At 34.9% G+C, this 72089-nt stretch overlaps 1 protein-coding gene and 1 pseudogene across 1 annotated transcript; both read right to left on the minus strand.

The window, feature by feature from the left end:
- Nucleotides 1-10805: 10805 nt before the first annotated feature.
- Nucleotides 10806-14888, minus strand: LOC123686647. Its single transcript, XM_045626862.1, has one exon. The coding sequence runs from the start codon at nucleotides 14886-14888 to the stop codon at nucleotides 10806-10808; it is 4083 nt and encodes a 1360-aa protein (XP_045482818.1).
- Nucleotides 14889-17197: 2309 nt separating this feature from the next.
- On the minus strand, nucleotides 17198-22782 carry LOC123686648 (annotated as a pseudogene).
- Between the last annotated feature and the right edge of the window lie 49307 nt (nucleotides 22783-72089).

Below are 72089 nucleotides of genomic sequence, written 5' to 3' on the forward strand. Positions count from 1 at the left end.
TTCTTGGACTCGGATGTCACGCAGGTAGCTATAATATCCCACGTGGTAAGGTCAATTGCTGCTGTAACCACAAATGCACGACTGACTTCATTTGTTGATTTCATTTGTTTGTTATTTCATTCTATGATTCTCATTCTAACACTTTTCATCGTATTGCACAGGGACGAAAGCTTGACACACGTGCCTAAGGAAACCACTTTGGTATAAGGGAATGTTCTTATTTCCTTTCTTTTTGTTTAATGAACAATTATCCAAGTAAGCCATTCCACATTGTTGATTTTCTTGGACTCGGATGACACGCGGGTAGCTATAATCTCCCACGTGGTAAGGTCAATTGCTGCTGTAACCACAATTGGACGGCTGACTTCTGTTGTTGATTTCATTTGTTTGTTATTTCCTTCAATGTTCCTCATTCTAACACTTCTCATCGTATTGCACAGGGACGAAAGCTTGACACACGTGTCTAAGGAAACCACTTTGGTATAAGGGACTGTTCTTACTTCATTCTTTCTGTATAATGATCAATTATCCAAGTAAGTCATTCCACATTGTTGATTTTCTTGGACTCGGATGTCATGCAGGTATCTATAATCTCCCACGTGGTAAGGTCAATTGCTGCTGTAATCACAAATGCACGACTGACTTATGTTGTTGATTTGATTTGTTTGTTTTTTCCTTCAATGTTTCTCATTCTAACACTTCTCATCGTATTGCACAGGGACGAAAGCTTGACACACGTGTCTAAGGAAACCACATTGGTATAAGGGACTGTTCTTATTCCCTTCTTTCTGTATGATGATCAATTATCCAAGTAAGCCATTCCACATTATTGATTTTCTTGGACTCGGATGACACGCAGGTAGCTATAATCTTTAACGTGGTAAGGTCAATTGCTGCTGTAACCACAAATGCACGACTGACTTCTGTTGTTGATTTCATTTGTTTGTTATTTCCTTCAATGTTTCTCATTCTAACACTTTTCATCGTATTGCACAGGGACGAAAGCTTGACACACGTGTCTAAGGAAATCACTTTGGTATAAGGGACTGTTCTTATTCCCTTCTTTTTGTTTAATGAACAATTATCCAAGTAAGCCGTTCCACATTGTTGATTTTCTTGGACTCGGATGACACGCAGGTAGCAATAATCTTTTACGTGGTAAGGTCAATTGCTGCTGTAACCACAAATGCACGACTGACTTCTGTTGTTGATTTCATTCGTTTGTTATTTTCTTCAATGTTTCTCATTCTAACAATTTCCATCGTATTGCACAGGGACGAAAGCTTGACACGCGTGTCTAAGGAAACCACTTTGGTATAAGGGACTGTTCTTATTCCCTTCTTTTTGTTTAATGAACAATTATCCAAGCCATTTCACATTGTTGATTTTCTTGGACTCGGATGTCACGCAGGTAGCTATAATCTTCCACGTGGTGAGGTCAATTGCTGCTGTAACCACAAATGCACGACTGACTTCTGTTGTTGATATCATTCGTTTGTTATTTTCTTCAATGTTTCTCATTCTAACACTTTTCATCGTATTGCACAGGGACGAAAGCTTGACACACGTGTCTAAGGAAACCACTTTGGTATAAGGGACTGTTCTTATTCCCTTCTTTTTGTTCAATCAACAATTATCCAAGTAAGCCATTCCACATTGTTGATTTTCTTGGACTCGGATGTCACGCCGGTAGCTATAATCTCCCACGTGGTAAGGTCAATTGCTGCTGTAACCACAAATGCACGACTGACTTCTGTTGTTGATTTAATTCGTTTGTTATTTTCTTCAATGTTTCTCATTCTAACACTTTTCATCGTATTGCACAGTGACGAAAGCTTGACACACGTGTCTAAGGAAACCACTTTGGTATGAGAAACTGCTCTTCTTCCCTTTTTTTCTTTTTGATGAACAATTATCCAAGTAAGCCATTCCACATTGTTGATTTTCTTGGACTAGGATGTCACGCAGGTAGCTATAATCTCCCACGTGGTAAGATCAATTGCTGCTTTAACAATAAATGGACGGCTGACTTCTTTTGTTGATTTCATTTGTTTGAAATTTCCTTCAATGTTTCTCATTCTAACACTTTTCATCGTATTGCACACGGACGAAAGCTTGACACACGTGTCTAAGGAATCCACACTGGTATGAGGGACTGTTCTTATTCCCTTTTTTCTGTTAGATGAACAATTATCCAGATAAGCCTTTTCACATTGTTGATTTTCTTGGACTCGGATGTCACGCAGGTAGCTATAATCTCCCACGTGGTAAGATCAATTGCTGCTTTAACAATGAATGGACGGCTGACTTCTTTTGTTGATTTCATTTGTTTGTTATTAAATTCAATGTTTCTCATTCTAACACTTTTCATCGTATTGCACAGGGACGAAAGCTTGACACACGTGTCTAAGGAAACCACATTGATATAATGGACTGTACTTATTCTCTTCTTTTTGTTTGATGAACAATTATCCAAGTAAGCCATTTCACATTGTTGTTTTTCTTGGTCTCGGATGTCACGTAGGTAGCTGTAATCTCTCATTTGGTGAGGTCAATTGCTGCTGTAACCACAAATGCACGACTGACCTCTGTTGTTGATTTCATTCGTTTGTTATTTCCTTCAATCTTCCTCATTCTAACACTTTTCATCTTATTGCACAGAGACGAAAGCTTGGCACACGTGTCTAAGGAAACCACATTAATATAAGGGACTGTTCTTATTCTCTTCTTTTTGTTTAATGAACAATTATCCAAGTAAGCCATTTCACATTGTTGTTTTTCTTGGTCTCGGATGTCACGCAGGTAGCTATAATCTCTCAATTGGTAAGGTCAATTGCTGCTGTAACCACAAATGCACGACTGACTTCTATTGTTGATTTCATTTGTTTGTTATTTCCTTCAATCTTCCTCATTCTAACACTTTTTATCGTATTGCACAGAGACGAAAGCTTGACACACGTGTCTAAGGAAACCACATTGATATAAGGGACTGTTCTTATTCTCTTCTTTTCGTTTAATGAACAATTATCCAAGTAAGCCATTTCACATTGTTGTTTTTCTTGGTCTCGGATGTCACGCATGTAGCTACAATCTCTGAATTGTTAAGTTCAATTGCTGCTGTAACCAAAACTGGACGGCTGACTTCTGTTGTTGATTTCATTTGTTTGTTATTTCCTCCAATGTTTCTTATTAAGCCATTCCACATTTTTGATTTCCTCCCACGTGTTAAGGTCAATTGCTGCTGTATCCAAAACTGGACGGTTGACTTCTGTTGTTGATTTCATTCGTTTGTTATTTCCTTCAATGTTTCTTACTCTAACACTTTTTGTCGTATTGCTGAGGGATGAAAGCTTGACACACGTGTCTAAGGAAACCACTTTGGTATAAAGGACTGTTCTTATTTCCTTTTTTTTGTTTAATCAACAATTATCCAAGTAGGCCATTCCACATTGTCGATTTTCTTGGACTCGGATGTCTCGCAGGTAGCTATAATCTCCCACGTGGTAAGGTCAATTGCTGCTGTAACCACAAATGCACGACTGACTTCTGTTGTTGATTTCATTTGTTTACCTAATGCACTCGAATCATGTAATTTTTTTTTGTTTCACAAAAATCACAAATATACCAGTCATGAACTCTGAATTAACCTATATTTATAATGACCCAAAACAAAACACTCATTAATTTCCGTTTTATAACCTATTATTCTTTTTCCTGGGTCAGAACAATTTTTTTGGAGAATTCTCGTCTCTGATTACTATAAAATTTCTTTCTTCTATTGGTCCTCTAATTCACTCGAAAATCAAAACTTAGTTGAATAATTACTCAAAAAAAAGTTCTGTCCAAGGTCAAATTGGATTTCTCTGAATTTTATCATCCTGGATATTAGACATGAGAACTCAGAATATATTGAATTTCTCTCTTACTACAGTTAAAGGTCTGTGTTTATAATTTACATCTGGTGTACGCTAGTAATTTCGATTGTCTGGGATACCAACTATTCAATGGCATAGGCCTCGATTTGGTAACATTTTGGATGTTCCACCATTTAGGAGGTGAGTTCAAAACCATATCTTTTTTTATATATCTATCTTACTTTCAACTAACAATTTGCTTACATCTACAGTAGATAATTATTTTACTTAGTTGAATCCATTTTACTCGATGAAAAGTGGAATGCTTTGGTTTTCACCTACAGATATCAGTGAAAATTCAAGTTTCTATCATGGTTAGTAATATTTTTAAATTTTCAGAATTTCTCAAGAACTATTGAATTGCTGGAACGCAAACCAGTTTTAAACCCAGGTGTTTACGAAACAAAAGTAATTTTTGTTATATAAACTCAATATTACAAGCCTTACTTGCTTGCCCACCACTTTGTAATCTCCTCAAACGGCTATCAGAGAACTTCACTCACAATAATGCACTGAAATCAATAACAATGAGTGAAAATATGTAAGTATAAATTAATATAATTTGCAACTTTGATTGGATAACAATTTTATATATGTATTTTCATTATTCAACTAATCCAGGTGTAAATTTATGAATAACTTCGATAATCTGCCCAATGTAAGACGCAAGTCACGTTCAAAAAAGAAGAACAAGAAGCAAACTTTCGTCAATATAGACAATGACAATTCGTTTGAGGCCTCATCGTTTTATACGATGCTAAACGGAACACGTAGCGATTCTTTCCTTGTTGAAGGCCGACAAGAAGACGCCGAAGAAATCTTGGGCCTTCTGTTGAATGGACTCAATGATGAAATGATGGGAATAATGAAATTGATTAGCCATGACGAAAATATTCAAGCAGCTAAAAAAGAAGTGAAAATAGATGTGGATGATTGGAAAGTTATTGGTCCTAGGAACGAAGGGAATGTAACAAGAGAAATACAAATGGACAAGACACCGATTAGTGATATATTCGAAGGACTTCTCTGTTCAAGAATCCATAAAACCGGAGACGAAACTTCAGAAAATATTGAACCATTCCTAACATTGCCATTAAATATTAAGAAAGCAAATAACATAGCTGAAGCATTAGAAGGCCTTACAACCAAGAACAAACTAGAGGGTCTGACATCATCGAAAACGAAAGAAACGGTTGAAGCATGGCAGCAAGTGATGATAGAGAAGTTGCCTGTAGTTTTAGTATTACATTTGAAATGCTTCGAATACAGAATGAATGGCTGCACTAAAATAATGAAGACTATAGAATTTCCCATCAATCTGCAGATTGATTCTAAAATATTATCTGGAAGGACGAATACTTCAGCGGAGAGACAATATAAATTAATATCTGTAGTATACCATGTAGGAAAGGAGGCCAGCTATGGGCATTAACTCAGTCATGAACTCTGAATTAACCTATATCTATAATGACCCAAAACAAAACACTCATTAATTTCCGTTTTATAACCTATTATTCCTTTTCCTGGGTCAGAACAATTTTTTTGGAGAATTCTCGTCTCTGATTATTATGAAATTTTTTTTTTCTATTGGTCCTCTAATTCACTTGAAAATCAAAACTCAGTTGAATAATTACTCAAAAAAAAGTTCTGTCCAAGGTCAGATTGGATTTCTTTAAATTTTATTATCCTGGATATTAGACATGAGAACTCAGAATATATTGAATTTCTCTCTTACTACAGTTGAAGGTATGTGCTTATAATTTACATCTGGTGTACGCTAGTAATTTCGATTGTCTGGGATACCAACTATTCAATGGCATAGGCCTCGATTTGGTAACATTTTGGATGTTCCACCATTTACTAATGTACATGCCTAAAACCTCTAGAATTTGCTTCTGAATAAGGATTGGTTAAGTCCATTCAATTCTTTTACATTTTTAGACCTCAGATTTAAAAGAATAGAAAAATTCGTCGTTTCGCAATTCAGAATCAAACAATAATTGACCAATGAAATAGAGTAATGTCTAGAAATGACAATGCATATGAAATATGAAAGCAAGGTTTCAAATGAATAAACTCTGCAATCGATTAAAAAGACGGCATTAAATTTCGAATGTAGAATCTTATATTGTTATTATTAGAACTCTTTATTGCTAAATTCATATGTTAGAATCTTATATTCAATTTTTATATTTTTTTATTTATAAAATCCCAATTCTATTCATGTTTCTTTGGACGAATACCAGTTTCTACTATGAAATGAATAATTACAATTCAATTGTATCTATCAATTTCAACATATGTGATCTCCAATTTCAATATCTTTTTTCAATTATTCCTGAAAAGTGATCATTCAAACTTTCATTCTTAACTTCACAAATAATTAATTACTCAACTATCTAATCATCATCAGTGAATAGTAACGAATATTCATAAATATCAACTACTCACTGAATAGAAAACTATTCACTGAATAGCTAGAAGGCTAATTTCTTAGAGTATATTCTATGTTCTAAGGTAAATTTCATAGAAAACTTCAAAAAGGATGAAAGTGTGGCGGTTTCTCATAAAGCTCCACATAGCAACAATAAACAAAGCATTCGGTAGCCTAGACGTTAAGAGGTAGACTCACTCACCGAGATGCGACAAGGTGCCGGGTTCGAGTCCCGGCGGCTCCCGATAATAATAAATTCCCCAAGCGTCTGTGACACGGCACACACAATTATACCAAAGTCACACTGATGAGTCCGGTGTGTGTGCCAGGGACGAAACGCATGAGTAGGCATATGTGCTATCCAACAAAAGTATGTTCGCTTTCTTGGGTTGGCAGATCGAATGTCCCTATTATCGGGAACAAAAAATAATTTCGGAAATTTGTACTTTGGTCGGGAGACACAAAAATAATATTAAAGTAAATATAATAATTTAACATAATTGTTATATTCCACTAAAGATCGAAATGTCGAAATATCAACAGACAATGGTTTTCTCATTACCTATGTTATAATTATCAACAGAATTTAATATTTATTTTTCAGCTTGCCACATCTATCAGAATCAATTATAACCATATATAAGGGGTACATTTGTATTTATCTATGAATATAACCACGCTTAAAATGAAACCACGGAATGCAGATTACAGAAACCACAAAATACAAATATACCCCTAGCTACACTAGCGCCATCTATTTATCCTGTCCGCTGGACACTTTTTCAATGCGAACTGTGGACCATAGATTACAATAAAATTAAGCTGGAAATGAAGAAACGAAATACAGATAATTTTGTGGGATTGGAATTTTTTATTTCGAGCACAGTTTAGAAACTATCTGTTTGAAAATTATTATTATTATCATATATATTATTATTGAAATTTAATATGAGGCGCACGCGCACTTCTATATTCTACCTTATAGACTAAGGGCCAGTTGCACCATTTGCCTAAACATTAATTAAAAATTTAAACGTTGATTACTCTATGATTTCTCAAGAGAAATCAGAAATTAATCAATGTTTGAATTTTAATCAATGTTTAGGCAAATGGTGCAACTGGCCCCTAATATTAGGTATATGGCTCGACCTGTACATAGTTAAGAAGAAGAAAAATATTCTATGTTCGTCAACCATGCCGGGTTGACAAATTGTAAGTAACCTCAGTTTAGCGAACATTCTTTCAAGAGTTACTTTATAAACAGTTGTTGAAGTGATATTTCTAGTGGAAAGTTTCATGTTTGAATATAAAATTGTTTGAATATGGAGGTAATTTTTTTAATACTAGCTTAGGGTTGTTTTAATTTATTCGAATATTTTCAAATATCAGTTATATTTCATGTAGTTAGTTTTTTTTTATTGGTTTATGGGTAATGAAACGTTATTCGTTTTTAAATATATCTAGTTTTTTAAGAAAAGAATTTAATTCATTATAAAAATTATAAAAATTTAATTTTTAATTTTTTGAATTTTTATTTTAATAGTTTTAGGGATAAGCTTAAAATTAAATTATTATAATTAAATATTATAAATTAATAATTTATAGAATTAGAAATTTTTACTATTTGAAGTTTGTTAAAATTTGTTATTTAATTAAAAATATTTATATATTAATTTAATTTTTTTATTAAAGTAAATTTAATAATAAAAATTATATTGCAATAATGATAAAATTAGTATTAATTATTTTGTAAAAATATAAGTAATTACGAAAGGTATAATTAAGTAATTAGGCAAAAATATCTTTCACCTGTTTAATAAAAACATCTCTTTTTGATTATAATTTTAAGTAGGACCTGCCCACTGAATAAAATTTGAAGGGCCGCAGTATTTTGACTGTGCAAAGGTAGCATAATCATTAGTTTTTTAATTGAAAGCTTGTATGAATGGTTTGATGAGAAGATAACTTTCTAAATTTTATTATTTAAAAATTTTATTTTTAAGTTAAAAAGCTTAAATTTTTTTAAAAGACGAGAAGACCCTATAGAGTTTAATTCATAAAAGATTTTTAATTTAAAGAATTATAAAATTTAAAATTTTTATTAAATTTGATTGGGGTGATAAAAAAATTAGATTAACTTTTTTAACTTTAACCATTAATTTATGAAAAATTGATCCATTTTTATGATTAAAAGAATAAATTACCTTAGGGATAACAGCGTTATTTTTTTTTAGAGTTCAAATCGAAAGAAAAGATTGCGACCTCGATGTTGGATTAAAGTTAAATTTAGGTGTAGAAGCTTAAATATTTGGTCTGTTCGACCATTAAAACTTTACATGATCTGAGTTTAAACCGGTGTAAGCCAGGTTGGTTTCTATCTTTAATAATTTAATAAATTTTAGTACGAAAGGACCAAGTTTATGATTTAAAATTTTATAAATGAATAAAATTATTATTTTGGCAGATTAGTGCGTTAGATTTAGAATCTTTATAAGTATTTTATACAAATAATAATTGATATAATTTTAATTTTGATAATTTTTATTTTAATAATTATTTGTATTTTAGTCAGAGTAGCTTTTTTAACTTTATTAGAACGGAAGTTATTAGGGTATATTCAAATTCGAAAAGGCCCTAATAAAGTAGGTTATTTAGGAATTTTACAGCCTTTTAGTGATGCAATTAAATTATTTAGGAAAGAAATAATTTTTCCTTATATGGCGAATATTTTAATTTATATTATATCACCAGTTTTTAATTTAATTTTAGCATTAATATTATGAATTAGAATACCTTTTTATTGTTATTTATTCAAGTTTAATTTTTCTGTATTGTTTTTTTTTGTAATTTCTAGTTTTAGTGTGTATACAATTATATTATCGGGTTGATCTTCAAATTCGATTTATTCTTTATTAGGAAGGCTTCGTTCAGTTGCTCAAGTAATTTCTTATGAAGTAAGAATATTTTTAATTTTATTATCAATTTTAGTGTTAATTATATCTTTAAATTAAATAGATTTTATTTTTTATCAAAAATATGTTTGATTTGTTATATTTAATTTTCCTCTAAGAATAATATGATTTATTTCAAGATTAGCTGAAACTAATCGAACTCCTTTTGATTTTTCTGAGGGTGAATCAGAGTTAGTTTCAGGATTTAACGTTGAATATAGAAGTTTTGGATTTGCTTTTATTTTTATGGCTGAATATTCTAATATTATTTTTATAAGAATAATAAGAAGGTTGATTTTTATAGGAGGAGATTTTTATTCTATTATATTTTTTTTTAAATTATTATTTTTTTCTTTTATATGAATTTGGGTCCGAGGGACTTTACCTCGTTATCGATATGATAAATTAATATATTTATCTTGAAAGGTTTTTTTGCCTGTTTCTTTGAATATACTTATATTAAATTTTAGATTAAGATTATTATTTATGGTATTAATTATATAGTTAATTAAATTTTGTATAAATCAATAGAAATTTAAATTTTTTCTTATATTTTCAAAATATATGCTTTTCAAGCTCATTGATTAATTAAATATTCATCAGTCTCAAATTTTATAAATAATTGAGTTTAATATAAAGTATATGAAATAGATTAAGGTAAAAATTTGTCCTATGAAAATAAAAGGATCTTCAACTGGTTTAGCTCCGATTCATGTTAAAATTATAACTGTAACGATAAAATTTCAAAATATAATTTTATTAATATAATAAAAGCTGTTTCTTTTCATTATTTTGAAATTAATGAAAGGTATAAAATAAAGAATAGCAATTGATATTACTAAAGCAATTACACCTCCAAGTTTATTGGGAATAGAGCGAAGAATTGCATAAGCAAATAAAAAATATCATTCTGGTTGAATATGAGGAGGGGTGGAAAGAGGATAATTGTCCGCAAAAGGGGTTTGCGGTCAATTTCAGATGAATTTTGCTACTAATATTGAACAACCAGAAAATTGTGAAATGTAACTTACCCCAACGGGCTGCAGAAGAAACCTAGGCGAATCACCGCTAATCTGGTTCCAAAAAGGAGGTTTCAAGGAAGGGAATTCAGGGGAATTTACCTCCCTTAAGTACCTATGGCTTCACCCGGTTGATGATAAATTCAGGGCACTTCACGAATAGTTGTCCAATATTATTTTGTTCACTAACACTAGTAGATGACGAAGCAGAAGATAGATGAAAATAAATCAAACTTAATTATGATTATTTATCAGAAGATTAATTGATTTGTCTCTTTTGAAACTTTTCTATTTAGCACGTACGATCGATATTAAAAATCTGTTCTGTTTCTCCGCTGACAGCCGATACGAAATCAGATTCTACCGGGGTCGTTCGAGAAGTAATACGACCGTAGTTCACGACTGAACATGCCGCCCGCCCTGAAGTGTCCCTTCAGTAAGATAACTGAACTGAAGAAGTGAACAGACGAAATAATTCAGGAGCAATCTACTGAGTTGGAAGAGGACACAATTTAACGACTGGTCGCCGAATTGTCCCAGACGCAGTGGCAACATCAGCAACGCGGGTTGTGGAATCAGTTCCCGGAAAAACAGATGATATACGACCGATAGTCCACTTTAGAGGAGGAAGATTGTCATCTCGAATGACGACAACGGTACCTGGAAGGATAGAAGTAGATGGGTGCAACCATTTGTGACGTTGCTGCAAGGTGTGCAGGTACTCCGTACGCCAACGCTTCCAGAAGTCCTGCTGAAATCGTTGGACTAGTTGCCAGCGAGACAGACGGTTTACTGATACGGAACTCACATCGTTATCAGGAGGAGCGGTGAGGGAGCGAAAAACCAAAAAATGCCCTGGTGTGAGAGCTTCAAAATCAGAAGGATCAGACGAAGGGAGATACAGAGGACGAGAGTTGAGAATTGCCTCCACCTGAGTACAGACGGTGAGAAACTCCTCGTACGTGAGTTTTTGCTCGCCGATAACGCGAGTGAGATGATGCTTAGCAGATTTGACAGCAGCCTCCCAAAGGCCGCCAAAGTGAGGGCTGGAAGGAGGTATGAATCGCCAGTCAGTGCCAGAGGAAGAGGCGGCATCACACAGACTTTGTTGATGTTGTGGAGCAGCCAATAAGCGGCCAAGGTCACGAAGGTAATTATGCGCACCCACGAAGTTGGTCCCGTTATCCGAAAAGATAACAGAAGGATGACCTCGGCGTGCAACAAAGCGACGATAAGCAGCAATGAAAGCTGAAGTGGATAGCTCAGACGCTAACTCTAGGTGAACCGCTTTAGTAGTGAAACAGATGAAGACGACTAGATATGCTTTGGTGCTGACGGCTCCGCGCAATCGCGCACTCGTCACGTAAAATGGACCGGCGTAGTCAACGCCAGTGGTAAGAAAAGCCATAGCAGAAGATAACCGCTCAGGCGGAAGATTGCCCATTGGCTGAATGAGAGGACGAGGTTTGCAGGAGAAGCATCGGTTACATTTTCGTAGACGGTTACGAACTACGTTGCGGCCATCCAAGATCCAGAACTGTCGACGAATGAACGAATGCGTAGCTAAAGCACCGGCGTGAAGTAGACGATAATGGGCATCATCAATGATCAGATGCGTGAGATGATGATTTTTGGGTAGGAGAACAGGATGTTTGTGTTTATAAGGTAGTAAGGAGGCTGAAAGGCGACCACCGACACGTATAAGTTCATGATTGTCGAGAAAGAGATGGAGTTTCATGACAAGCCGATGACGAGAAGAAGGTTTTTTAAGTTCAGCTAGCTCCTCAGCGAAATGCAGAGACTGAACTAGACGTATCAAACAAATTTCAGCTTCTTGAAGCTCAATAGAGGAGAGGAAACCTGAGCGAGGGAAAGATGGACGACGAGCATTTACCATGAAACGTCGACAAAAGGCAGTTACGCGCTTGAGACGAAGATACGAAGAGAAACGTTCTATGAAGGTGGGTTCATTGGAGATGGCCGCTAACATTAAGGAGGAGATCGGCTTTGCTTCGTCGTCCACCTGTTCAGTTTGAGATGAATCGACAGAGGAAAGAGGCCACGAGGAAGGGTCGAGAGACAACCAAGGAGGACCGCGCCACCACAATGGGTGGTGATGAATATCTGAGGGCATCAATCCTCGAGAGGCGCAATCAGCTGGATTGTCTTCAGATATCACATGCCTCCAGCAATTAGAAGGAATCAAATCCTGTATCTCAGCGACTCGATTGCCAACAAATGTCTTCCACCTGTGACTCTCACCACGGATCCACGACAAGGCAACAGAAGAATCGCAAAAGGCAATATAGTCAGCACTGAGATTCTGTAAAACGCGGGTAGACAAATGATGCATGAGTTTTGCGAGAAGGTGGGCACCGCAGAGTTCTAGACGAGGCAGGGACATTGCCTTACAAGGAGAAATTTTGGATTTGGCCGCTAGAAGAGACACGTGGAATCGACCGGACGATGTAGGAGTGCTTAGATAAACAACTGCAGCATAGCCGGATTCAGAGGCATCACAGAAGCCGATGAAGCGATGAACAGAAGAAGAAACGGCAGGGATGAATCGTGGTATGTGAAGCTCTGTCAACGTGGGAAGCTGGGATTGAAACTGCAACCACCGGTTTTGAATCTCATTCGAGAGAGGTTGATCCCATTCTAGATGAAGTAGACAGAGCTGACGAAAGAAGATTTTGGCATAGAAAGTGACTGGAGTTAGCCATCCCAAAGGATCGAAGATTCTAGCCATCTGACTCAGCACATTCCGTTTGGTGACTGTCGTTGAGTTTAAACGGACGGAATAAAAGAAGTGATCAGATGCAGGATTCCATCCAAGTCCCAGAATTTTGAGACTTGGTTCACGGTCAAGAAGAAGGGGGTCAATAGAGGAGGATTCCCTACGATGATCAGATGGGATACCGTCTAGCAGGGAAAGATGATTAGTAGCCCATTTACGCAGCTCAAAACCACCCGCCATGAGCAGGTCTTGAACCTGCTTTCGCAATTCAAGAGCTTCAGATTCGGATGAACAGCCGGTCAAGATGTCATCGACATAAATCTCATTCAGCAAGACTTGCCTTGCCGTAGGAAATCTGAGTCCGTCGTCCGAAGCTAGCTGATGAAGGGTTCTAAGTGCTAGGTAAGGAGCCGAGGAAACTCCATAGGTGACTGTGTTCAGACGGTAATATTGGAGGGGTTCCCGTTTGGAGAAACGCCAGACGATGCGTTGATAATCCCTTTGCTCAGGGCGTATCAGGATCTGTCGATACATCTGTCTGATATCGGCAGTAAAAACAAATTGATGTAGACGAAAACGAAGCAGAAGAGTGGAAATGTCCGCTTGCAGCTTCGGGCCGGTAAGCAGGAGATCGTTGAGGGATTTGCCATTAGCAGATGCGCAAGAGGCGTTGAAGACAACTCGAATTTTAGTAGCAGGATCATCTGGACGGTGTACAGGATGATGAGGAATATAATAAGGTTCATATCGAGGATGGTCAAATGATTCAGGAACCAATTCCATGTGACCACTCGAGAGATAATCTCGCATAAACTCATGATAGGCGACACGAAGATCAGGGTTATTTTCTAGACGATTTTCTAATCGAAGAAACTGCCTAGTCGCCACATTGACAGAGGTACCCAGACGATAAGATGAGAAGGGCAAACCAACAGTGTATCTGCCAGTGGAGTCACGAGTGACTTCAGCGCGATACAGAACTTCACACTCCTTCTCGGCAGGGGTCAAAGGAAGCACGTCAGGTACTTTATCGAGTTCCCAAAAACGCCGAACGATGTTGACAAGTTCCTGATCTGAATGACGCGGGGAGCTCAGAGGGTCCGTGATGACAGGAGAACTTATCACATCAGATGATGAGATACGGGCAGAAGCATCAGAAGAATCAGTATTGTCCGAAGGAACATGGCAGGCGGCCTCTGATAGAAGGACTTTGGGCTGAGAAGGGGATGGAGAAGACACAGCAGATGATGACCCTGCTGAAAATGACGGAAAAGTGTTTTGTCTAGAAGGTCGAATGCGACTATGAACAGTGGCTGGTGAGAAAGACACGTGTTTTGTCTTCCTCCGATGGAGAGCATACGGCCCATAAAGTACCCAACCTAAGGTGGTAGATAATGCACCTGGAAGCTCAGACGATGGGCACAAGGTGCCAGGAAGAACTAGATGAGGAAGCACATCCGAGCCGATCAACATTCCAATGGCACGAGGAATAAAAAAGAGTGGATCAGCCAGGCTGAGTTTCTGAAACTCAGGCCACCGGCCGTTGAATGCTTTGACAGGAAGAGGATCTATTTGGCTGTCAATAACGTAAGCTTTGATGATAAGATTGGGAGGATCCCCTTGGTGATAGAGAGTGACGTATGCGTACCCCTGAATGCGAAACTGATCCGCGTTACTCAAGGTGCGAAGTTGAATGGTTTCAGGGTGGATGAATAGACGAAGCTTGGAGGCCCACTCACGGGTGATGAGGGTGTGCTGGCAGCCGGAATCCAGGAGAGCACGGCCGAACACGACATTCCGCCGGTTATCAAGACGTATCCAAGCGGTAGGCATGAGATAGTCAGGATTATTGGTCTGACGCAAAGAAGACCGCGGAGATGAAGACAGACGATAAGAAGAGAACAGACGGAAAGACGAAGACAGATGTTTGTTTGACGGAGTAAGACAACCGCGAGATGACCAGTGCAGTCATTCGGAACCACTTCCAGAGGAGTGGGAAGAATGAAAGGGTGGTGAAGCTGGCGAGGCTCGAGACGACACTGATCCTCCCGCCTCAGGGCTCCGGCGTGACATCATCGAGATCCCCGCTGATCGAGCCCTTATTGAGGTGCCCAGAGAGGTGACAGCACGGGTTGGCTCCTCTGATGAAACAGAGGGCGAAGAAGGACGTTCTGCCGTTGAAAGGGATTTCCTTCTAGCATAGGAAACGGAAGGGGATGCAGTGGCAGCAGATGCCAGATGGAGAATTGTATGGTGTCGTCCCCCGCATGTGTGACAGCTCTGACTCGAACTGCACTTAGCGGTGGCATGGAAAGACGACATGCAATTTCTACATAGCCGCCTTTCAGTCACGAAAGCTCGTCGCTGATTAACGTTCATGGCCTTGAACTCACGACACTGGCGAACAGAATGATTCGCCGAGCAAAACACACACGCGGAAGACGACGAAGGGCGCGCACCAGCGTAAGCAGGGCGGCGAGGATGCACACCAGAGGATGAAGGCACAGACGATGGGGAAACAGACGCTGAGCCTGCTGGAGATTGAGGTCTTAATGATCCCTTCGGCGCAATGAATGAGGTGACGGAAGTGCTTTCCAACACTCGCAACTGTCGATTGGTGAATTCGAGCAACTGAGCGAGAGTGGGAAAGTCATCAGAGGATAACTGTCCCTCAAACAAGTGGCGAGATGGTATATCGAGGTTGCGCAAAGCTAGTGAAAACAAGAGGAAGTCAGCCAGATCTGAAATGGGTAATGCCTTGATGGCATGAATGGCATTCTGATGCGTCGTGACGAATTTCTTCAATTGTGGTAAGGAAGACACAGATGCGGGCCGTGAATCCAAGATCTGATTCACATAAAGATTCGCCAACCGACGAGGGTTTTGATACCGGGAGTAAAGAGCTTGATAGGCCAGAGGGTAATTCACCGAATTTAATTGAAATCCAGAGATGACAGATGCTGCTTCACCAGAGATGGCAGATGCCAAGAGGTGAAACTTCTGAACGGGCGCCAGGGAATTGTTCTGATGTACTAAGGCATCGAATAGAGCGATAAATCCGGGCCATTCCTCAACCTTGCCCTGAAAGCAAGGCAGGTCAACCCGCGGAATAGGTAGCTCAGCCGATGACAATGATGGCGCCTTAACAGACGTAGATACGGTTAGACGACTATGGGCGGCACGTACATGTAGGCAAATTTCAAAAAATGCCTCGAATTTTGATGGTGATCCGATCTGACCAGGCTCCTCTACCTGAGAATTGAGTTGGACAACTAACTCATCAGCCTCTCTGAAGGCCTTTTCCACTTTGACCAACTCAGTCAGACACATGTTGGCCACATCGACTTCTGTGGTCAAATCCTTTATTAATTTAAGAAGAGTAGATGCCGCAGAAAATGCATTCTCGCGCTTGATGATAGATGTTGCCAAAGAGGCCTTCAATTTATCCATTGACGGCATTTTAAATTGTCGAATGACCCCGGTATGTATATCGGTATAAATTAATTCCGAAAAATCTAAGAAGAACAGACGATGTATTTATCGTTGAAGATAATGAACAGATGACGCGCGATAAGATAACCGTGTTATGAATTTTCAATAACTACCCAATTAATGAATGAAAATCAAATCACGAATTCAATCAGATGAACGGAAATGACAATTAGACTGAATTTAGGGGGTTTTAAGATATTTTCCCGGGTTTCGGCACCAATAATTGTCCGCAAAAGGGGTTTGCGGTCAATTTCAGATGAATTTTGCTACTAATATTGAACAACCAGAAAATTGTGAAATGTAACTTACCCCAACGGGCTGCAGAAGAAACCTAGGCGAATCACCGCTAATCTGGTTCCAAAAAGGAGGTTTCAAGGAAGGGAATTCAGGGGAATTTACCTCCCTTAAGTACCTATGGCTTCACCCGGTTGATGATAAATTCAGGGCACTTCACGAATAGTTGTCCAATATTATTTTGTTCACTAACACTAGTAGATGACGAAGCAGAAGATAGATGAAAATAAATCAAACTTAATTATGATTATTTATCAGAAGATTAATTGATTTGTCTCTTTTGAAACTTTTCTATTTAGCACGTACGATCGATATTAAAAATCTGTTCTGTTTCTCCGCTGACAGCCGATACGAAATCAGATTCTACCGGGGTCGTTCGAGAAGAAATACGACCGTAGTTCACGACTGAACAGAGGATTAGCTGGGATAAAATTATCAGGATCTCTTAATATATAAGGATATAGAATAATAATATTTAAAATAAAAAATATTATAATGAGAAAACCTAAAATATCTTTAAAGGAGAAATATGGATGAAAACTAATTTTATCTAAATTAGAATTAGATCCTAAAGGATTACTAGAGCCAGAGTTATGTAAAAATAGTAAATGAATTATAATTAAAGCTGAAATAATAAAAGGTAAAATAAAATGAAATGAATAAAATCGGTTTAATGTAGCATTGTCAACAGCAAAACCTCCTCATAGTCAAATAACGATAGAATTTCCTAGGTAAGGGATTGCAGAAACTAAATTTGTAATTACAGTTGCTCCTCAAAAAGATATTTGCCCTCAGGGAAGAACATAACCTGAAAAGGCTGTAGCTATAGATATAAATAAAATAGTAGTTCCTGTCATTCAAGTTTCTGTAAGTTTGTAAGAACCAAAATATAAGTCTCGCCTAATATGTAAGTATAAACATATAAAAAATAAAGAGGCTCCATTTGCATGAATAGTTCGTATTAACCATCCTATATTTACGTCTCGACAAATATGAGTTACTCTATTAAAAGCTAAATCTACGTTTGCACAATAATGCATAGATAAAAATAATCCTGTAATAATTTGTATTATTAAACATAAGCCTAATAAAGATCCAAAATTTCATAAATATGAAATATTTCTTGGTGTAGGTAGATCGATTAAAGAATTGTTAATAATTTTCGTTAAAGAATTAATTTTTCGTATTGGTATTTTCATATTTAAATTGACGTAACGGTCCAAATTTTACTTTAGTAATTTTTACAACTGCAATTATTGAAATTAATAAATAAAAAATCAAAATTAAAAATATGTTAGAATTTGGGTAATTTAAAAATTTATTTAAATTTAAATAAAAATTTCTAATTAAATCTATTTTATGTAAAATTTCATTATTAATATTTTGATTTATTAAATATAGATTTATATTATTTATAAATATAGTAATTATAAATAAACTAATTATAATAAATATATATTTATTAAATTTAAATTTTTCATTAGAGGCAGTTCTTGTTATATAAATAAATAAAATTAGTAAACCACCAATTATAATTAATATTAAAATATATGAAAATCAAAAGTTTGATCTTATTAATCCTATAATGATACAAGTTATAATTGTATAAGTTAAAATAAGTAGTCCTAAGGATAGGGGGTGGGTAAGAAAAATTGCCAAAAAATTTAAAAATGTTAAAATTAAGATTTCAGAGGGTAGTTTAATAAAAAATATTAATTTTGGAGATTAAAGATATATTTGTTTTCCTCTGATATTTTAAAAGATTAAATCTTAAAGCTGGTTTACAAGACCAGTATTTTTATTAAATTATTAAAATATGGAAATAATTTTTTTAAGTATGTTTATTTTTAGAATTTTAAATTTTTTTATTAATCGAAAACATTTATTAATAACATTGCTTAGATTAGAATTAGTAATTTTAACTTTATTTATAATAATATATTTTTATTTATCTTATTTTAGTTATGAATTTTATTTTGTAGTAGTTTTTTTAACTATAAGTGTTTGTGAAAGAGTTTTGGGATTATCTTTATTAGTGTCAATAATTCGTTCTTATGGAAATGATTATTTTAATTCATTAAATATTTTATGATAATATTAATAATATTAGTATTTATGATTCCTTTATGTTTTATAAATAAATTTTGATTAATTAAAAATTATTTAATTTTAATAAGAATTTGATTTTTTTCAAAAATTTCTTTTTTATTTTTTAGTTCATTAAATTTTTTTATAGGTATAGATTTTTTATCATATTTTTTGTTATTATTAAGGTTTTGAATTTCTTTTTTAATATTTATAGCTAGAGAAAAACTTTTTAATTTAAAAGATTTTAGTGAGTTATTTAGTATTTTATTATTATTATTATTGCTTTTTTTATTTTTAACTTTTTCTTCTATAAATATATTTTTATTTTATATATTTTCTGAGGCTAGGTTAATTCCAATTTTGATTTTGATTTTAGGTTGAGGATATCAGCCTGAACGTATTCAAGCTGAAATATATATATTTTTTTATACAATTATAGCTTCTTTACCAATAATATTGTTTATTTTTATTTATTATTCAAAGTTTAAAACATTAGATTTGACTTATATTAATGTAAATTTATTTAGTTTTATTTTATATTTTATAATAATAATAGTATTTTTAGTTAAAATACCGATATTTTTATTTCATTTATGATTGCCTAAAGCACATGTAGAAGCTTCAGTTGCTGGGTCTATAATATTAGCAGGAGTGATACTAAAGTTAGGAAGATATGGACTTATTCGATTTTTGACTATATTTATATATTTAGGAGTTAAGGTTAATTTTTTTTTAATTAATTTATCTTTAATAGGAGGGATTTTAGTTTCTTTAAGTTGTTTACGTCAAAGAGATATGAAATCTTTAATTGCTTATTCTTCAGTTGTTCATATAGGACTTTTATTGTCAGGTTTATTAACATTTAATTCTTGAGGAATTACTGGATCTTTAATAATAATATTAGCTCATGGCTGTTGTTCTTCAGGATTATTTGTTTTAGTAAATATAAATTATGAACGTATTGTTAGTCGAAGCATTTTTATTAATAAAGGTTTAATTAATATTGTACCTTTTTTATCTTTATGGTGATTTTTGTTAGTAATTAGAAATATAGCTGCACCACCTTCTTTAAATTTGTTAAGAGAAATTTTGTTAATTAATAGTTTAATTAATTATTCTCATATTTGTATATTTATATTAATAATTATAACTTTTTTGAGAGCTTCTTATAGTTTGTATTTATATTCTTTTAGTCAACATGGAAAATTTTACAGAAGATTATATTTTTTTGAATTAATTTCTTATCGAGAATTAATTTTATTACTCATACATTGGGTTCCTTTAAATTTAATTTTATTAAAAAGAGATTTATTTTTCTTTTACTTAAATAGTTTATATAAAATATTGATTTGTGGAGTCAATGAAGTTACTTTAACTTTGAGTAATATCTTTTTGTGTAATTTTTTCTAGATTAATACTTAGGTTTTTTTTTTTTTTTTTTTGTTTTAGATTATTTTTACTTAATACAGGAAAGGTTTATTTTATTGAGTGAAGAATTTTTAATTTAAATTCAATAGAAGTAGAAATATTAATTCTTTTAGATTGAATATCTTTATTATTTGTTTCTTTTGTTTTATTTATTTCTACAATAGTAATTTTTTATAGAAAATCTTATATATCTAAGGATTTATCTATTAATCGTTTTATTAAACTATTTTTTATATTTGTTCTATCTATATTATTAATAATTTTAAGTCCAAATTCAATTTCAATTTTATTGGGTTGAGATGGGTTAGGATTAGTTTCTTATTGTTTAGTAATTTATTATCAAAATGTAAAATAAAACTAAATAAATTTACATTAATATAAGTCAAATCTAATGTTTTAAACTTTGAATAATAAATAAAAATAAACAATATTATTGGTAAAGAAGCTATAATTGTATAAAAAAATATATATATTCCAGCTTGAATACGTTCAGGCTGATATCCTCAACCTAAAATCAAAATCAAAATTGGAATTAACCTAGCCTCAAAAAATATATAAAATAAAAATATATTTATAGAAGAAAAAGTTAATAATAAAAAAAGCAATAATAATAATAAAATACTAAATAACTCACTAAAATCTTTTAAATTAAAAAGTTTTTCTCTAGCTATAAATATTAAAAAAGAAATTCAAAACCTTAATAATAACAAAAAATATGATAAAAAATCTATACCTATAAAAAAATTTAATGAACTAAAAAATAAAAAAGAAATTTTTGAAAAAAATCAAATTCTTATTGAAATTAAATAATTTTTAATTAATCAAAATTTATTTATAAAACATAAAGGAATCATAAATACTAATATTATTAATATTATCATAAAATATTTAATGAATTAAAATAATCATTTCCATAAGAACGAATTATTGACACTAATAAAGATAATCCCAAAACTCTTTCACAAACACTTATAGTTAAAAAAACTACTACAAAATAAAATTCATAACTAAAATAAGATAAATAAAAATATATTATTATAAATAAAGTTAAAATTACTAATTCTAATCTAAGCAATGTTATTAATAAATGTTTTCGATTAATAAAAAAATTTAAAATTCTAAAAATAAACATACTTAAAAAAATTATTTCCATATTTTAATAATTTAATAAAAATACTGGTCTTGTAAACCAGCTTTAAGATTTAATCTTTTAAAATATCAGAGGAAAACAAATATATCTTTAATCTCCAAAATTAATATTTTTTATTAAACTACCCTCTGAAATCTTAATTTTAACATTTTTAAATTTTTTGGCAATTTTTCTTACCCACCCCCTATCCTTAGGACTACTTATTTTAACTTATACAATTATAACTTGTATCATTATAGGATTAATAAGATCAAACTTTTGATTTTCATATATTTTAATATTAATTATAATTGGTGGTTTACTAATTTTATTTATTTATATAACAAGAACTGCCTCTAATGAAAAATTTAAATTTAATAAATATATATTTATTATAATTAGTTTATTTATAATTACTATATTTATAAATAATATAAATCTATATTTAATAAATCAAAATATTAATAATGAAATTTTACATAAAATAGATTTAATTAGAAATTTTTATTTAAATTTAAATAAATTTTTAAATTACCCAAATTCTAACATATTTTTAATTTTGATTTTTTATTTATTAATTTCAATAATTGCAGTTGTAAAAATTACTAAAGTAAAATTTGGACCGTTACGTCAATTTAAATATGAAAATACCAATACGAAAAATTAATTCTTTAACGAAAATTATTAACAATTCTTTAATCGATCTACCTACACCAAGAAATATTTCATATTTATGAAATTTTGGATCTTTATTAGGCTTATGTTTAATAATACAAATTATTATAGGATTATTTTTATCTATGCATTATTGTGCAAACGTAGATTTAGCTTTTAATAGAGTAACTCATATTTGTCGAGACGTAAATATAGGATGGTTAATACGAACTATTCATGCAAATGGAGCCTCTTTATTTTTTATATGTTTATACTTACATATTAGGCGAGGCTTATATTTTGGTTCTTACAAACTTACAGAAACTTGAATGACAGGAACTACTATTTTATTTATATCTATAGCTACAGCCTTTTTAGGTTATGTTCTTCCCTGAGGGCAAATATCTTTTTGAGGAGCAACTGTAATTACAAATTTAGTTTCTGCAATCCCTTACCTAGGAAATTCTATCGTTATTTGACTATGAGGAGGTTTTGCTGTTGACAATGCTACATTAAACCGATTTTATTCATTCTCTTAGTCCTAAGAAGTGTTGAGGAAAAAATGTTAAGTTTACCCCAATAAATATAATTAAAAATTGGATTTGTAATGATTTATTGTTAAGATTGAATCCTGTAATTAAAGGGAATCAATGGATAAATCCTGCTATAATGGCAAATACAGCTCCTATAGATAAAACGTAATGAAAATGAGCTACTACATAATAGGTATCATGTAAAATAATATCTATGGAAGAGTTAGCTAAAACTACTCCTGTTAATCCACCAATTGTAAATAAAAATAAAAATCCCAGGGTTCATAAAATTGAAGGTGTATAGTAAAATTGTATTCCATGTAAAGTTGCTAATCAAGAAAAAATTTTAATTCCAGTGGGTACTGCAATAATTATAGTAGCTGAAGTAAAATAAGCTCGAGTATCAACATCTATTCCCACTGTAAATATGTGATGAGCTCATACTACAAATCCTAGAAGTCCAATAGCTAATATAGCATAAATTATTCCTAAAGAACCAAAGGCAATTTTTTTCCCTCTTTCTTGTGTAATGATATGGGAAATTATACCAAATCCTGGGAGAATTAAAATATAAACTTCAGGATGGCCAAAAAATCAAAATAAATGTTGGTATAAAATTGGGTATCCCCCACCGGTTGGATCAAAAAAAGAAGAATTTAAGTTTCGGTCAGTTAATAGTATAGTAATTGCTCCTGCAAGAACTGGTAGTGATAGTAATAAAAGAATTGCTGTAATAAGAACAGATCATACAAATAAAGGAGTTTTATCAAGTATTATACCAAATGGACGTATATTTATAATAGTTGAAATGAAATTTACTGCACCTAAAATTGAGGAAATTCCTGCTAAATGTAAACTAAAAATCACTAAATCTACTGAAGGCCGATTATGTGTTAAATTAGAAGAAAGAGGAGGGTAAACAGTTCATCCTGTTCCTGCCCCTATTTCTACGATTGTTCTTAAAATTAAAAGAGTTAAAGCAGGGGGTAAAAGTCAAAATCTTATGTTATTTAATCGTGGAAATGCTATATCAGGAGCTCCAATTATTAAAGGAACTAATCAATTTCCAAAACCTCCAATTATAATAGGTATTACTATAAAGAAAATTATAATGAAAGCATGAGCTGTAACAATTATATTATAAATTTGGTCGTTTCCAATTAATCTTCCTCTAGTCCCTAATTCTAACCGAATTAAAATACTTAACGATGTTCCTACTATTCCTGCCCATATTCCAAATAAAAAGTATAATGTTCCAATATCTTTATGATTAGTAGAAAATAATCATTTATTCGATAAAGTGGCTGAATTAAAGCGTTAAATTGTAAATTTAATTATGAGTTTTCTCCTTTATTAAGAGTTATATTCAATTATGATTATGAATTGCAAATTTATAGGTGAATATTATTCTAAGGCTTAGAATAATTCTATTTTTAACTTTGAAGGTTACTAGTTTATTTAACTTAAATCCTTAATAAATTCTAAAAATTACAGTAAAAATGATTAATCCGTAAATATTCACTCAATTTAAAAAAATTACATAGTAAGAGTTAATATAATTAAATTTTTTATTTTCATTTAATTTTATTATTAAAGATTGAAGTATTAAGCGTATATAAATATATATACAAATTAAAGTAATAAAAATTATTATAAAAGATAGAAAATAAAAGTGATTTTCAATTAAAGTTTTTAGAATTAGTCACTTAGGAAAAAATCCTAAAAAGGGGGGATTCCTCCTAGAGAAAAGAAATTTAAAAAAAAATAGAATTTTAAAGTTTTATTGTAATTCATATTATTTATAAGATCTTTAATGTTAAAGATTTTATATTTATTAAAAATTAAGATTATATTTAAAGAAATAAAAGTATAAATTAAAAAGTATAATATTCATAAGGATTGATTTAATATTATTATTCTTAATATTCAACCAATATGGTTGATGGAAGATAAGGCAAGAATTTTTTTTAATCTGGTTTGGTTTCATGTTTTTACACTCCCTAAGGTTATACACATCAAAATAATCAAAATAAAGAATAGGTTTAATTTAAAATTATATATAATTAAAATTATTGGGGCAATTTTTTGTCAAGTTATTAATAATAATGCATTAGCTCATCTTAGTCCTTCTAGGACTTCTGGATATCAAAAGTGGAAAGGGGCTGCTCCTATTTTTATAAGGATAGCTCTGTTAAACAAAAATATAGAAGTAGGTATTAATTGCTCGATAGAATTGATTAAAATAAATGAATTTAAAAAAGAAAATAAAACTCGAATTGATGCAGAAACTTGGACTAAAAAATATTTCAAGGAGGATTCAGAAGAATACTTAAAATTATCTAAATTTATAATAGGAATAAAAGCTAAGAGGTTTAATTCTAAACCAATCCAGATATTAATTCATGAATAAGCAGAAATAGAAATAAGAGTTCCTCTTATTATTAAAATTAAAAATATTAATTTTATAGTTTTAATTATAAAGAAAAGGGGTATACCTTTATAAATGGGGTATGAACCCATCAGCTTCTTTAGCTTATCTTTATATTCTAGTATAAGATGTACAAGAGTTTTTGAAACTTTAAGAAATAATTTAATTTTATTGAATATAATTACAAAAAAAAATTAACAATTAAAAATTTAACTTATTAAGTTGAATTTAAAATTTAATATTTTAACCTTTAATAAAAACTATTAAATTTTCATTAATTTAAGTGTACAAAAATTAATTCACAAAGTAAAAAATCCTATAAAATAGGATTATTTATATAAATATATTCGATAAATTTGAGTTGATTTTGGTCGTCCTACTTCAGGATCAATTTAACATTCTAAACCAATCCTGAGGCTAAGTCCATCAATCAACACCAAATCCGATAAATTTGAGTTGATTTTGGTCGTCCTACTTCAGGATCAATTTAACATTCTAAACCAATCCTGAGGCTAAGTCCATCAATCAACACCAAATCTGATAAATTTGAGTTGATTTTGGTCGTCCTACTTCAGGATCAATTTAACATTCTAAACCAATCCTGAGGCTAAGTCCATCAATCAACACCAAATCTGATAAATTTGAGTTGATTTTGGTCGTCCTACTTCAGGATCAATTTAACATTCTAAACCAATCCTGAGGCTAAGTCCAACAATCAACACCAAATCCGATAAATTTGAGTTGATTTTGGTCGTCCTACTTCAGGATCAATTCCAACATTCTAAACCAATCCTGAGGCTAAGTCCAACAATCAACACCAAATCCGATAAATTTGAGTTGATTTTGGTCGTCCTTCTTCAGGATCAATTTCAACATTCTAAACTAATCCTGAGGCTAAGTCCAACAATCAACACCAAACCCGATAAATTTGAGTTGATTTTGGTCGTCCTACTTCAGGATCAATTCCAACATTCTAAACCAATCCTGAGGCTAAGTCCAACAATCAACACCAAATCCGATAAATTTGAGTTGATTTTGGTCGTCCTACTTCAGGATCAATTCCAACATTCTAAACCAATCCTGAGGCTAAGTCCAACAATCAACACCAAATCCGATAAATTTGAGTTGATTTTGGTCGTCCTTCTTCAGGATCAATTTCAACATTCTAAACTAATCCTGAGGCTAAGTCCAACAATCAACACCAAAACCGATAAATTTGAGTTGATTTTGGTCGTCCTACTTCAGGATCAATTCCAACATTCTAAACCAATCCTGAGGCTAAGTCCAACAATCAACACCAAATCCGATAAATTTGAGTTGATTTTGGTCGTCCTACTTCAGGATCAATTTCAACATTCTAAACCAATCCTAAATATATAAATATATATACAAATTAAAGTAATAAAAATTATTATAAAAGATAGAAAATAAAAGTGATTTTCAATTAAAGTTTTTAGAATTAGTCACTTAGGAAAAAATCCTAAAAAGGGGGGATTCCTCCTAGAGAAAAGAAATTTAAAAAAAAATAGAATTTTAAAGTTTTATTGTAATTCATATTATTTATAAGATCTTTAATGTTAAAGATTTTATATTTATTAAAAATTAAGATTATATTTAAAGAAATAAAAGTATAAATTAAAAAGTATAATATTCATAAGGATTGATTTAATATTATTATTCTTAATATTCAACCAATATGGTTGATGGAAGATAAGGCAAGAATTTTTTTTAATCTGGTTTGGTTTCATGTTTTTACACTCCCTAAGGTTATACACATCAAAATAATCAAAATAAAGAATAGGTTTAATTTAAAATTATATATAATTAAAATTATTGGGGCAATTTTTTGTCAAGTTATTAATAATAATGCATTAGCTCATCTTAGTCCTTCTAGGACTTCTGGATATCAAAAGTGGAAAGGGGCTGCTCCTATTTTTATAAGGATAGCTCTGTTAAACAAAAATATAGAAGTAGGTATTAATTGCTCGATAGAATTGATTAAAATAAATGAATTTAAAAAAGAAAATAAAACTCGAATTGATGCAGAAACTTGGACTAAAAAATATTTCAAGGAGGATTCAGAAGAATACTTAAAATTATCTAAATTTATAATAGGAATAAAAGCTAAGAGGTTTAATTCTAAACCAATCCAGATATTAATTCATGAATAAGCAGAAATAGAAATAAGAGTTCCTCTTATTATTAAAATTAAAAATATTAATTTTATAGTTTTAATTATAAAGAAAAGGGGTATACCTTTATAAATGGGGTATGAACCCATCAGCTTCTTTAGCTTATCTTTATATTCTAGTATAAGATGTACAAGAGTTTTTGAAACTTTAAGAAATAATTTAATTTTATTGAATATAATTACAAAAAAAAATTAACAATTAAAAATTTAACTTATTAAGTTGAATTTAAAATTTAATATTTTAACCTTTAATAAAAACTATTAAATTTTCATTAATTTAAGTGTACAAAAATTAATTCACAAAGTAAAAAATCCTATAAAATAGGATTATTTATATAAATATATTCGATAAATTTGAGTTGATTTTGGTCGTCCTACTTCAGGATCAATTTAACATTCTAAACCAATCCTGAGGCTAAGTCCATCAATCAACACCAAATCCGATAAATTTGAGTTGATTTTGGTCGTCCTACTTCAGGATCAATTTAACATTCTAAACCAATCCTGAGGCTAAGTCCATCAATCAACACCAAATCTGATAAATTTGAGTTGATTTTGGTCGTCCTACTTCAGGATCAATTTAACATTCTAAACCAATCCTGAGGCTAAGTCCATCAATCAACACCAAATCTGATAAATTTGAGTTGATTTTGGTCGTCCTACTTCAGGATCAATTTAACATTCTAAACCAATCCTGAGGCTAAGTCCAACAATCAACACCAAATCCGATAAATTTGAGTTGATTTTGGTCGTCCTACTTCAGGATCAATTCCAACATTCTAAACCAATCCTGAGGCTAAGTCCAACAATCAACACCAAATCCGATAAATTTGAGTTGATTTTGGTCGTCCTTCTTCAGGATCAATTTCAACATTCTAAACTAATCCTGAGGCTAAGTCCAACAATCAACACCAAACCCGATAAATTTGAGTTGATTTTGGTCGTCCTACTTCAGGATCAATTCCAACATTCTAAACCAATCCTGAGGCTAAGTCCAACAATCAACACCAAATCCGATAAATTTGAGTTGATTTTGGTCGTCCTACTTCAGGATCAATTCCAACATTCTAAACCAATCCTGAGGCTAAGTCCAACAATCAACACCAAATCCGATAAATTTGAGTTGATTTTGGTCGTCCTTCTTCAGGATCAATTTCAACATTCTAAACTAATCCTGAGGCTAAGTCCAACAATCAACACCAAAACCGATAAATTTGAGTTGATTTTGGTCGTCCTACTTCAGGATCAATTCCAACATTCTAAACCAATCCTGAGGCTAAGTCCAACAATCAACACCAAATCCGATAAATTTGAGTTGATTTTGGTCGTCCTACTTCAGGATCAATTTCAACATTCTAAACCAATCCTGAGGCTAAGTCCAACAATCAACACCAAATCCGATAAATTTGAGTTGATTTTGGTCGTCCTACTTCAGGATCAATTTCAACATTCTAAACCAATCCTGAGGCTAAGTCCAACAATCAACACCAAATCCGATAAATTTGAGTTGATTTTGGTCGTCCTACTTCAGGATCAATTTCAACATTCTAAACTAATCCTGAGGCTAAGTCCAACAATCAACGTTTAAGTTTTTAAAATTATTAGTTTTTGATTTTGATTAACTAAGAAACTGACTTTTAAATTTTTAAAATTTTTAAATATCACCTTATTTATAAATTTGTATTAGAATTCTATTGGGGGGGATCAATAGAATTCAATTTACAAAAATTTGAATAAATGGATTTATATTTAAAAATCAAAAAATTTTGTAATTAAAAATTATTCTTTCAATTTTATTTTCACAGAAAAGGTTTAAATTTTCTATAAAATAAATTTTCTGTTAGACTAGAAGAAGAATTTTTTCTAAAAGTTGATTTTTCTAACAAAATAGTTTGGAAAAAGAAATTTTATGATAAATCCTTTTTTCACATAAAAAATAATCGATCCCTGTAAAATTTTGTAATCCGAAGATTTTTTCCAAATTTCATCAAATTTCACGAAATTTGGCATTTTTTTCAAAAATTTCGGGGATGGAACTAGGGGTGGGTTGCACATGTTTCATCTCATCAAAATGATCCTTTCTTCAGGCGCCCTAATAGGAATTTCCTCATACATTGGTTTTTATATCCAAGTGTTATAATTGTTTTTTAGACAATAATGTCAATTTTAAAGATCAAATTTTTTGAAAAATTTCAAAAAAAAACGAAAAAAATGCAAAATTTTGCAATTTTTTGCATTTTTTGGGTCAAAATTTGGCCAAAAAAAAATGGCCTAAAATCGATACTTTATTAGCAGTATTAATTCAAATTTTGTCTTTTAATAGGGTTTTTCTCTTGGACCCTATGCCTTTTTAATTAAAGAATTTATTTATATATATCTATAATATTTAATAATTAATAATTACTTATTAATATATAATAATAATTATATATATAAGGGCGAAATATATCTTACATTGGATAGTACCATTAGTAATATTCTAGGTGCTAATTTTAATTAAATAGTTAAAATAAACTTTTTTAAATATATAAAAACCGATTTAATATTGGTATCTTAAGGGATATATAATAGTACTCCCGAAAAAAAGAGAAAGAATATATAAAGTAAATCAGTATATAAAAACGACGGTGAATTTCGAGAATTTCTATATTAATAAATATTTTATATATTAATAATATTTATAATATATATATAAAGAGTATAAATTATTAATAATTAATTTAACATTAAAATATTAACATTTTATTTATATAAGAATTAAATTATAATTAATCTATAATTATTAATAATATATTAAAAATTATTAGTTATTAATAAAGTTAATTTTTGATGAAAAATTCAAAATTAATGAAAAAAAAAAAAAAAACCTAAGTATTAATGAATTAAATTATCGTTAAGAAATATTATTTCTAAAGTATTATGGTATTTATCATGAAAATGAAGTTATTCTTATTTTAACTAAATCTATTAAAAATTACGTGAAAAATAGATTTAGAAAAATAAAATTAATAAAGATTTCATAAAAAAATTAAATTAAAATATCTAACAAAAAAATGTAATTTTTAAATATTTGGTTAAATTTGTCTATTTTTTGGTTGTCTCGAATAATTTTTAATTTATTGGATAAAAAGTGATCTTAAAGGGTAAAAAAATGATTTGTTAGTAAAATAAAGTTATTATGTCAATATTTTGATTTAAATTATAATTATTTTAAGTTTAATTATTACATAGTTAAAAAAATTATGTATAAAAATTTAGGATTTTCATAAAATTCGAGTAATTTTTGAAAATTTTATATAAATGCTTAAAAGGAAATCGCTCATAAAAAAAAATCTATTTTTTTTGTTAGAAATTTAAATTTAAATAATTTTTAAAAATTGTGATATGGAAATTATCTAATAATTTTTTTTGAAAAAATTATTTGTTAGTGTAATAAAGTTATTTCGTTTAAAAATTTTGTGAAAAATTGTTAAAAATTTTTCAAAATTTATGGACTTTTGAAAATTTTGATGATTAGGGGAGGAATTTTTTTTTTCATTTTTCATAAATTTGATTTTTATATAATTTTGAAAATTTTTAGAATAGGTTAATTTAAATATTTTAATAAAAATAGTAAATGTTTAGTTTCGGGGGGAACAAAATTAATAAATTTAAAATTAAATTTATTTTGAATTTCAAAAAATTTAATTTTTGATTATTTTATTTAATAATAAAATTATAATTTATTTTTTTAAAATTATTGTATTTATCAAGAATTTTTTAAATCCGATAATTTAAAATATTTTTGATATTTGGTAGGCTTCAGTTTATTACAAAATTTATTTTATTAAAATTAAATTTGAATAAAGCTATAACAGTCGGCAATAAGAATTGTTACAATTTAAATTGTTTAGTATTGGATTTAGTGAGTAGGGTAGCACTAAATTTATGGGTATAACTTGTAAATCCTTGGGGGAAAATTTTTTAATTTAGAGTTAAAAAGTTTAAGGTTTGGTTATTATCTAAGGGGACGTTTTTGACGGGAGGAAGTTACAAAGATTTGTTAACATAAAGTTTTTATAATTATAATTTATTTTTTTAAAATTATTGTATTTATCAAGAATTTTTTAAATCCGATAATTTAAAATATTTTTGATATCTGGTAGGCTTCAGTTTATTACAAAATTTATTTTATTAAAATTAAATTTGAATAAAGCTATGACAGTCGGCAATAAGAATTGTTACAATTTAAATTGTTTAGTATTGGATTTAGTGAGTAGGGTAGCACTAAATTTAAGGGTATAACTTGTAAATCCTTGGGGGAAAATTTTTTAATTTAGAGTTAAAAAGTTTAAGGTTTGGTTATTATCTAAGGGGACGTTTTTGACGGGAGGAAGTTACAAAGATTTGTTAACATAAAGTTTTTAAAATTATTAGTTTTTATAATTTAATTTTTTAAATTTAATTTAATTATTATTATTTCTAAATTAAGTTAATTTTTTTTTGTTTGAAATAAATTTTAACTGAATGTAGTCTTTTTTGGGTTTTAGTTAATTAGATATTTGATTATGGTATTAGATATATATATTCATTCAAGATTTATATGAATATTGTTTTAAATTTAATAAATTAGTAGTGTATATTTTTAATTATTAAAAAAATTTAGAATTAGTGATAAGATTTAGTATTTGCAATTTTTGTGCCAGCAGCAGCGGTTATACAAAAAATATAATATATATTTATTAGCTTTAATTAATAGAATTAAAAATTAAAAAAGAAATTTTAAGTTTTAAGGTGAAATTTTAATTTATTAATATTTTTAATTATGTTTTTATGAGGTTAAGAAATTATTATAATAAACTAGGATTAGATACCCTATTATTAATTAAGTAAATTATAAAGTTAAGTGATTAATAGTTAAGTTCTTTGAAGCTAAATGATTTGGCGGTATTTTTACTTTTCAGAGGAACCTGTTCTATAAACGATAATCCACGATTAAAATTACTTTAGTTAGAAACTTTTATATCGTCGTTGTTAAATATTTTTTTAGAAATTAATATTTAGATATTTTTTAAAAATTTAAATCAGATCAAGGTGAAGTTTATATTAAAGTAGAAATGGGTTACATTAAATTATATTTATGGATTTATATATTTTAAAAGTTTTATGAAATTGGATTTGATTGTAATTAAATATTTTTATTTTTAATGATTTAGTACTAAAATATGCACATATTGCCCGTCGCTTTCATCTAATATGGAATAAGTCGTAACATAGTAGATTTACTGGAAAGTGATTCTAGAATGTCAGTTTAGAGCTTGAATAAGCATCTTATTTACATTAAGAAGATAATTAATAATTTAAATTGAATTTTAAAATTTATTTAATTAATATATATATAATTTTATTAAATAATTAGTATTTTTATTAGATTAAGAAAAATTTTATTTTATGATAGATTAATAGTACTGAAAAGGAAAATTATATAAATTTATAAAAGAAACAATATTGTGTACCTTGTGTATCAGGGTTTATTAAAAATTTAATATTTATATATTTATCTCGAATTTAAAAGAGCTATATAGTTATAAATATTATTGTTTAATAAATATTTATAATAATTATATAGTAATGAAACGTTATTCGTTTTTAAATATATCTAGTTTTTTAAGAAAAGAATTTAATTCATTATAAAAATTATAAAAATTTAATTTTTAATTTTTTGAATTTTTATTTTAATAGTTTTAGGGATAAGCTTAAAATTAAATTATTATAATTAAATATTAAAAATTAATAATTTATAGAATTAGAAATTTTTACTATTTGAAGTTTGTTAAAATTTGTTATTCAATTAAAAATATTTATATATTAATTTAATTTTTTTATTAAAGTAAATTTAATAATAAAAATTATATTGAAATAATGATAAAATTAGTATTAATTATTTTGTAAAAATATAAGTAATTACGAAAGGTATAATTAAGTAATTAGGCAAAAATATCTTTCACCTGTTTAATAAAAACATCTCTTTTTGATTATAATTTAAAGTAGGACCTGCCCACTGAATAAAATTTGAAGGGCCGCAGTATTTTGACTGTGCAAAGGTAGCATAATCATTAGTTTTTTAATTGAAAGCTTGTATGAATGGTTTGATGAGAAGATAACTTTCAAAATTTTATTATTTAAAAATTTTATTTTTAAGTTAAAAAGCTTAAATTTTTTTAAAAGACGAGAAGACCCTATAGAGTTTAATTTATAAAAGATTTTTAATTTAAAGAATTATAAAATTTAAAATTTTTATTAAATTTGATTGGGGTGATAAAAAAATTAGATTAACTTTTTTAACTTTAACCATTAATTTATGAAAAATTGATCCATTTTTATGATTAAAAGAATAAATTACCTTAGGGATAACAGCGTTATTTTTTTTTAGAGTTCAAATCGAAAGAAAAGATTGCGACCTCGATGTTGGATTAAAGTTAAATTTAGGTGTAGAAGCTTAAATATTTGGTCTGTTCGACCATTAAAACTTTACATGATCTGAGTTTAAACCGGTGTAAGCCAGGTTGGTTTCTATCTTTAATAATTTAATAAATTTTAGTACGAAAGGACCAAGTTTATGATTTAAAATTTTATAAATGAATAAAATTATTATTTTGGCAGATTAGTGCGTTAGATTTAGAATCTTTATAAGTATTTTATACGAATAATAATTGATATAATTTTAATTTTGATAATTTTTATTTTAATAATTATTTGTATTTTAGTTAGAGTAGCTTTTTTAACTTTATTAGAACGGAAGTTATTAGGGTATATTCAAATTCGAAAAGGCCCTAATAAAGTAGGTTATTTAGGAATTTTACAGCCTTTTAGTGATGCAATTAAATTATTTAGAAAAGAAATAATTTTTCCTTATATGGCGAATATTTTAATTTATATTATATCACCAGTTTTTAATTTAATTTTAGCATTAATATTATGAATTAGAATACCTTTTTATTGTTATTTATTTAAGTTTAATTTTTCTGTATTGTTTTTTTTTGTAATTTCTAGTTTTAGTGTGTATACAATTATTATACCTCCTAATATATTATATATAACCACGTAAAAGATAATAGCTACCTGCGTGTCATCCGAGTCCAAGAAAATCAACAATGTGGAATGGCTCACTTGGATAATTGATCATTATACAGAAAGAAGGGAATAAGAACAGTCCCTTATACCAATGTGGTTTCCATAGACACGTGTGTCAAGCTTTCGTCCCTGTCCAATACGATGAGAAGTGTTAGAATGAGAAACATTGAAGGAAATAACAAACAAATCAAATCAACAACAGAAGTCAGTCGTGCATTTGTGATTACAGCAGCAATTGACCTCACCACGTGGGAGATTATAGCTACCTGCGTGACATCCGAGTCCAAGAAAATCAACAATGTGGAATGGCTTACTTGGATAATTGATCATTATACAGAAAGAATGAAGTAAGAACAGTTCCTTATACCAAAGTGGTTTCCTTAGACACGTGTGTCAAGCTTTCGTCCCTGTGCAATACGATGAAAAGTGTTAGAATGAGACATTGAAGAAAATAACAAACGAATGAAATCAACAACAGAAGTCAGTCGTGCATTTGTGGTTACAGCAGCAATTGACCGTACCACGTGGGAGATTATAGCTACCTGCGTGTCATCCGAGTCCAAGAAAATCAACAATGTGGAATGGCTTACTTGGATAATTGTTCATTAAACAAAAAGAAGGGAATAAGAACAGTCCCTTATACCAAAGTGGTTTCCTTAGACACGCGTGTCAAGCTTTCGTCTCTGTGCTATATGATGAAAAGTGTTAGAATGAGAAACATTGAAGAAAATAACAAACGAATGAAATCAACAACAGAAGTCAGTCGTGCATTTGTGGTTACAGCAGCAATTGACCTTACCACGTGGGAGATTACAGCTACCTGCGTGACATCCGAGCCCAAGAAAATGAACAATGTGGAACGGCTTACTTGGATAAATGTTCATTAAACAAAAAGAAGGGAATAAGAACAGTCCCTTATACCAAAGTGGTTTCCTCAGACACGTGTGTCAAGCTTTCGTCCCTGTGCAATACGATGAAAAATGTTAGAATGAGAAACATTAAAGGAAATAACAAACAAATGAAATCAACAACAGAAGTCAGTCGTGCATTTGTGGTTACAGCAGCAATTGACCTTACCACGTGGGAGATTATAGCTACCTGCGAGACATCCGAGTCCAAGAAAATCAACAATGTGGAATGGCCTACTCGGATAATTGTTGATTAAACAAAAAAAAGGAAATAAGAACAGTCCTTTATACCAAAGTGGTTTCCTTAGACACGTGTGTCAAGCTTTCATCCCTCAGCAATACGACAAAAAGTGTTAGAGTAAGAAACATTGGAGGAAATAACAAACAAATGAAATCAACAACAGAAGTCAGCCGTCCAGTTTTGGTAACAGCAGCAATTGACCTTACCATTTGAGAGATTGTAGCTACATGCGTGACATCCGAGTTCAAGAAAATCAACAATGTGGAATGGCTCACTTGGATAATTGTTGATTTAACAAAAAAAAAAGGGAATAAGAACAGTCCCTCATACCAAAGTGGTTTTCTCAGACATGTGTGTCAAGCTTTCGTCCCTGTGCAATACGATGAAAAGTGTTAGAATGAGAAACATAGAAGAAAATAACAAACAAATGAAATCAACAACAGAAGTCAGTCGTGCATTTGTGGTTACAGCAGCAATTGACCTTTCCACGTGGGAGATTATAGCTAGCTGCGTGACATCCTAGTCCAAGAAAATCAACAATGTGGAATGGCTTACTTGGATAATTGTTCAACAAAAAAAAAAAAGGGAAGAAGAGCAGTCCCTCATACCAAAGTGGTTTCCCTAGACACGTGTGTCAAGCTTTCGTCACTGTGCAATACGATGAAAAGTGTTAGAATGAGAAACATTGAAGAAAATAACAAACGAATGAAATCAACAACAGAAGTCAGTCGTGCATTCGTGGTTACAGCAGCAATGGACCTTACCACGTGGGAGATTACAGCTACCTGCGTGACATCCGAGCCCAAGAAAATGAACAATGTGGAACGGCTTACTTGGATAATTGTTCATTAAACAAAAAGAAGGGAATAAGAACAGTCCCTTATACCAAAGTGGTTTCCTCAGACACGTGTGTCAAGCTTTCGTCCCTGTGCAATACGATGAAAAATGTTAGAATGAGAAACATTAAAGGAAATAACAAACAAATGAAATCAACAACAGAAGTCAGTCGTGCATTTGTGGTTACAGCAGCAATTGACCTTACCACGTAAAAGATAATAGCTACCTGCGTGTCATCCGAGTCCAAGAAAATCAACAATGTGGAATGGCTCACTTGGATAATTGATCATTATACAGAAAGAAGGGAATAAGAACAGTCCCTTATACCAATGTGGTTTCCATAGACACGTGTGTCAAGCTTTCGTCCCTGTGCAATACGATGAGAAGTGTTAGAATGAGTAACATTGAAGGAAATTACAAACAAATGAAATCAACAACAGAAGTCAGCCGTCCAATTGTGGTTACAGCAGCAATTGACCTTACCACGTGGGAGTATAGCTACCCGCGTGTCATCCGAGTCCAAGAAAATCAACAATGTGGAATGGCCTACTTGGATAATTGTTCATTAAACAAAAAGAAGGGAATAAGAACAGTCCCTTATACCAAAGTGGTTTCCTTAGACACCTGCGTCAAGCTTTCGTTCCTGTGCAATACGATGAAAAGTGTAAGAATGAGAAACATAGAAGGAAATAACAAACAAATGAAATCAACAACAGAAGTCAGTCGTGCATTTGTGGTTACAGCAGCAATTGACCTTACCACGTGGGAGATTATAGCTACCTGCGTGACATCCGACTCCAAGAAAATCAACAATGTGGAATGGCTTACTTGGATAATTGTTCATTAAACAAAACGAAGGGAATAAGAACAGTCCCTTATACCAAAGTGGTTTCCTTAGACACGCGTGTCAAGCTTTCGTCCCTGTGCAATACGACGAAAAGTGTTAGAATGAGAAACATTGAAGGAAATAACAAACAAATGAAATCAACATTAGAAGTCAGTCGTGCATTTGTGGTTACAGCAGCAATTGACCTTACCACGTGGGAGATTATAGCTACCTGCGTGACATCCGAGTCCAAGATAATCAACAATGTGGAATGGCTTACTTGGATGATTGTTCATTAAACATAAAGAAGGGAATAAGAACAGTCCCTTATACCAAAGTGGTTTCCTTAGACACCTGTGTCAAGCTTTCGTTCCTGTGCAATACGATGAAATGTGTTAGAATGAGAAACATAGAAGGAAATAACAAACAAATGAAATCAACAACAGAAGTCAATCGTGCATTTGTGGTTACAGCAGCAATTGACCTTACCACGTGGGAGATTATAGCTACCTGCTTGACATCCGAGTCCAAGAAAATCAACAATGTGGAATGGCTTACTTGGATAATTGATCATTATACAGAAAGAATGAAGTAAGAACAGTTCCTTATACCAAAGTGGTTTCCTTAGACACGTGTGTCAAGCTTTCGTCCCTGTGCAATACGATGAAAAGTGTTAGAATGAGAAACATTGAAGAAAATAACAAATGAATGAAATCAACAACAGAAGTCAGTCGTGCATTTGTGGTTACAGCAGCAATTGACCTTACCACGTGGGAGATTACAGCTACCTGCGTGACATCCGAGCCCAAGAAAATGAACAATGTGGAACGGCTTACTTGGATAAATGTTCATTAAACAAAAAGAAGGGAATAAGAACAGTCCCTTATACCAAAGTGGTTTCCTCAGACACGTGTGTCAAGCTTTCGTCCCTGTGCAATACGATGAAAAATGTTAGAATGAGAAACATTAAAGGAAATAACAAACAAATGAAATAAACAACAGAAGTCAGTCGTGCATTTGTGGTTACAGCAGCAATTGACCTTACCACGTGGGAGATTACAGCTACCTGCGTGACATCCGAGCCCAAGAAAATGAACAATGTGGAACGGCTTACTTGGATAAATGTTCATTAAACAAAAAGAAGGGAATAAGAACAGTCCCTTATACCAAAGTGGTTTCCTCAGACACGTGTGTCAAGCTTTCGTCCCTGTGCAATACGATGAAAAATGTTAGAATGAGAAACATTAAAGGAAATAACAAACAAATGAAATCAACAACAGAAGTCAGTCGTGCATTTGTGGTTACAGCAGCAATTGACCTTTCCACGTGGGAGATTATAGATTGCTGCGTGACATCCTAGTCCAAGAAAATCAACAATGTGGAATGGCTTACTTGGATAATTGATCATTATACAGAAAGAATGAAGTAAGAACAGTTCCTTATACCAAAGTGGTTTCCTTAGACACGTGTGTCAAGCTTTCGTCCCTATGCAATACGATGAAAAGTGTTAGAATGAGTAACATTGAAGGAAATTACAAACAAATGAAATCAACAACAGAAGTCAGCCGTCCAATTGTGGTTACAGCAGCAATTGACCTTACCACGTGGGAGTATAGCTACCCGCGTGTCATCCGAGTCCAAGAAAATCAACAATGTGGAATGGCCTACTTGGATAATTGTTCATTAAACAAAAAGAAGGGAATAAGAACAGTCCCTTATACCAAAGTGGTTTCCTTAGACACCTGCGTCAAGCTTTCGTTCCTGTGCAATACGATGAAAAGTGTAAGAATGAGAAACATAGAAGGAAATAACAAACAAATGAAATCAACAACAGAAGTCAGTCGTGCATTTGTGGTTACAGCAGCAATTGACCTTACCACGTGGGAGATTATAGCTACCTGCGTGACATCCGAGTCCAAGAAAATCAACAATGTGGAATGGCTTACTTGGATAATTGTTCATTAAACAAAACGAAGGGAATAAGAACAGTCCCTTATACCAAAGTGGTTTCCTTAGACACGCGTGTCAAGCTTTCGTCCCTGTGCAATACGACGAAAAGTGTTAGAATGAGAAACATTGAAGGAAATAACAAACAAATGAAATCAACATTAGAAGTCAGTCGTGCATTTGTGGTTACAGCAGCAATTGACCTTACCACGTGGGAGATTATAGCTACCTGCGTGACATCCGAGTCCAAGATAATCAACAATGTGGAATGGCTTACTTGGATAATTGTTCATTAAACATAAAGAAGGGAATAAGAACAGTCCCTTATACCAAAGTGGTTTCCTTAGACACCTGTGTCAAGCTTTCGTTCCTGTGCAATACGATGAAATGTGTTAGAATGAGAAACATAGAAGGAAATAACAAACAAATGAAATCAACAACAGAAGTCAATCGTGCATTTGTGGTTACAGCAGCAATTGACCTTACCACGTGGGAGATTATAGCTACCTGCTTGACATCCGAGTCCAAGAAAATCAACAATGTGGAATGGCTTACTTGGATAATTGATCATTATACAGAAAGAATGAAGTAAGAACAGTTCCTTATACCAAAGTGGTTTCCTTAGACACGTGTGTCAAGCTTTCGTCCCTGTGCAATACGATGAAAAGTGTTAGAATGAGAAACATTGAAGAAAATAACAAATGAATGAAATCAACAACAGGAGTCAGTCGTGCATTTGTGGTTACAGCAGCAATTGACCTTACCACGTGGGAGATTACAGCTACCTGCGTGACATCCGAGCCCAAGAAAATGAACAATGTGGAACGGCTTACTTGGATAAATGTTCATTAAACAAAAAGAAGGGAATAAGAACAGTCCCTTATACCAAAGTGGTTTCCTCAGACACGTGTGTCAAGCTTTCGTCCCTGTGCAATACGATGAAAAATGTTAGAATGAGAAACATTAAAGGAAATAACAAACAAATGAAATCAACAACAGAAGTCAGTCGTGCATTTGTGGTTACAGCAGCAATTGACCTTACCACGTGGGAGATTACAGCTACCTGCGTGACATCCGAGCCCAAGAAAATGAACAATGTGGAACGGCTTACTTGGATAATTGTTCATTAAACAAAAAGAAGGGAATAAGAACAGTCCCTTATACCAAAGTGGTTTCCTCAGACACGTGTGTCAAGCTTTCGTCCCTGTGCAATACGATGAAAAATGTTAGAATGAGAAACATTAAAGGAAATAACAAACAAATGAAATCAACAACAGAAGTCAGTCGTGCATTTGTGGTTACAGCAGCAATTGACCTTTCCACGTGGGAGATTATAGATAGCTGCGTGACATCCTAGTCCAAGAAAATCAACAATGTGGAATGGCTTACTTGGATAATTGATCATTATACAGAAAGAATGAAGTAAGAACAGTTCCTTATACCAAAGTGGTTTCCTTAGACACGTGTGTCAAGCTTTCGTCCCTATGAAATACGATGAAAAGTGTTAGAATGAGAAACATTAAAGGAAATAACAAACAAATGAAATCAACATTAGAAGTCAGTCGTGCATTTGTGGTTACAGCAGCAATTGACCTTACCACGTGGGAGATTATAGCTACCTGCGTGACATCCGAGTCCAAGAAAATCAACAATGTGGAATGGCTTACTTGGATAATTGTTCATTAAACAAAAAGAAGGGAATAAGAACAGTCCCTTATACCAAAGTGGTTTCCTTAGACACGCGTGTCAAGCTTTCGTCTCTGTGCAATACGATGAAAAGTGTTAGAATGAGAAACATTGAAGAAAATAACAAACGAATGAAATCAACAACAGAAGTCAGTCGTGCATTTGTGGTTACAGCAGCAATTGACCTTACCACGTGGGAGATTACAGCTACCTGCGTGACATCCGAGCCCAAGAAAATGAACAATGTGGAACGGCTTACTTGGATAAATGTTCATTAAACAAAAAGAAGGGAATAAGAACAGTCCCTTATACCAAAGTGGTTTCCTCAGACACGTGTGTCAAGCTTTCGTCCCTGTGCAATACGATGAAAAATGTTAGAATGAGAAACATCAAAGGAAATCACAAACAAATGAAATCAACAACAGAAGTCAGTCGTGCATTTGTGGTTACAGCAGCAATTGACCTTACCACGTGAAAGATAATAGCTACCTGCGTGTCATCCGAGTCCAAGAAAATCAACAATGTGGAATGGCTTACTTGGATAATTGTTCATTAAACAAAAAGAAGGGAATAAGAACAGTCCCTTATACCAAAGTGGTTTCCTTAGACACGCGTGTCAAGCTTTCGTCTCTGTGCAATACGATGAAAAGTGTTAGAATGAGAAACATTGAAGAAAATAACAAACGAATGAAATCAACAACAGAAGTCAGTCGTGCATTTGTGGTTACAGCAGCAATTGACCTTACCACGTGGGAGATTACAGCTACCTGCGTGACATCCGAGCCCAAGAAAATGAACAATGTGGAACGGCTTACTTGGATAAATGTTCATTAAACAAAAAGAAGGGAATAAGAACAGTCCCTTATACCAAAGTGGTTTCCTCAGACACGTGTGTCAAGCTTTCGTCCCTGTGCAATACGATGAAAAGTGTTAGAATGAGAAACATAGAAGGAAATAACAAACAAATGAAATCAACAACAGAAGTCAGTCGTGCATTTGTGATTACAGCAGCAATTGACCTTACCACGTGGGAGATTATAGCTACAGCGTGACATCCGAGTCCAAGAAAATCAACAATGTGGAATGGCTTACTTGGATAATTGATCATTATACAGAAAGAATGAAGTAAGAACAGTCCCTTATACGAATGTGGTTTCCATAGACACGTGTGTCAAGCTCTCGTCCCTGTGCAATACGATGAAAAGTGTTAGAATGAGTAACATTGAAGGAAATTACAAACAAATGAAATCAACAACAGAAGTCAGCCGTCCAATTGTGGTTACAGCAGCAATTGACCTTACCACGTGGGAGTATAGCTACCCGCGTGTCATCCGAGTCCAAGAAAATCAACAATGTGGAATGGCTTACTTGGATAATTGATCATCATACAGAAAGAAGGGATAAGAACAGTCCCTTATACCAATGTGGTTTCCATAGACACGTGTGTCAAGCTTTCGTCCCTGTGCAATACGATGAGAAGTGTTAGAATGAGTAACATTGAAGGAAATTACAAACAAATGAAATCAACAACAGAAGTCAGCCGTCCAATTGTGGTTACAGCAGCAATTGACCTTACCACGTGGGAGTATAGCTACCCGCGTGTCATCCGAGTCCAAGAAAATCAACAATGTGGAATGGCCTACTTGGATAATTGTTCATTAAACAAAAAGAAGGGAATAAGAACAGTCCCTTATACCAAAGTGGTTTCCTTAGACACCTGCGTCAAGCTTTCGTTCCTGTGCAATACGATGAAAAGTGTAAGAATGAGAAACATAGAAGGAAATAACAAACAAATGAAATCAACAACAGAAGTCAGTCGTGCATTTGTGGTTACAGCAGCAATTGACCTTACCACGTGGGAGATTATAGCTACCTGCGTGACATCCGAGTCCAAGAAAATCAACAATGTGGAATGGCTTACTTGGATAATTGTTCATTAAACAAAATGAAGGGAATAAGAACAGTCCCTTATACCAAAGTGGTTTCCTTAGACACGCGTGTCAAGCTTTCGTCCCTGTGCAATACGACGAAAAGTGTTAGAATGAGAAACATTGAAGGAAATTACAAACAAATGAAATCAACATTAGAAGTCAGTCGTGCATTTGTGGTTACAGCAGCAATTGACCTTACCACGTGGGAGATTATAGCTACCTGCGTGACATCCGAGTCCAAGATAATCAACAATGTGGAATGGCTTACTTGGATAATTGTTCATTAAACATAAAGAAGGGAATAAGAACAGTCCCTTATACCAAAGTGGTTTCCTTAGACACCTGTGTCAAGCTTTCGTTCCTGTGCAATACGATGAAATGTGTTAGAATGAGAAACATAGAAGGAAATAACAAACAAATGAAATCAACAACAGAAGTCAGTCGTGCATTTGTGGTTACAGCAGCAATTGACTTTACCACGTGGGAGATTATAGCTACCTGCTTGACATCCGAGTCCAAGAAAATCAACAATGTGGAATGGCTTACTTGGATAATTGATCATTATACAGAAAGAATGAAGTAAGAACAGTTCCTTATACCAAAGTGGTTTCCTTAGACACGTGTGTCAAGCTTTCGTCCCTGTGCAATACGATGAAAAGTGTTAGAATGAGAAACATTGAAGAAAATAACAAATGAATGAAATCAACAACAGAAGTCAGTCGTGCATTTGTGGTTACAGCAGCAATTGACCGTACCACGTGGGAGATTATAGCTACCTGCGTGACATCCGAGTCCAAGAAAATCAACAATGTGGAATGGCTTACTTGGATAATTGTTCATTAAACAAAACGAAGGGAATAAGAACAGTCCCTTATACCAAAGTGGTTTCCTTAGACACGCGTGTCAAGCTTTCGTCCCTGTGCAATACGACGAAAAGTGTTAGAATGAGAAACATTGAAGGAAATAAAAAACAAATGAAATCAACATTAGAAGTCAGTCGTGCATTTGTGGTTACAGCAGCAATTGACCTTACCACGTGGGAGATTATAGCTACCTGCGTGACATCCGAGTCCAAGAAAATCAACAATGTGGAATGGCTTACTTGGATAATTGTTCATTAAACAAAAAGAAGGGAATAAGAACAGTCCCTTATACCAAAGTGGTTTCCTTAGACACGCGTGTCAAGCTTTCGTCTCTGTGCAATACGATGAAAAGTGTTAGAATGAGAAACAATGAAGAAAATAACAAACGAATGAAATCAACAACAGAAGTCAGTCGTGCATTTGTGGTTACAGCAGCAATTGACCTTACCACGTGGGAGATTACAGCTACCTGCGTGACATCCGAGCCCAAGAAAATGAACAATGTGGAACGGCTTACTTGGATAAATGTTCATTAAACAAAAAGAAGGGAATAAGAACAGTCCCTTATACCAAAGTGGTTTCCTCAGACACGTGTGTCAAGCTTTCGTCCCTGTGCAATACGATGAAAAATGTTAGAATGAGAAACATTGAAGGAAATAACAAACAAATGAAATCAACAACAGAAGTCAGTCGTGCATTTGTGGTTACAGCAGCAATTGACCTTACCACGTTACAGATTATAGATACCTGCGTGACATCCGAGTCCAAGAAAATCAACAATGTGGAATGGCTTACTTGGATAATTGTTCATTAAACAAAACGAAGGGAATAAGAACAGTCCCTTATACCAAAGTGGTTTCCTTAGACACGCGTGTCAAGCTTTCGTCCCTGTGCAATACGACGAAAAGTGTTAGAATGAGAAACATTGAAGGAAATAACAAACAAATGAAATCAACATTAGAAGTCAGTCGTGCATTTGTGGTTACAGCAGCAATTGACCTTACCACGTGGGAGATTATAGCTACCTGCGTGACATCCGAGTCCAAGATAATCAACAATGTGGAATGGCTTACTTGGATGATTGTTCATTAAACATAACGAAGGGAATAAGAACAGTCCCTTATACCAAAGTGGTTTCCTTAGACACCTGTGTCAAGCTTTCGTTCCTGTGCAATACGATGAAATGTGTTAGAATGAGAAACATAGAAGGAAATAACAAACAAATGAAATCAACAACAGAAGTCAATCGTGCATTTGTGGTTACAGCAGCAATTGACCTTACCACGTGGGAGATTATAGCTACCTGCTTGACATCCGAGTCCAAGAAAATCAACAATGTGGAATGGCTTACTTGGATAATTGATCATTATACAGAAAGAATGAAGTAAGAACAGTTCCTTATACCAAAGTGGTTTCCTTAGACACGTGTGTCAAGCTTTCGTCCCTGTGCAATACGATGAAAAGTGTTAGAATGAGAAACATTGAAGAAAATAACAAATGAATGAAATCAACAACAGAAGTCAGTCGTGCATTTGTGGTTACAGCAGCAATTGCCTTACCACGTGGGAGATTACAGCTACCTGCGTGACATCCGAGCCCAAGAAAATGAACAATGTGGAACGGCTTACTTGGATAAATGTTCATTAAACAAAAAGAAGGGAATAAGAACAGTCCCTTATACCAAAGTGGTTTCCTCAGACACGTGTGTCAAGCTTTCGTCCCTGTGCAATACGATGAAAAATGTTAGAATGAGAAACATTAAAGGAAATAACAAACAAATGAAATCAACAACAGAAGTCAGTCGTGCATTTGTGGTTACAGCAGCAATTGACCTTACCACGTGGGAGATTACAGCTACCTGCGTGACATCCGAGCCCAAGAAAATGAACAATGTGGAACGGCTTACTTGGATAAATGTTCATTAAACAAAAAGAAGGGAATAAGAACAGTCCCTTATACCAAAGTGGTTTCCTCAGACACGTGTGTCAAGCTTTCGTCCCTGTGCAATACGATGAAAAATGTTAGAATGAGAAACATTAAAGGAAATAACAAACAAATGAAATCAACAACAGAAGTCAGTCGTGCATTTGTGGTTACAGCAGCAATTGACCTTTCCACGTGGGAGATTATAGATTGCTGCGTGACATCCTAGTCCAAGAAAATCAACAATGTGGAATGGCTTACTTGGATAATTGATCATTATACAGAAAGAATGAAGTAAGAACAGTTCCTTATACCAAAGTGGTTTCCTTAGACACGTGTGTCAAGCTTTCGTCCCTATGCAATACGATGAAAAGTGTTAGAATGAGTAACATTGAAGGAAATTACAAACAAATGAAATCAACAACAGAAGTCAGCCGTCCAATTGTGGTTACAGCAGCAATTGACCTTACCACGTGGGAGTATAGCTACCCGCGTGTCATCCGAGTCCAAGAAAATCAACAATGTGGAATGGCCTACTTGGATAATTGTTCATTAAACAAAAAGAAGGGAATAAGAACAGTCCCTTATACCAAAGTGGTTTCCTTAGACACCTGCGTCAAGCTTTCGTTCCTGTGCAATACGATGAAAAGTGTAAGAATGAGAAACATAGAAGGAAATAACAAACAAATGAAATCAACAACAGAAGTCAGTCGTGCATTTGTGGTTACAGCAGCAATTGACCTTACCACGTGGGAGATTATAGCTACCTGGGTGACATCCGAGTCCAAGAAAATCAACAATGTGGAATGGCTTACTTGGATAATTGTTCATTAAACAAAACGAAGGGAATAAGAACAGTCCCTTTTACCAAAGTGGTTTCCTTAGACACGCGTGTCAAGCTTTCGTCCCTGTGCAATACGACGAAAAGTGTTAGAATGAGAAACATTGAAGGAAATAACAAACAAATGAAATCAACATTAGAAGTCAGTCGTGCATTTGTGGTTACAGCAGCAATTGACCTTACCACGTGGGAGATTATAGCTACCTGCGTGACATCCGAGTCCAAGATAATCAACAATGTGGAATGGCTTACTTGGATAATTGTTCATTAAACATAAAGAAGGGAATAAGAACAGTCCCTTATACCAAAGTGGTTTCCTTAGACACCTGTGTCAAGCTTTCGTTCCTGTGCAATACGATGAAATGTGTTAGAATGAGAAACATAGAAGGAAATAACAAACAAATGAAATCAACAACAGAAGTCAATCGTGCATTTGTGGTTACAGCAGCAATTGACCTTACCACGTGGGAGATTATAGCTACCTGCTTGACATCCGAGTCCAAGAAAATCAACAATGTGGAATGGCTTACTTGGATAATTGATCATTATACAGAAAGAATGAAGTAAGAACAGTTCCTTATACCAAAGTGGTTTCCTTAGACACGTGTGTCAAGCTTTCGTCCCTGTGCAATACGATGAAAAGTGTTAGAATGAGAAACATTGAAGAAAATAACAAATGAATGAAATCAACAACAGGAGTCAGTCGTGCATTTGTGGTTACAGCAGCAATTGACCTTACCACGTGGGAGATTACAGCTACCTGCGTGACATCCGAGCCCAAGAAAATGAACAATGTGGAACGGCTTACTTGGATAAATGTTCATTAAACAAAAAGAAGGGAATAAGAACAGTCCCTTATACCAAAGTGGTTTCCTCAGACACGTGTGTCAAGCTTTCGTCCCTGTGCAATACGATGAAAAATGTTAGAATGAGAAACATTGAAGGAAATAACAAACAAATGAAATCAACAACAGAAGTCAGTCGTGCATTTGTGGTTACAGCAGCAATTGACCTTACCACGTGGGAGATTACAGCTACCTGCGTGACATCCGAGCCCAAGAAAATGAACAATGTGGAACGGCTTACTTGGATAAATGTTCATTAAACAAAAAGAAGGGAATAAGAACAGTCCCTTATACCAAAGTGGTTTCCTCAGACACGTGTGTCAAGCTTTCGTCCCTGTGCAATACGATGAAAAATGTTAGAATGAGAAACATTAAAGGAAATAACAAACAAATGAAATCAACAACAGAAGTCAGTCGTGCATTTGTGGTTACAGCAGCAATTGACCTTTCCACGTGGGAGATTATAGATAGCTGCGTGACATCCTAGTCCAAGAAAATCAACAATGTGGAATGGCTTACTTGGATAATTGATCATTATACAGAAAGAATGAAGTAAGAACAGTTCCTTATACCAAAGTGGTTTCCTTAGACACGTGTGTCAAGCTTTCGTCCCTCTGAAATACGATGAAAAGTGTTAGAATGAGAAACATTAAAGGAAATAACAAACAAATGAAATCAACATTAGAAGTCAGTCGTGCATTTGTGGTTACAGCAGCAATTGACCTTACCACGTGGGAGATTATAGCTACCTGCGTGACATCCGAGTCCAAGAAAATCAACAATGTGGAATGGCTTACTTGGATAATTGTTCATTAAACAAAAAGAAGGGAATAAGAACAGTCCCTTATACCAAAGTGGTTTCCTTAGACACGCGTGTCAAGCTTTCGTCTCTGTGCAATACGATGAAAAGTGTTAGAATGAGAAACATTGAAGAAAATAACAAACGAATGAAATCAACAACAGAAGTCAGTCGTGCATTTGTGGTTACAGCAGCAATTGACCTTACCACGTGGGAGATTACAGCTACCTGCGTGACATCCGAGCCCAAGAAAATGAACAATGTGGAACGGCTTACTTGGATAAATGTTCATTAAACAAAAAGAAGGGAATAAGAACAGTCCCTTATACCAAAGTGGTTTCCTCAGACACGTGTGTCAAGCTTTCGTCCCTGTGCAATACGATGAAAAATGTTAGAATGAGAAACATCAATGGAAATCACAAACAAATGAAATCAACAACAGAAGTCAGTCGTGCATTTGTGGTTACAGCAGCAATTGACCTTACCACGTGAAAGATAATAGCTACCTGCGTGTCATCCGAGTCCAAGAAAATCAACAATGTGGAATGGCTTACTTGGATAATTGTTCATTAAACAAAAAGAAGGGAATAAGAACAGTCCCTTATACCAAAGTGGTTTCCTTAGACACGCGTGTCAAGCTTTCGTCTCTGTGCAATACGATGAAAAGTGTTAGAATGAGAAACATTGAAGAAAATAACAAACGAATGAAATCAACAACAGAAGTCAGTCGTGCATTTGTGGTTACAGCAGCAATTGACCTTACCACGTGGGAGATTACAGCTACCTGCGTGACATCCGAGCCCAAGAAAATGAACAATGTGGAACGGCTTACTTGGATAAATGTTCATTAAACAAAAAGAAGGGAATAAGAACAGTCCCTTATACCAAAGTGGTTTCCTCAGACACGTGTGTCAAGCTTTCGTCCCTGTGCAATACGATGAAAAGTGTTAGAATGAGAAACATAGAAGGAAATAACAAACAAATGAAATCAACAACAGAAGTCAGTCGTGCATTTGTGATTACAGCAGCAATTGACCTTACCACGTGGGAGATTATAGCTACAGCGTGACATCCGAGTCCAAGAAAATCAACAATGTGGAATGGCTTACTTGGATAATTGATCATTATACAGAAAGAATGAAGTAAGAACAGTCCCTTATACGAATGTGGTTTCCATAGACACGTGTGTCAAGCTCTCGTCCCTGTGCAATACGATGAGAAGTGTTAGAATGAGTAACATTGAAGGAAATTACAAACAAATGAAATCAACAACAGAAGTCAGCCGTCCAATTGTGGTTACAGCAGCAATTGACCTTACCACGTGGGAGTATAGCTACCCGCGTGTCATCCGAGTCCAAGAAAATCAACAATGTGGAATGGCTTACTTGGATAATTGATCATCATACAGAAAGAAGGGATAAGAACAGTCCCTTATACCAATGTGGTTTCCATAGACACGTGTGTCAAGCTTTCGTCCCTGTGCAATACGATGAGAAGTGTTAGAATGAGTAACATTGAAGGAAATTACAAACAAATGAAATCAACAACAGAAGTCAGCCGTCCAATTGTGGTTACAGCAGCAATTGACCTTACCACGTGGGAGTATAGCTACCCGCGTGTCATCCGAGTCCAAGAAAATCAACAATGTGGAATGGCCTACTTGGATAATTGTTCATTAAACAAAAAGAAGGGAATAAGAACAGTCCCTTATACCAAAGTGGTTTCCTTAGACACCTGCGTCAAGCTTTCGTTCCTGTGCAATACGATGAAAAGTGTAAGAATGAGAAACATAGAAGGAAATAACAAACAAATGAAATCAACAACAGAAGTCAGTCGTGCATTTGTGGTTACAGCAGCAATTGACCTTACCACGTGGGAGATTATAGCTACCTGCGTGACATCCGAGTCCAAGAAAATCAACAAAGTGGAATGGCTTACTTGGATAATTGTTCATTAAACAAAATGAAGGGAATAAGAACAGTCCCTTATACCAAAGTGGTTTCCTTAGACACGCGTGTCAAGCTTTCGTCCCTGTGCAATACGACGAAAAGTGTTAGAATGAGAAACATAGAAGGAAATAACAAACAAATGAAATCAACAACAGAAGTCAGTCGTGCATTTGTGATTACAGCAGCAATTGACCTTACCACGTGGGAGATTATAGCTACAGCGTGACATCCGAGTCCAAGAAAATCAACAATGTGGAATGGCTTACTTGGATAATTGATCATTATACAGAAAGAATGAAGTAAGAACAGTCCCTTATACGAATGTGGTTTCCATAGACACGTGTGTCAAGCTCTCGTCCCTGTGCAATACGATGAAAAGTGTTAGAATGAGTAACATTGAAGGAAATTACAAACAAATGAAATCAACAACAGAAGTCAGCCGTCCAATTGTGGTTACAGCAGCAATTGACCTTACCACGTGGGAGTATAGCTACCCGCGTGTCATCCGAGTCCAAGAAAATCAACAATGTGGAATGGCTTACTTGGATAATTGATCATCATACAGAAAGAAGGGATAAGAACAGTCCCTTATACCAATGTGGTTTCCATAGACACGTGTGTCAAGCTTTCGTCCCTGTGCAATACGATGAGAAGTGTTAGAATGAGTAACATTGAAGGAAATTACAAACAAATGAAATCAACAACAGAAGTCAGCCGTCCAATTGTGGTTACAGCAGCAATTGACCTTACCACGTGGGAGTATAGCTACCCGCGTGTCATCCGAGTCCAAGAAAATCAACAATGTGGAATGGCCTACTTGGATAATTGTTCATTAAACAAAAAGAAGGGAATAAGAACAGTCCCTTATACCAAAGTGGTTTCCTTAGACACCTGCGTCAAGCTTTCGTTCCTGTGCAATACGATGAAAAGTGTAAGAATGAGAAACATAGAAGGAAATAACAAACAAATGAAATCAACAACAGAAGTCAGTCGTGCATTTGTGGTTACAGCAGCAATTGACCTTACCACGTGGGAGATTATAGCTACCTGCGTGACATCCGAGTCCAAGAAAATCAACAAAGTGGAATGGCTTACTTGGATAATTGTTCATTAAACAAAATGAAGGGAATAAGAACAGTCCCTTATACCAAAGTGGTTTCCTTAGACACGCGTGTCAAGCTTTCGTCCCTGTGCAATACGACGAAAAGTGTTAGAATGAGAAACATAGAAGGAAATAACAAACAAATGAAATCAACATTAGAAGTCAGTCGTGCATTTGTGGTTACAGCAGCAATTGACCTTACCACGTGGGAGATTATAGCTACCTGCGTGACATCCGAGTCCAAGATAATCAACAATGTGGAATGGCTTACTTGGATAATTGTTCATTAAACATAAAGAAGGGAATAAGAACAGTCCCTTATACCAAAGTGGTTTCCTTAGACACCTGTGTCAAGCTTTCGTTCCTGTGCAATACGATGAAAAGTGTTAGAATGAGTAACATTGAAGGAAATTACAAACAAATGAAATCAACAACAGAAGTCAGCCGTCCAATTGTGGTTACAGCAGCAATTGACCTTACCACGTGGGAGTATAGCTACCCGCGTGTCATCCGAGTCCAAGAAAATCAACAATGTGGAATGGCTTACTTGGATAATTGATCATCATACAGAAAGAAGGGATAAGAACAGTCCCTTATACCAATGTGGTTTCCATAGACACGTGTGTCAAGCTTTCGTCCCTGTGCAATACGATGAGAAGTGTTAGAATGAGTAACATTGAAGGAAATTACAAACAAATGAAATCAACAACAGAAGTCAGCCGTCCAATTGTGGTTACAGCAGCAATTGACCTTACCACGTGGGAGTATAGCTACCCGCGTGTCATCCGAGTCCAAGAAAATCAACAATGTGGAATGGCCTACTTGGATAATTGTTCATTAAACAAAAAGAAGGGAATAAGAACAGTCCCTTATACCAAAGTGGTTTCCTTAGACACCTGCGTCAAGCTTTCGTTCCTGTGCAATACGATGAAAAGTGTAAGAATGAGAAACATAGAAGGAAATAACAAACAAATGAAATCAACAACAGAAGTCAGTCGTGCATTTGTGGTTACAGCAGCAATTGACCTTACCACGTGGGAGATTATAGCTACCTGCGTGACATCCGAGTCCAAGAAAATCAACAAAGTGGAATGGCTTACTTGGATAATTGTTCATTAAACAAAATGAAGGGAATAAGAACAGTCCCTTATACCAAAGTGGTTTCCTTAGACACGCGTGTCAAGCTTTCGTCCCTGTGCAATACGACGAAAAGTGTTAGAATGAGAAACATTGAAGGAAATTACAAACAAATGAAATCAACATTAGAAGTCAGTCGTGCATTTGTGGTTACAGCAGCAATTGACCTTACCACGTGGGAGATTATAGCTACCTGCGTGACATCCGAGTCCAAGATAATCAACAATGTGGAATGGCTTACTTGGATAATTGTTCATTAAACATAAAGAAGGGAATAAGAACAGTCCCTTATACCAAAGTGGTTTCCTTAGACACCTGTGTCAAGCTTTCGTTCCTGTGCAATACGATGAAATGTGTTAGAATGAGAAACATAGAAGGAAATAACAAACAAATGAAATCAACAACAGAAGTCAGTCGTGCATTTGTGGTTACAGCAGCAATTGACCTTACCACGTGGGAGATTATAGCTACCTGCTTGACATCCGAGTCCAAGAAAATCAACAATGTGGAATGGCTTACTTGGATAATTGATCATTATACAGAAAGAATGAAGTAAGAACAGTTCCTTATACCAAAGTGGTTTCCTTAGACACGTGTGTCAAGCTTTCGTCCCTGTGCAATACGATGAAAAGTGTTAGAATGAGAAACATTGAAGAAAATAACAAATGAATGAAATCAACAACAGAAGTCAGTCGTGCATTTGTGGTTACAGCAGCAATTGACCGTACCACGTGGGAGATTATAGCTACCTGCGTGACATCCGAGTCCAAGAAAATCAACAATGTGGAATGGCTTACTTGGATAATTGTTCATTAAACAAAACGAAGGGAATAAGAACAGTCCCTTATACCAAAGTGGTTTCCTTAGACACGCGTGTCAAGCTTTCGTCCCTGTGCAATACGACGAAAAGTGTTAGAATGAGAAACATTGAAGGAAATAACAAACAAATGAAATCAACATTAGAAGTCAGTCGTGCATTTGTGGTTACAGCAGCAATTGACCTTACCACGTGGGAGATTATAGCTACCTGCGTGACATCCGAGTCCAAGAAAATCAACAATGTGGAATGGCTTACTTGGATAATTGTTCATTAAACAAAAAGAAGGGAATAAGAACAGTCCCTTATACCAAAGTGGTTTCCTTAGACACGCGTGTCAAGCTTTCGTCTCTGTGCAATACGATGAAAAGTGTTGGAATGAGAAACAATGAAGAAAATAACAAACGAATGAAATCAACAACAGAAGTCAGTCGTGCATTTGTGGTTACAGCAGCAATTGACCTTACCACGTGGGAGATTACAGCTACCTGCGTGACATCCGAGCCCAAGAAAATGAACAATGTGGAACGGCTTACTTGGATAAATGTTCATTAAACAAAAAGAAGGGAATAAGAACAGTCCCTTATACCAAAGTGGTTTCCTCAGACACGTGTGTCAAGCTTTCGTCCCTGTGCAATACGATGAAAAATGTTAGAATGAGAAACATTGAAGGAAATAACAAACAAATGAAATCAACAATAGAAGTCAGTCGTGCATTTGTGGTTACAGCAGCAATTGACCTTACCACGTTACAGATTATAGATACCTGCGTGTCATCCGAGTCCAAGAAAATCAACAATGTGTAATGGCTTACTTGGATAATTGATCATCATACAGAAAGAAGGGAATAAGAACAGTCCCTTATACCAATGTGGTTTCCATAGACACGTGTGTCAAGCTTTCGTCCCTGTGCAATACGATGAGAAGTGTTAGAATGAGTAACATTGAAGGAAATTACAAACAAATGAAATCAACAACAGAAGTCAGCCGTCCAATTGTGGTTACAGCAGCAATTGACCTTACCACGTGGGAGTATAGCTACCCGCGTGTCATCCGAGTCCAAGAAAATCAACAATGTGGAATGGCCTACTTGGATAATTGTTCATTAAACAAAAAGAAGGGAATAAGAACAGTCCCTTATACCAAAGTGGTTTCCTTAGACACCTGCGTCAAGCTTTCGTTCCTGTGCAATACGATGAAAAGTGTTAGAATGAGAAACATAGAAGGAAATAACAAACAAATGAAATCAACAACAGAAGTCAGTCGTGCATTTGTGGTTACAGCAGCAATTGACCTTACCACGTGGGAGATTATAGCTACCTGCGTGACATCCGAGTCCAAGAAAATCAACAATGTGGAATGGCTTACTTGGATAATTGTTCATTAAACAAAACGAAGGGAATAAGAACAGTCCCTTATACCAAAGTGGTTTCCTCAGACACGCGTGTCAAGCTTTCGTCCCTGTGCAATACGACGAAAAGTGTTAGAATGAGAAACATTGAAGGAAATAACAAACAAATGAAATCAACATTAGAAGTCAGTCGTGCATTTGTGGTTACAGCAGCAATTGACCTTACCACGTGGGAGATTATAGCTACCTGCGTGACATCCGAGTCCAAGATAATCAACAATGTGGAATGGCTTACTTGGATAATTGTTCATTAAACAAAAAGAAGGGAATAAGAACAGTCCCTCATACCAAAGTGGTTTCCTTAGACACCTGTGTCAAGCTTTCGTTCCTGTGCAATACGATGAAAAGTGTTAGAATGAGAAACATAGAAGGAAATAACAAACAAATGAAATCAACAACAGAAGTCAGTCGTGCATTTGTGGTTACAGCAGCAATTGACTTTACCACGTGGGAGATTATAGCTACCTGCGTGACATCCGAGTCCAAGAAAATCAACAATGTGGAATGGCTTACTTGGATAATTGTTGATTGAACAAAAAGAAGGGAATAAGAACAGTCCCTTATACCAAAGTGGTTTCCTTAGACACGTGTGTCAAGCTTTCGTCCCTGTGCAATACGATGAGAAGTGTTAGAATGAGAAACATTGAAGGAAATAACAAACAAATGAAATCAACAACAGAAGTCAGTCGTGCATTTGTGGTTACAGCAGCAATTGACCTTACCACGTAAAAGATAATAGCTACCTGCGTGTCATCCGAGTCCAAGAAAATCAACAATGTGGAATGGCTTACTTGGATAATTGTTCATTAAACAAAACGAAGGGAATAAGAACAGTCCCTTATACCAAAGTGGTTTCCTTAGACACGCGTGTCAAGCTTTCGTCCCTGTGCAATACGATGAAAAGTGTTAGAATGAGAAACATAGAAGGAATTAACAAACAAATGAAATCAACAACAGAAGTCAGTCGTGCATTTGTGGTTACAGCAGCAATTGACCTTACCACGTGGGAGATTATAGCTACCTGCGTGACATTCGAGTCCAAGAAAATCAACAATGTGGAATTGCTTACTTGGATAATTGTTGATTGAACAAAAAGAAGGGAATAAGAACAGTCCCTTATACCAAAGTGGTTTCCTTAGACACTTGTGTCAAGCTCTCGTCCCTGTGCAATACGATGAAAAGTGTTAGAATGAGAAACATTGAAGAAAATAACAAACGAATGAAATCAACAACAGAAGTCAGTCGTGCATTTGTGGTTACAGCAGCAATTGACCTTACCACGTGGGAGATTATAGCTACCTGCGTGACATCCGAGTCCAAGAAAATCAACAATGTGGAATGGCCTACTTGAATAATTGTTGATTAAACAAAAAAAGAGAATAAGAACAGTCCCTTATACCAAAGTGGTTTCCTTAGACACGTGTGTCAAGCTTTCGTCCCTGTGCAATACGATGAAAAGTGTTAGAATGAGAAACATAGAAGGAAATAACAAACAAATGAAATCAACAACAGAAGTCAGTCGTGCATTTGTGGTTACAGCAGCAATTGACCTTACCACGTGGGAGATTATAGCTACCTGCGTGACATTCGAGTCCAAGAAAATCAACAATGTGGAATGGCTTACTTGGATAATTGTTGATTGAACAAAAAGAAGGGAATAAAAACAGTCCCTTATACCAAAGTGGTTTCCTTAGACACGCGTGTCAAGCTTTCGTCCCTGTGCAATACGATGAAAAGTGTTAGAATGAGAAACATAGAAGGAAATAACAAACAAATGAAATCAACAACAGAAGTCAGTCGTGCATTTGTGGTTACAGCAGCAATTGACCTTACCACGTGGGAGATTATAGCTACCTGCGTGACATTCGAGTCCAAGAAAATCAACAATGTGGAATTGCTTACTTGGATAATTGTTGATTGAACAAAAAGAAGGGAATAAGAACAGTCCCTTATACCAAAGTGGTTTCCTTAGACACGTGTGTCAAGCTTTCGTCCCTTTGCAATACGATGAGAAGTGTTAGAATGAGAAACATTGAAGGAAATAACAAACAAATGAAATCAACATTAGAAGTCAGTCGTGCATTTGTGGTTACAGCAGCAATTGACCTTACCACGTGGGAGATTATAGCTACCTTCGTGACATCCGAGTCCAAGATAATCAACAATGTGGCATGGCCTACTTGGATAATTGTTGATTAAACAAAAAAAGAGAATAAGAACAGTCCCTTATACCAAAGTGGTTTCCTTAGACACGTGTGTCAAGCTTTCGTCCCTATGCAATACGATGAAAAGTGTTAGAATGAGAAACATAGAAGGAAATAACAAACAAATGAAATCAACAACAGAAGTCAGTCGTGCATTTGTGGTTACAGCAGCAATTGACCTTACCACGTGGGAGATTATAGCTACCTGCGTGACATTCGAGTCCAAGAAAATCAACAATGTGGAATGGCTTACTTGGATAATTGTTGATTGAACAAAAAGAAGGGAATAAAAACAGTCCCTCATACCAAAGTGGTTTCCTTAGACACGTGTGTCAAGCTTTCGTCCCTGTGCAATAAGATGAGAAGTGTTAGAATGAGAAACATTGAAGGAAATAACAAACAAATGAAATCAACATTAGAAGTCAGTCGTGCATTTGTGGTTACAGCAGCAATTGTCCTTACCACGTGGGAGATTATAGCTACCTTCGTGACATCCGAGTCCAAGATAATCAACAATGTGGAATGGCCTACTTGGATAATTGTTGATTAAACAAAAAAAGAGAATAAGAACAGTCCCTTATACCAAAGTGGTTTCCTTAGACACGTGTGTCAAGCTTTCGTCCCTGTGCAATACGATGAAAAGTGTTAGAATGAGAAACATAGAAGGAAATAACAAACAAATGAAATCAACAACAGAAGTCAGTGGTGCATTTGTGGTTACAGCAGCAATTGACCTTACCACGTGGGAGATTATAGCTACCTGCTTGACATTCGAGTCCAAGAAAATCAACAATGTGGAATGGCTTACTTGGATAATTGTTCATTAAACAAAAAGAAGGGAATAAGAACAGTCCCTTATACCAAAGTGGTTTCCTTAGACACGCGTGTCAAGCTTTCGTCTCTGTGCAATACGATGAAAAGTGTTAGAATGAGAAACAATGAAGAAAATAACAAACGAATGAAATCAACAACAGAAGTCAGTCGTGCATTTGTGGTTACAGCAGCAATTGACCTTACCACGTGGGAGATTACAGCTACCTGCGTGACATCCGAGCCCAAGAAAATGAACAATGTGGAACGGCTTACTTGGATAAATGTTCATTAAACAAAAAGAAGGGAATAAGAACAGTCCCTTATACCAAAGTGGTTTCCTCAGACACGTGTGTCAAGCTTTCGTCCCTGTGCAATACGATGAAAAATGTTAGAATGAGAAACATTGAAGGAAATAACAAACAAATGAAATCAACAATAGAAGTCAGTCGTGCATTTGTGGTTACAGCAGCAATTGACCTTACCACGTTACAGATTATAGATACCTGCGTGTCATCCGAGTCCAAGAAAATCAACAATGTGTAATGGCTTACTTGGATAATTGATCATCATACAGAAGGAAGGGAATAAGAACAGTCCCTTATACCAATGTGGTTTCCATAGACACGTGTGTCAAGCTTTCGTCCCTGTGCAATACGATGAGAAGTGTTAGAATGAGTAACATTGAAGGAAATTACAAACAAATGAAATCAACAACAGAAGTCAGCCGTCCAATTGTGGTTACAGCAGCAATTGACCTTACCACGTGGGAGTATAGCTACCCGCGTGTCATCCGAGTCCAAGAAAATCAACAATGTGGAATGGCCTACTTGGATAATTGTTCATTAAACAAAAAGAAGGGAATAAGAACAGTCCCTTATACCAAAGTGGTTTCCTTAGACACCTGCGTCAAGCTTTCGTTCCTGTGCAATACGATGAAAAGTGTTAGAATGAGAAACATAGAAGGAAATAACAAACAAATGAAATCAACAACAGAAGTCAGTCGTGCATTTGTGGTTACAGCAGCAATTGACCTTACCACGTGGGAGATTATAGCTACCTGCGTGACATCCGAGTCCAAGAAAATCAACAATGTGGAATGGCTTACTTGGATAATTGTTCATTAAACAAAACGAAGGGAATAAGAACAGTCCCTTATACCAAAGTGGTTTCCTCAGACACGCGTGTCAAGCTTTCGTCCCTGTGCAATACGACGAAAAGTGTTAGAATGAGAAACATTGAAGGAAATAACAAACAAATGAAATCAACATTAGAAGTCAGTCGTGCATTTGGTGTTACAGCAGCAATTGACCTTACCACGTGGGAGATTATAGCTACCTGCGTGACATCCGAGTCCAAGATAATCAACAATGTGGAATGGCTTACTTGGATAATTGTTCATTAAACAAAAAGAAGGGAATAAGAACAGTCCCTCATACCAAAGTGGTTTCCTTAGACACCTGTGTCAAGCTTTCGTTCCTGTGCAATACGATGAAAAGTGTTAGAATGAGAAACATAGAAGGAAATAACAAACAAATGAAATCAACAACAGAAGTCAGTCGTGCATTTGTGGTTACAGCAGCAATTGACTTTACCACGTGGGAGATTATAGCTACCTGCGTGACATCCGAGTCCAAGAAAATCAACAATGTGGAATGGCTTACTTGGATAATTGTTGATTGAACAAAAAGAAGGGAATAAGAACAGTCCCTTATACCAAAGTGGTTTCCTTAGACACGTGTGTCAAGCTTTCGTCCCTGTGCAATACGATGAGAAGTGTTAGAATGAGAAACATTGAAGGAAATAACAAACAAATGAAATCAACAACAGAAGTCAGTCGTGCATTTGTGGTTACAGCAGCAATTGACCTTACCACGTAAAAGATAATAGCTACCTGCGTGTCATCCGAGTCCAAGAAAATCAACAATGTGGAATGGCTTACTTGGATAATTGTTCATTAAACAAAACGAAGGGAATAAGAACAGTCCCTTATACCAAAGTGGTTTCCTTAGACACGCGTGTCAAGCTTTCGTCCCTGTGCAATACGATGAAAAGTGTTAGAATGAGAAACATAGAAGGAATTAACAAACAAATGAAATCAACAACAGAAGTCAGTCGTGCATTTGTGGTTACAGCAGCAATTGACCTTACCACGTGGGAGATTATAGCTACCTGCGTGACATTCGAGTCCAAGAAAATCAACAATGTGGAATTGCTTACTTGGATAATTGTTGATTGAACAAAAAGAAGGGAATAAGAACAGTCCCTTATACCAAAGTGGTTTCCTTAGACACTTGTGTCAAGCTCTCGTCCCTGTGCAATACGATGAAAAGTGTTAGAATGAGAAACATTGAAGAAAATAACAAACGAATGAAATCAACAACAGAAGTCAGTCGTGCATTTGTGGTTACAGCAGCAATTGACCTTACCACGTGGGAGATTATAGCTACCTGCGTGACATCCGAGTCCAAGAAAATCAACAATGTGGAATGGCCTACTTGAATAATTGTTGATTAAACAAAAAAAGAGAATAAGAACAGTCCCTTATACCAAAGTGGTTTCCTTAGACACGTGTGTCAAGCTTTCGTCCCTGTGCAATACGATGAAAAGTGTTAGAATGAGAAACATAGAAGGAAATAACAAACAAATGAAATCAACAACAGAAGTCAGTCGTGCATTTGTGGTTACAGCAGCAATTGACCTTACCACGTGGGAGATTATAGCTACCTGCGTGACATTCGAGTCCAAGAAAATCAACAATGTGGAATGGCTTACTTGGATAATTGTTGATTGAACAAAAAGAAGGGAATAAAAACAGTCCCTTATACCAAAGTGGTTTCCTTAGACACGCGTGTCAAGCTTTCGTCCCTGTGCAATACGATGAAAAGTGTTAGAATGAGAAACATAGAAGGAAATAACAAACAAATGAAATCAACAACAGAAGTCAGTCGTGCATTTGTGGTTACAGCAGCAATTGACCTTACCACGTGGGAGATTATAGCTACCTGCGTGACATTCGAGTCCAAGAAAATCAACAATGTGGAATTGCTTACTTGGATAATTGTTGATTGAACAAAAAGAAGGGAATAAGAACAGTCCCTTATACCAAAGTGGTTTCCTTAGACACGTGTGTCAAGCTTTCGTCCCTTTGCAATACGATGAGAAGTGTTAGAATGAGAAACATTGAAGGAAATAACAAACAAATGAAATCAACATTAGAAGTCAGTCGTGCATTTGTGGTTACAGCAGCAATTGACCTTACCACGTGGGAGATTATAGCTACCTTCGTGACATCCGAGTCCAAGATAATCAACAATGTGGCATGGCCTACTTGGATAATTGTTGATTAAACAAAAAAAGAGAATAAGAACAGTCCCTTATACCAAAGTGGTTTCCTTAGACACGTGTGTCAAGCTTTCGTCCCTATGCAATACGATGAAAAGTGTTAGAATGAGAAACATAGAAGGAAATAACAAACAAATGAAATCAACAACAGAAGTCAGTCGTGCATTTGTGGTTACAGCAGCAATTGACCTTACCACGTGGGAGATTATAGCTACCTGCGTGACATTCGAGTCCAAGAAAATCAACAATGTGGAATGGCTTACTTGGATAATTGTTGATTGAACAAAAAGAAGGGAATAAAAACAGTCCCTCATACCAAAGTGGTTTCCTTAGACACGTGTGTCAAGCTTTCGTCCCTGTGCAATAAGATGAGAAGTGTTAGAATGAGAAACATTGAAGGAAATAACAAACAAATGAAATCAACATTAGAAGTCAGTCGTGCATTTGTGGTTACAGCAGCAATTGTCCTTACCACGTGGGAGATTATAGCTACCTTCGTGACATCCGAGTCCAAGATAATCAACAATGTGGAATGGCCTACTTGGATAATTGTTGATTAAACAAAAAAAGAGAATAAGAACAGTCCCTTATACCAAAGTGGTTTCCTTAGACACGTGTGTCAAGCTTTCGTCCCTGTGCAATACGATGAAAAGTGTTAGAATGAGAAACATAGAAGGAAATAACAAACAAATGAAATCAACAACAGAAGTCAGTGGTGCATTTGTGGTTACAGCAGCAATTGACCTTACCACGTGGGAGATTATAGCTACCTGCTTGACATTCGAGTCCAAGAAAATCAACAATGTGGAATGGCTTACTTGGATAATTGTTGATTGAACAAAAAGAAGGGAATAAAAACAGTCCCTCATACCAAAGTGGTTTCCTTAGACACGTGTGTCAAGCTTTCGTCCCTGTGCAATAAGATGAGAAGTGTTAGAATGAGAAACATTGAAGGAAATAACAAACAAATGAAATCAACATTAGAAGTCAGTCGTGCATTTGTGGTTACAGCAGCAATTGACCTTACCACGTGGGAGATTATAGCTACCTGCGTGACATCCGAGTCCAAGAAAATCAACAATGTGGAATAGCCTACTTGGATAATTGTTGATTGAACAAAAAAAAAAATAAGAACAGTCCCTTATACCAAAGTGGTTCCCTTAGACACGTGTGTCAAGCTTTCGTCCCTGTGCAATACGATGAGAAGTGTTAGAATGAGAAACATTGAAGGAAATAACAAACAAATGAAATCAACAACAGAAGTCAGTCGTGCATTTGTGGTTACAGCAGCAATTGACCTTACCACGTGGGAGCTTATAGCTACCTGCGTGACATCCGAGTCCAAGAAAATCAACAATGTGGAATGGCTTACTTGGATAATTGTTCATTAAACAAAAAGAAGGGAATAAGAACAGTCCCTTATACCGAAGTGGTTTCCTTAGTCACGTGTGTCAAGCTTTCGTCCCTATGCAATACGATGAGAAGTGTTAGAATGAGAAACATTGAAGGAAATAACAAACAAATGAAATCAACATTAGAAGTCAGTCGTGCATTTGTGGTTACAGCAGCAATTGACCTTACCACGTGGGAGATTATAGCTACCTGCGTGACATCCGAGTCCAAGAAAATCAACAATGTGGAATGGCCTACTTGGATAAGTGTTGATTAAACAAAAAAAAAAATAAGAACAGTCCCTTATACCAAAGTGGTTTCCTTAGACACGTGTGTCAAGCTTTCGTCACTGTGCAATACGATGAGAAGTGTTAGAATGAGAAACATTGAAGGAAATAACAAACAAATGAAATCAACATTAGAAGTCAGTCGTGCATTTGTGGTTACAGCAGCAATTGACCTTACCACGTGGGAGATTATACCTACCTGCGTGACATCCGAGTCCAAGAAAATCAACAATGTGGAATGGCTTACTTGGATTCATTAAACAAAAAGAAGGGAATAAGAACAGTCCCTTATACCGAAGTGGTTTCCTTAGACACGTGTGTCAAGCTTTCGTCCCTGTGCAATACGATGAGAAGTGTAAGAATGAGAAACATTAAAGGAAATAACAAACAAATGAAATCAACATTAGAAGTCAGTCGTGCATTTGTGGTTACAGCAGCAATTGACCTTACCACGTGGGAGATTATAGCTACCTGCGTGACATCCGAGTCCAAGAAAATCAACAATGTGGAATGGCTTACTTGGATAATTGATCATTATACAGAAAGAATGAAGTGAGAACAGTCCCTTATACCAATGTGGTTTCCATAGACACGAGTGTCAAGCTTTCGTCCCTGTGCAATACGATGAAAAGTGTAAGAATGAGAAACATAGAAGGAAAAAACAAACAAATGAAATCAACAACAGAAGTCAGTCGTGCATTTGTGGTTACAGCAGCAATTGACCTTACCACGTGGGAGATTTTAGCTACCTGCGTGACATCCGAGTCCAAGAAAATCAACAATGTGGAATGGCTTACTTGGATAATTGTTCATTAAACAAAAAGAAGGGAATAAGACCAGTCCCTTATACCGAAGTGGTTTCCTTAGACACGCGTGTCAAGCTTTCGTCCCTGTGCAATACGATGAAAAGTGTTAGAATGAGAAACATTGAAGAAAATAACAAACGAATGAAATCAACAACAGAAGTCAGTCGTGCATTTGTGGTTACAGCAGCAATTGACCTTACCACGTAGGAGATTATAGCTACCTGCGTGACATCCGAGTCCAAGAAAATCAACAATGTGGAATGGCTTACTTGGATAATTGTTCATTAAACAAAAAGAAGGGAATAAGAACAGTCCCTTATACCAAAGTGGTTTCCTTAGACACGCGTGTCAAGCTTTCGTCCCTGTGCAATACGATGAAAAGTGTTAGAATGAGAAACATTGAAGAAAATAACAAACAAATGAAATCAACAACAGAAGTCAGTCGTCCATTTGTGGTTACAGCAGCAATTGACCTTACCACGTGGGAGATTACAGCTACCTGCGTGACATCCGAGCCCAAGAAAATCAACAATATGGAACGGCTTACTTGGATAATTGTTCATTAAACAAAAAGAAGGGAATAAGAACAGTCCCTTATACCAAAGTGGTTTCCTTAGACACGTGTGTCAAGCTTTCGTCCCTGTGCAATACGATGAAAAGTGTTAGAATGAGAAACATTAAAGGAAATAACAAACAAATGAAATCAACAACAGAAGTCAGACGTGCATTTGTGGTTACAGCAGCAATTGACCTTACCACGTAAAAGATTATAGCTACCTGCGTGTCATCCGAGTCCAAGAAAATCAACAATGTGGAATGGCTTACTTGGATAATTGATCATTATACAGAAAAAAGGGAATAAGAACAGTCCCGTATACCAATGTGGTTTCCATAGACACGTGTGTCAAGCTTTCGTCCCTGTGCAATACGATGAGAAGTGTTAGAATGAGAAACATTGAAGGAAATAACAAACAAATCAAATCAACAACAGAAGTCAGTCGTGCATTTGTGATTACAGCAGCAATTGACCTTACCACGTGGGAGATTATAGCTACCTGCGTGACATCCGAGTCCAAGAAAATCAACAATGTGGAATGACTTACTTGGATAATTGATCATTATACAGAAAGAATGAAGTAAGAACAGTCCCTTATACCAATGTGGTTTCCATAGACACTTGTGTCAAGCTTTCGTCCCTGTGCAATACGATGAAAAGTGTTAGAATGAGAAACATTGAAGGAAATAACAAACAAATGAAATCAACAACAGAAGTCAGTCGTGCATTTGTGGTTACAGCAGCAATTGACCTTACCACGTGGGAGATTATAGCTACCTGCGTGACATCCGAGTCCAAGAAAATCAACAATGTGGAACGGCTTACTTGGATAATTGTTCATTAAACAAAAAGAAGGGAATAAGAACAGTCCCTTATACCAAAGTGGTTTCCTCAGACACGTGTGTCAAGCTTTCGTCCCTGTGCAATACGATGAAAAGTGTTAGAATGAGAAACATTGAAGGAAATAACAAACAAATGAAATCAACAACAGAAGTCAGTCGTGCATTTGTGGTTACAGCAGCAATTGACCTTACCACGTTAAAGATTATAGCTACCTGCGTGTCATCCGAGTCCAAGAAAATCAATAATGTGGAATGGCTTACTTGGATAATTGATCATCAAACAGAAAGAAGGGAATAAGAACAGTCCCTTATACCAATGTGGTTTCCTTAGACACGTGTGTCAAACTTTCGTCCCTGTGCAATACGATGAGAAGTGTTAGAATGAGAAACATTGAAGGAAATAACAAACAAATCAAATCAACAACAGAAGTCAGTCGTGCATTTGTGATTACAGCAGCAATTGACCTTACCACGTGGGAGATTATAGCTACCTGCGTGACATCCGAGTCCAAGAAAATCAACAATGTGGAATGACTTACTTGGATAATTGATCATTATACAGAAAGAATGAAGTAAGAACAGTCCCTTATACCAAAGTGGTTTCCTTAGACACGTGTGTCAAGCTTTCGTCCCTGTGCAATACGATGAGAAGTGTTAGAATGAGAAACATTGAAGGAAATAACAAACAAATGGAATCAACAACAGGAGTCAGCCGTCCAATTGTGGTTACAGCAGCAATTGACCTTACCACGTGGGAGATTATAGCTACCCGCGTGTCATCCGAGTCCAAGAAAATCAACAATGTGGAATGGCTTATTTGGATAATTGTTCATTAAACAGAAAGAAAGGGAATAAGAACAGTCCCTTATACCAAAGTGGTTTCCTTAGACACGTGTGTCAAGCTTTCGTCCCTGTGCAATACGATGAAAAGTGTTAGAATGAGAAACATAGAATGAAATAACAAACAAATGAATCAACAACCGAAGTCAGTCGTGCATTTGTGGTTACAGCAGCAATTGACCTTACCACGTGGGAGATTATAGCTACCTGCGTGACATCCGAGTCCAAGAAAATCAACAATGTGGAATGGTTCACTTGGATAATTGTTCATTAAACAAAAAGAAGGGAATAAGAACAGTCCCTTATACCAAAGTGGTTTCCTCAGACACGTGTGTCAAGCTTTCGTCCCTGTGCAATACGATGAAAAGTGTTAGAATGAGAAACATTGAAGGAAATAACAAACAAATGAAATCAACAACAGAAGTCAGTCGTGCATTTGTGGTTACAGCAGCAATTGACCTTACCACGTGGGAGATTATAGCTACCTGCGTGACATCCGAGTCCAAGAAAATCAACAATGTGGAATGGCTTACTTGGATAATTGTTCATTAAACAAAAAGAAGGGAATAAGAACAGTCCCTTATACCAAAGTGGTTTCCTCAGACACGTGTGTCAAGCTTTCGTCCCTGTGCAATACGATGAAAAGTGTTAGAATGAGAAACATTGAAGGAAATAACAAACAAATGGAATCAACAACAGGAGTCAGCCGTCCAATTGTGGTTACAGCAGCAATTGACCTTACCACGTGGGAGATTATAGCTACCCGCGTGTCATCCGAGTCCAAGAAAATCAACAATGTGGAATGGCTTATTTGGATAATTGTTCATTAAACAAAAAGAAAGGGAATAAGAACAGTCCCTTATACCAAAGTGGTTTCTTTAGACACGTGTGTCAAGCTTTCGTCCCTGTGCAATACGATGAAAAGTGTTAGAATGAGAAACATAGAATGAAATAACAAACAAATGAATCAACAACCGAAGTCAGTCGTGCATTTGTGGTTACAGCAGCAATTGACCTTACCACGTCGGAGATTATAGCTACCTGCGTGACATCCGAGTCCAAGAAAATCAACAATGTGGAATGGCTTACTTGGATAATTGTTCATTAAACAAAAAGAAGGGAATAAGAACAGTCCCTTATACCAAAGTGGTTTCCTTAGACACGCGTGTCAAGCTTTCGTCCCTGTGCAATAAGATGAAAAGTGTTAGAATGAGAAACATAGAAGGAAATAACAAACAAATGAAATCAACAACTGAAGTCAGTCGTGCATTTGTGGGGACAGCAGCAATTGACCTTACCACGTGGGAGATTATAGCTACCTGCGAGACATCCGAGTCCAAGAAAATCAACAATGTGGAATGGCCTACTCGGATAATTGTTGATTGAACAAAAAAAAGGAAATAAGAACAGTCCTTCATACCAAAGTGGTTTCCTTAGACACGTGTGTCAAGCTTTCATCCCTCAGCAATACGACAAAAAGTGTTAGAGTAAGAAACATTGAAGGAAATAACGAACGAATGAAATCAACAACAGAAGTCAACCGTCCAGTTTTGGTTACAGCAGCAATTGACCTTACCACGTGGGAGGAAATCAAAAATGTGGAATGGCTTAATAAGAAATATTGGAGGAAATAACAAACAAATGAAATCAACAACAGAAGTCAGCCGTCCAGTTTTGGTTACAGCAGCAATTGACCTTACCAATTGAGAGATTGTAGCTACATGCGTGACATCCGAGTCCAAGAAAATCAACAATGTGGAATGGCTTACTTGGATAATTGTTGATTAAACAAAAAAAAGGGAATAAGAACAGTCCCTCATACCAAAGTGGTTTTCTCAGACATGTGTGTCAAGCTTTCGTCCCTGTGCAATACGATGAAAAGTGTTATAATGAGAAACATAGAAGGAAATAACAAACAAATGAAATCAACAACAGAAGTCAGTCGTGCATTTGTGGTTACAGCAGCAATTGACCTTTCCACGTGGGAGATTATAGATAGCTGCGTGACATCCTAGTCCAAGAAAATCAACAATGTGGAATGGCTTACTTGGATAATTATTCATCAAAAAGAAAAAAGGGAAGAAGAGCAGTCCCTCATACCAAAGTGGTTTCCTTAGACACGTGTGTCAAGCTTTCGTCACTGTGCAATACGATGAAAAATGTTAGAATGAGAAACATTGAAGAAAATAACAAACGAATGAAATCAACAACAGAAGTCAGTCGTGCATTTGTGGTTACAGCAGCAATTGACCTCACCACGTGGGAGAATATAGCTACCTGCGTGACATCCGAGTCCAAGAAAATCAACAATGTGGAATGGCTTACTTGGAGAATTGTCCATTAAATAAAAAGAAGGGAATAAGAACAGTCCCTTATACCAAAGTGGATTCCTTAGACACGCGTGTCAAGCTTTCGTCCCTGTGCAATACGATGAAAAGTGTTAGAATGAGAAACATTGAAGAAAATAACAAACGAATGAAATCAACAACAGAAGTCAGTCGTGCATTTGTGGTTACAGCAGCAATTGACCTCACCACGTGGGAGAATATAGCTACCTGCGTGACATCCGAGTCCAAGAAAATCAACAATGTGGAATGGCTTACTTGGATAATTGTCCATTAAATAAAAAGAAGGGAATAAGAACAGTCCCTTATACCAAAGTGGTTTCCTTAGACACGCGTGTCAAGCTTTCGTCCCTGTGCAATACGATGAAAAGTGTTAGAATGAGAAACATTGAAGAAAATAACAAACGAATGAAATCAACAACAGAAGTCAGTCGTGCATTTGTGGTTACAGCAGCAATTGACCTTACCACGTGGGAGATTACAGCTACCTGCGTGACATCCGAGCCCAAGAAAATGAACAATGTGGAACGGCTTACTTGGATAATTGTTCATTAAACAAAAAGAAGGGAATAAGAACAGTCCCTTATACCAAAGTTGTTTCCTTAGACACGTGTGTCAAGCTTTCGTCCCTGTGCAATACCATGAAAAATGTTAGAATGAGAAACATTAAAAGAAATAACAAACAAATGAAATCAACAACAGAATTCAGTCGTGCATTTGTGGTTACAGCAGCAATTGACCTTACCACGTAAAAGATAATAGCTACCTGCGTGTCATCCGAGTCCAAGAAAATCAACAATGTGGAATGGCTTACTTGGATAATTGATCATTATACAGAAAGAAGGGAATAAGAACAGTCCCTTATACCAATGTGGTTTCCATAGACACGTGTGTCAAGCTTTCGTCCCTGTGCAATACGATGAGAAGTGTTAGAATGAGAAACATTGAAGGAAATAACAAACAAATCAAATCAACAACAGAAGTCAGTCGTGCATTTGTGATTACAGCAGCAATTGACCCTACCACGTGGGAGATTATAGCTACCTGCGTGACATCCGAGTCCAAGAAAATCAACAATGTGGAATGGCTTACTTGGATAATTGATCATTATACAGAAAGAATGAAGTAAGAACAGTCCCTTATACCAATGTGGTTTCCATAGACACGTGTGTCAAGCTTTCGTCCCTGTGCATTACGATGAAAAGTGTTAGAATGAGAAACATTGAAGAAAATAATAAACGAATGAATTCAACAACAGAAGTCAGCCGTCCAATTGTGGTAACAGCAGCAATTGACCCTACCACGTGGGAGATTATAGCTACCTGCGTGACATCCGAGTCCAAGAAAATCAACAATGTGGAACGGCTTACTTGGATAATTGTTCATTAAACAAAAAGAATTGAATAAGAACAGTCCCTTATACCAAAGTCGTATCCTTAGACACGTGTGTCAAGCTTTCGTCCCTGTGCAATACGATGAAAAGTGTTAGAATGAGAAACATTGAAGGAAATAACAAACAAATGAAATCAACAACAGAAGTCAGTCGTGCATTTGTGGTTACAGCAGCAATTGACCTCACCACGTTACAGATTATAGCTACCTGCGTGTCATCCGAGTCCAAGAAAATCAACAATGTGGAATGGCTTACTTGGATAATTGATCATCATACAGAAAGAAGGGAATAAGAACAGTCCCTTATACCAATGTGGTTTCCAAAGACACGTGTGTCAAGCTTTCGTCCCTGTGCAATACGATGAGAAGTGTAAGAATGAGAAACATTGAAGGAAATAACAAACAAATGAAATCAACAACATGAGTCAGCCGTCCAATTGTGGTTACAGCAGCAATTGACCTTACCACGTGGGAGATTATAGCTACCCGCATGTCATCCGAGTCCAAGAAAATCAACAATGTGGAATGGCTTACTTGGATAATTGTTCATTAAACAAAAAGAAGGGAATAAGAACAGTCCCTTATACCAAAGTGGTTTCCTTAGACACCTGTGTAAAGCTTTCGTTCCTGTGCAATACGATGAAAAGTGTTAGAATGAGAAACATAGAAGGAAATAACAAACAAATGAAATCAACAACAGAAGTCAGTCGTGCATTTGTGGTTACAGCAGCAATTGACCTTACCACGTGGGAGATTATAGCTACCTGCGTGACATCCGAGTCCAAGAAAATCAACAATGTGGAATGGATTACTTGGATAATTGTTCATTAAACAAAACGAAGGGAATAAGAACAGTCCCTTATACCAAAGTGGTTTCCTTCGACACGCGTGTCAAGCTTTCGTCCCTGTGCAATACGATGAAAAGTGTTAGAATGAGAAACATAGAAGGAAATCACAAACAAATGAAATCAACAACAGAAGTCAGTCGTGCATTTGTGGTTACAGCAGCAATTGACCTTACCACGTGGGAGATTATAGCTACCTGCGTGACATCCGAGTCCAAGAAAATCAACAATGTGGAATGGCTTACTTGGATAATTGTTGATTGAACAAAACGAAGGGAATAAGAACAGTCCCTTATACCAAAGTGGTTTCCTTAGACACGCGTGTCAAGCTTTCGTCCCTGTGCAATACGATGAAAAGTGTTAGAATGAGAAACATAGAAGGAAATAACAAACAAATGAAATCAACAACAGAAGTCAGTCGTGCATTTGTGGTTACAGCAGCAATTGACCTTACCACGTAAAAGATAATAGCTACCTGCGTGTCATCCGAGTCCAAGAAAATCAACAATGTGGAATGGCTTACTTGGATAATTGATCATTATACAGAAAGAAGGGAATAAGAACAGTCCCTTATACCAATGTGGTTTCCATAGACACGTGTGTCAAGCTTTCGTCCCTGTGCAATACGATAAGAAGTGTTAGAATGAGAAACATTGAAGGAAATAACAAACAAATCAAATCAACAACAGAAGTCAGTCGTGCATTTGTGATTACAGCAGCAATTGACCTTACCAATTGAGAGATTGTAGCTACATGCGTGACATCCGAGTCCAAGAAAATCAACAATGTGGAATGGCTTACTTGGATAATTGTTGATTAAACAAAAAAAAGGGAATAAGAACAGTCCCTCATACCAAAGTGGTTTTCTCAGACATGTGTGTCAAGCTTTCGTCCCTGTGCAATACGATGAAAAGTGTTAGAATGAAAAACATAGAAGGAAATAACAAACAAATGAAATCAACAACAGAAGTCAGTCGTGCATTTGTGGTTACAGCAGCAATTGACCTTTCCACGTGGGAGATTATAGATAGCTGCGTGACATTCTAGTCCAAGAAAATCAACAATGTGGAATGGCTTACTTGGATAATTTTTCATCAAAAAGAAAAAAAGGAAGAAGAACAGTCCCTTATACCAAAGTGGTTACCTTAGACACGCGTGTCAAACTTTCGTCCCTGTGCAATACGATGAAAAGTGTTAGAATGAGAAACATTGAAGAAAATAACAAACGAATGAAATCAACAACAGAAGTCAGTCGTGCATTCGTGGTTACAGCAGCAATTGACCTTACCACGTGGGAGATTACAGCTACCTGCGTGACATCCGAGCCCAAGAAAATGAACAATGTGGAACGGCTTACTTGGATAATTGTTCATTAAACAAAAAGAAGGGAATAAGAACAGTCCCTTATACCAAAGTTGTTTCCTTAGACACGTGTGTCAAGCTTTCGTCCCTGTGCAATACGATGAAAAATGTTAGAATGAGAAACATTAAAGGAAATAACAAACAAATGGAATCAACAACAGAATTCAGTCGTGCTTTTGTGGTTACAGCAGCAATTGACCTTACCACGTAAAAGATAATAGCTACCTGCGTGTCATCAGAGTCCAAGAAAATCAACAATGTGGAATGGCTTACTTGAATAATTGATCATTATACAGAAAGAAGGGAATAAGAACAGTCCCTTATACCAATGTGGTTTCCATAGACACGTGTGTCAAGCTTTCGTCCCTGTGCAATACGATGAGAAGTGTTAGAATGAGAAACATTGAAGGAAATAACAAACAAATCAAATCAACAACAGAAGTCAGTCGTGCATTTGTGGTTACAGCAGCAATTGACCTCACCACGTGGGAGATTATAGCTACCTGCGTGACATCCGAGTCCAAGAAAATCAACAATGTGGAATGGCTTACTTGGATAATTGATCATTATACAGAAAGAATGAAGTAAGAACAGT

The sequence above is a fragment of the Harmonia axyridis genome, chromosome X (assembly GCF_914767665.1).
Source record: "Harmonia axyridis chromosome X, icHarAxyr1.1, whole genome shotgun sequence".
Taxonomy (NCBI): domain Eukaryota; kingdom Metazoa; phylum Arthropoda; class Insecta; order Coleoptera; family Coccinellidae; genus Harmonia; species Harmonia axyridis.

Coding starts and splice junctions, on each gene's coding strand:
- LOC123686647 (XM_045626862.1), bottom strand. CDS start 14,888: ATGCCTACCGCTTGGATACGTCTTGATAACCGGCGGAATGTCGTGTTC.